The 61881-nt window shown below is 40.4% G+C and overlaps 2 protein-coding genes and 1 long non-coding RNA gene across 4 annotated transcripts; 2 read left to right on the top strand and 1 right to left on the bottom strand.

The window, feature by feature from the left end:
- Window positions 1-1330: 1330 nt before the first annotated feature.
- Window positions 1331-34719, top strand: SDHC (succinate dehydrogenase complex subunit C). 2 transcript variants are annotated; one of them, XM_020972058.2, is made up of 6 exons: window positions 1331-1435; window positions 8228-8284; window positions 20254-20355; window positions 22396-22457; window positions 31067-31230; window positions 33834-34719. In XM_020972058.2, the coding sequence occupies exons 1-6, from the start codon at window positions 1416-1418 to the stop codon at window positions 33936-33938; spliced, it is 510 nt and encodes a 169-aa protein (XP_020827717.1). In that variant the 5' UTR covers window positions 1331-1415; the 3' UTR covers window positions 33939-34719. The 2 variants fall into 2 exon arrangements, with proteins under 2 accessions (XP_020827717.1, XP_020827718.1); XM_020972059.2 differs by lacking the exon at window positions 1331-1435 and adding an exon at window positions 2231-2249.
- A 2408-nt stretch (window positions 34720-37127) lies between these two features.
- Window positions 37128-41207, bottom strand: CFAP126 (cilia and flagella associated protein 126). Its single transcript, XM_020972043.2, is given in 8 exon segments — window positions 37128-37165; window positions 37168-37395; window positions 37398-37460; window positions 37463-37499; window positions 38801-38977; window positions 39748-39828; window positions 40048-40110; window positions 40732-41207. Coding segments are annotated over 8 exon segments (714 nt in total). The 5' UTR covers window positions 40759-41207.
- LOC110197959 (uncharacterized) lies at window positions 40900-44888 on the top strand. The gene is made up of 2 exons (XR_002321613.2): window positions 40900-40981; window positions 43335-44888. It is a non-coding gene; the product is annotated as an uncharacterized LOC110197959 (long non-coding RNA).
- Window positions 44889-61881: the final 16993 nt, after the last annotated feature.

The raw sequence follows: 61881 nt of genomic DNA, 5'->3' as shown, positions 1-61881 counted from the left end.
GTTTTACAGGCAGAATGGTGGGCATATTGATTAAACTCTTATAATCAATCTGGAGCCTCTTGGCCTCTTCCTTTGGTATCAAACTCACCCCACAGTTATAGGAGAGGAATAGAGTTCCCCAACTAGGGGAATTCCAGGTTTTACAGGCAGAATGGTGGGCATGTTGTTCAAGGGACAGCTTAGCAGTGGGTAGAAAGAGAAAGATGAAGGGAGAAGAGAGGAGCTATCTTGGGAAGGTGTAGTTTGGGAGGTTGGATGGTGCTTCCTGCCCCTCTAGTTGAGATATGATTTGCCTGCTTCCCACTATCCCTAATCCCCGTAACTCCTATCCTGAGTCTCATTCAAAGGTGAGCTGGAGATGGATATCTAATTATCAGGGACCTTCAGTTGGTCCTATTCCTCCATCTTTGATGAAATAGCTGATGGTGGAAAGTCCCACGTCAGGGAAGCTCAGGCCTGAGCCAGCCAAGAGGCTGGAAGACCCAATGCAGGGAGAAGAAAAAGGACTGAGTGAAGTGAGCTTGTGTGTAGTGGTGGAGGTGGAAAGGGTTGTGGTGTAAAAAATCTGTCTTAATTACCTATAAGTATTTTCTCCTAATAGTACAATGCTGTGCAGAAAGTAGTAGTTTAACTTACAGTTGATGAATGCATGAGAGAGAAAGAAAGGAACAAATGAATGGAGTAGTCTGGAATAGGGAAGAGGAGAGAGAGGAAAGGAAAGGAAGACCTGAGGTATCCTGCTGTATAACTGGTACAAAATAGGGGGCACCTTGGTATTGTGTAAAAAGCATTGAGTCCAAAGACCTAATTAGGTTTGAATCCAGGCTGTATTGTTACCAGTAAGACCTAGGGCAAGTCACCTAACAATAGCAGGCATGTACATGGCACTTTACAAACGTCACTTTCTCCTCATAACGATGCTGTAAAATAGATGCTGCTAATTTTACAGATTTTTACATTTTACAGATAAGGAAACTGAGGCAGTCTGGTTCTGATTTGCTAGCGTCCGGGGAAGAATCAGGTCTTCCCAACTTTGGTACTCCACTCTATCCACTGGGCCACCTAACGTCTCTGTGGGCCTCAGTTTCCTCATTTGTAAAAACAGAGAGATGGAAGAGGCGTCCTTTAAGTCCTAAGAGTCTTACGGCTATACACATTGAGATGCAAAATTCGGCGGAGAGAAAAGAAAGGGCCACAGACGCTTTTTTAAGGAGGTGGCAGCGCCAGCTTGACCTCTGAACCTATTCTAACGGCGAGGGGAGGATAAGCGAGTGACCCGGGCTGACAGCCTAAAGAAGTCACAAGAACCTTTTAAGGACAACCAGCTCGCCACGTGACCAGGGAACACCCGGCTCCCGGGCACCGTGAGCGCGCAGCCGCGTTGGCGTCACTTCCGCCCAGTTGAGATCCGCAAGATGGCTGCTCTCTTGTTGAGGTGACTTTAGCCTGGGAGCTGGGAGCGGCGGTTCCCTGGGAGGGAGGGGGGTGAGGAGGGGATCGTCATGACCCAGCGGGCGCCGCGCCACTGTGTGAGTGGGCCGGGGAGGGAAGCGGGGCTGTGGGGGCTGCCTTCCTTTCCGTGGCTGGGTCCTTAGAAAGGGGCGAAAAGGGCCCGGACTGCTCGCCGACCCTGCCCCCCCCGTGAGCGCGCTCCCGCGAGGTTCAAAGGTCATCCTTGTTTTCCAAGCCGTCGCTCCTACAATCCACCTGAAATTTAGTTAAGGTTCTTGGCCTTCGCGCTCCCCTGCCTCCTTTATTAATTAACCTTGTACTAGCCATAGCTGTGTACATATATTACCCTCCCCGTCCCCCGTGGCAGCGACTTTAGGGCAGGGGCCTGTTTTGTTTATATGTTTGTATTACCACTAGGCATTTAAATAAATGTTGAGTTCCAAGGTGAGAGGAGACTAAATACACAATAACTGGTAAAAGCGTAGAGGGGAAGTCTAGACAAAGAGAAATTTGAGGAAGGAAGGTGGTGGCAGTCAGGGTTGAAGGTTATGACCTAGTTGGAAGAGAGAGGTTTAAGCAGGTGGGACAAAAAGTCCGTTGGCCGGTGGACTGGAGGGGGAGGCGGGGACGGGGACCGACGGGACTATTGGAATAAAAACATTGATTTAACTCAGTAAACATGTATTAAATGATGAGTTTATTTTTGGATATCTAGATGGAAATAAATCAACTGACACTGGTGCTTTCTGGAAAGTTGAGAGGGGGGAGTCATCTGCGCAGAAGTGATCATTGAAGCAGTGAGTGTGGATGACATTGCCAAGTTTTGTAAAATGTGACTTTAGTGGTAGTGTTGAAGTATTGTTCAGTCTCTTGATTTTCCCAATACTTTTTTTTTTCTTTTTTGGAGGCCCTCAGGGTTAAATGACTTGCCCAGGGTCACAGAGATAGTAAGTGTCTGAGGTCACGTTCGAACTCAGATCCTCCTGACTCCAGGTCAGGTGCTCTATCCATTGCATCACCTAACTGCCCTTACTCAAATACTTCAAACATTTCCTTGCCATCTAATAGTTCAGTCAATGTAAAAACAATCATAAGGGTCTTTGATTTTTCCCAAGGAAGAAAAAAAACTTTCCCTCTTTACTTTTTTTTCTCCCTAGGAAATGGCAAGGTCAGGTTTGCCGAAGTTCCCTACTTTGTGTGTGATGGGTGGTTTCAGTGCTTGATTTTAGCTATGTTGCAGAGTTACCTAGTATGCCACATTATTACTATGGAATTAGTACTTATTCCCATTATTACTATTACTAGTACCAGGGAACTTTGGTGTAATTAAGACGTGGCCTTAATACACTGGTCAGTAGTTTTATATCTTGGTCCCCCTAGACTCCAGGGCATCTAGAGCTGATCGCATTGCAGTCACAAGAAGTTCAGTTTGGAGATTTCAGTCATAGTATTTAGAAGCTGAAGCACACCAGTGGCAGATGTCTTTTGGCCAAGGCATCCACCTTTATGTAGTCCAGCCACCAAATAGAATTAATTCAGTGCCAAGGAATTATTTTCTTTCATTTGACAGTAAGCTTCATGATGGCAGATATTGTGTCAATCTTGTATAAACCTTTTATATATTACCAAGTGCAGGAGTGAGTCAATGTAGAGAGGATGGAAATACTCAGAGATTGAAATCTGAAGTTACAAAGAATACGAGCTGAGGTGAAGAAAAGAGAGTTATCAAAAAATACAGATAGGATGCACTGCTATTCATTTGGCTTCACTAAAGAAATTAAATGATTAAAGATTAAAAGACTATAGTAATGGGAGGTAATTGAAGATGAGTACAAAAGTGAGGCATTGCTCTCTAAGAATAAGGACAAGGGTGCTAAAGCTCTGAGTGAGCAGAGGCTGGTGAGATCAAACTAAGAACAAAAAGGAGGGGTATTTTTCTTTTAGCTTTTTTGGGGAAGAGAGACTCAGGGAAAGGATAGAACTGCTTTGTGGTATATAGGACAATGATAGTGGATGACTAGAGAAGGCAGAGCAGTTCAGCTCCTAATTTTGCTTGTTTTCTGTGCCAATGATCATTTGCCTTCAGAGGAGAGCAAAAATGGTCAGTAGGATATTGCAACCCAGTATAAGTGAGGAAGGTAGAGAACATCCAGCTGCCTTTGATGAGTTCCTTATCATATTTAGATGAGATGTCTTTGTTGAGCCATTGTTGGTGATCTTTGAAAGACTGTGACATGCCCAGGGAAGGTACTGTAGAAGTGGTGGATGAATGTCCTGCTTTTCAAAACAAGTCAGAGAATGGACTGTGCAAAGTATAGGATAATGGGCATGATTTAATTTCCTAACAGAATTGTAGAATGTATTTTTACAGAGCTGGTTAGTGAATCGACAGGGTTTCTTAACAATTAAGAGATAATTGGTAACTTTGGAGAGAGTTGATTAAATGATAAGGTGAGAAACCAGGTTGCTGAGGGTTTAGAAGAGAGTGAGAAGAGAGGAAGTGGAGGCATTGAATGTGGATGGTTTTTTCTGAGGAATTTAGCTGAGAAAAAGTAAAAAGATATAGGATGATAGCTTGAAGGGATGGTAGAGTCTTTTTTTTTAAGGAAGAGAGAAATGCAGGTATATTTGAAGGCAATAGGGAATTTTTTTTTAAACAGGTCATGCCAGTAAAAACTTGTTAAAAAAAACAGGTCATGCAATACTAACCTAATTTCCTTTTTTAACAGGGTTACTAGTAAGCAGATCTGGGGATTGGCATAGATCTAGTTTACCTAGATTTTAGTAAGGCTTTTGACAAAGTCATGCTATTCTTGAGGAAAAGATGGAGGGATGTGGGCTAGATGATAATATGGTTAGATGGATTTGGAACTGATTACAAGATTGTACATAAAGAGTAGTTATTATTGGTTTAGTACTGTTTTTATTTTTAAGTTGTTAACTTTGATAACAAAGTATATACAGAGCAGAATTTTAGAAGAGGACTTTACATGAAACTATAAACGTTGATTACATACAGCTTTCTTTTCAAGTATGTAGGAAATCCATGTTCAAAGGTGTCCTGTTATGATTCTTCTAGTCTTCCTTCTGTTTTCTTCTGTGCATTTTAAAATGTCTAAGTGACCTTTTAAATTTTTTCTCCTTGACAATCCTACAACTCTCTCCCACCTTCCTAACAAGTAAAATAAAAATAAAAGGAAAACAAAATTACTGTAACAAATAAACATAGTCAAGAAAAGTGAATTCTCATGTTGACTGTGTCCAAAAAAATGTATGTGTCATTATTCACTTTGAATCCATCACTTCTCTATCAGGAGATTGGTTGCATGCTTACTCATTGGTCCTCTGGAATCATGGCTTGTCATTTTATTGATAGAATTCTTTGTTCTTTCAGAGTTTTTTTTTTAACAGTATTATTATAAGTTGGTTCTTTGGGTTCTGCTCATTTCACTGTGCATCTGTTTATGACTTCTCAGGTTTCTCTAAAACCATTCCTTTCATCATTTCTTATGGCATAATAATATTACATTACATTCATATACTGTAATACGCTCAGCCATTCTAATAGATGAATACTCTCTTAGTTTCCAGTTCTTTACTATAACAAAAAGAGCTACTTCCAAATACTTTTGTACGTGAGTCCTTTTCTTCTTTGTTTTTTTGGGACATGAGCCTAGTTACTTTGGGTCAAAGGGTATGTACTGTTTTGTTACGTTTTGGACCAAAGTTCCAGATTACTTTCCAGAACAGTCCAAGCTGTATTTATGCAATTGATCTTTTAAAAAAACATATCTAAAGGGACATTACTTTTAATCTCTTAATTTCATCTTGTTAGATTTCTTCCACCATGCCAGCCTCTCTAGATCTTTTTGGATAGATTTTTTCTTGTATGTCCAGCACCTAGCATAGGACCTGGTACATGCCAGACACTTGATAAATATTTGCTGATTGATTGCTTGAATAATCAGTAGTTGATGGTTAAAGTTGCTCAACCAGTAAGTAATCCTTCTAGTCATACTATCATGCAGCCCATAGTTACTAATTTCAACCAAAAGATATCACGAGAGAAATATGGACAGGGATTTGTACTTGTATTTCATGGGAAAATAGTGGTTGTGGGGTTTGTATGACCAGTTGTTTCTGTAAGGGCCTTGTGGAAAGTTAACATTGCCATTTGTTTGGTGGAAACAATAGCACCAGACAGAGACAGCCATAGATTCCAACCCACATGTGCAAACTCTCACTGGGTGACTGAGTGACCAGGCCCAGCTTGGTGTGAGGAATGCGTGCCCTGCAACTTCAGAGTTACAATTACTTCAATTGATTTAAAAAGATTTGTTCCCACTTCTTTTTTCCTGAGAGTCTTTGGTGCATAATGTCATTGTTCACCTCTTGCCCTTATAGCTGGAGCAAAGGAAGACCTGGAGAAAGAGAAGTGTTGATTGGATCTTATTTTTCAAATTGTAGCGCTCCAAGAGAATTAGGGAAATAATGGTGTATTAGATATTCATGGTGAGAGGGAAATAGGGCAATGTCAGCTTTGTTGGATAGTCTGGGAATCTTCCCATTATTCATGTTTAGTGCTTGGACTTTGACATCATTTCCACCTTGAAGTACTTTTCAAAGATGGCTTATACCAGTGTGGCCAGAGTCAGGGTATGAATCACGTGCTTTACTTAACAATATACAAACATGAAATGAATTTTAATTTCTTACCTGGATATGTGATGATTTTGTAATTTTTCTGGAGATGGTTTTATCCTTGGCCCAATAATAATAACACTTCAGTATAAGAATTGTTATTCTCATTTTGCATGTGAGGAAACAAATTGAGGTGACTTGGCCATGGTCACTCATATCATAAATGGTAGAGCTGGGGACTCTCAGTGCTTGTGTATATAGAGGCAGCATGGGATAGTGGTCAGTATGCTGGGCTTGGTGTCAGGAAGATTTGGTTTCAGGTCCCACTTTGACATTTACTAACCATAGTGCCGTGGGCAAGTCACTTGACTTTTCTGTACCTCAGTTTCCTTTTCTATGAAATGAGGAGGATGGACTTGATGACCTATATGGACCCTTTTAGCTTTTAATCTCTTATCTTATAATCCTTTTTTTTCTTTAAAAAAGTTTTATTGATTTTTTTTTAAATATTGCCACTCCTTCTCACTAGAAACCCTCCTTTGTCTCTAATAATTATAGTTAAGCAAAACAAATCAACATATTGGCTACAACTGTTAAAGTATGACTTTACCTCTAGTACCATACCTCTAGTTCACCAACATTCTGCCTCCAGGGTGTATATTTCACCATTAGTTTTCTGAATTCATGACTGATTATTACGTTCATTGTCTTTCAAAGCTATTTTCCTTTATGTTATTTTGGTCATCGTGTGGACTGTTCTTCTGGTTCTATTTACTTTCTTCTGTATCACGTCATTTAAGTCTTCATAGTACAACAATGTTTCATTACATTCCATTTCGTTTAGTTTAGCCACTCTCTCAATTGATGGGCACCCGCATTATTTTTTTGCTACCATGAAAAGTACTGCTACAAATAATTTTTTGTACTGCTTTTCCAGGAGAAGTAACTCCAGTATTAATCTATAAATCTCAGAAATGATGAGTGTTCATATAGAAAATACATATTCAAACATTTTTCTGTATTGGTAGAAGAAGTCTTTTGCACGTATTCTTTCCTCCCCCATCCCAGTATTTCCTCAAGATCTCCTTCTATATCAATCAATCAGTCAATCAACATTTATTATATCAGGAGGGATTTGACATTACGAGTTCTTCAGTTTTCCTTATAAACTTTTTTTAATCACATCTTTCCCGTGTTCAAGAACTTAAAAGTGCTTTCCTTAATTGCTTAGTTAATATTCAAGGTCCTCCTTTGTTTCTACATATACTCTTTCTTTTCTTTCTCCCTCTTTCTTCTTCCCCCCTTTCCCTCTTTTCTCCCATCTCCCTGTCTCCCTCCCTTCTCTTTCCCTCCCTCCCTTCTCCCTGTTCCTCTCCCTCCCTAACTTTTTATCACATAGATTTTTATTTTTAATTTGTGTATATGTCGCATTATTCCCACTCTCCCAACCTTCACCTAACAAACTGCGTTTTGAGTGCTATGAGAAACGGGATTATGTTTTTAACATTAGGACTAGAATTTAGGAGTACCTTGAAAGAACAAGCTGCATCAATTAACATAGTACATTTTTTTTTTAAATCCATAAGGCAAAAAAAAAATAGAGATAGTAGAATGAAAGTGTTTTCTGTCAGTTCACACTCCTGGTCCTTCTAGTGTTAACTAGCCTTTTATTTCCCACAGTACTGCATTAGGAACTGCATAGAGGAAGCATTTCATAAATACTTGTTGAAATTGAAATTTATTGAAGTTGTTCCCCATCACACTTACCTTGGTGGAGCCAAGCCATTTCTTGCTACTTTTCACAGATGTCCTATATGTATTGTTTTCCCCATTCAGCATGTTCCCTTTTCTGCATCACCTTATTTAATACCTGACTCAAAGCTTACCTCTTCAGTGAAGATTTTCATGATTAATATCATGCAACCAGTCTTATTCCTTTACTTTCTGTCTTAAGTATTCACTTGTGGTTTTGCACATATACATGTTGTTTATAATTATTCTCAAATTATTTAAGGTTATATTAGAAGCTGAGTTTTCTGTTTTTTTACTTCTCCCCATGGTGTAGTACAGTGTTGTGTGTTCTAGAGATGCTCAGCAAATCCTTTTGACTGACTGGTTATTTTTTATCTTGCAGGTATGCTGGCCGTCCTTGTCTCCGTGCCCACCTGAGCCCCAGGCTCTGTGTCAGAAAGTAAGTGTTTGAGTCTTTAGGAATTGTCAGAGAACAAAGAATACCTTGAAGTTAGTTAAATAATTATAAGAAGAGTTTCAAATAATCACCAAGTTTTGAAATTGAATCAAATGATGCAATATATGTAAAGCAAACCTTAAAATGTTTATATAAACATTTAACTGTTGGAAGGGACTGAAAAAGCCATTTAGTCAAGCTCTTACTGAACAAGAATCCATTTGACAGCGTATCCAGCAAGTGGTTATCCAGCTTTCACTCTCTTAGTATTGCAGTTTATCTTGGATTTCAACTTCTTATTAAATATCATTTCTGTTCTTTTTCTAATGAACAAAGTTAGAAGTTTGTTTTTTAAGGATATTTCTTTTGTCATTAATCAGTTTTCCTCTTTTTTTCTGCTGTATATGACATTATTGATTAGCCTTTCTTAACCTTGCTTGCTTGAATTCTGGCATACTATAACATAATAATGACTTATATTTCTGTAATGCTTTTGCAATTTTACAAGTTACCACCAATGAGATAGGTAGGGTTGGAATTATTTTAATTCTCCTTATTACTCACATTTTATAGGTAAGGCAGTGGAGACTCTAAATGGTTAAATATCTTGCCTAAAGTAATATAGTTTATAAGTGGTAAACCTGGGAATGAAAACCAGATTTACTTAAGTCCTAGTCTAGTGCTTTTCTTATTAACAGTGTTTGCTTCCTATTCTGGTATGTGCTTTTATCCTTTTTACTCCTTTAGTAGCCACTTTGATGACTTTTGGTCTTATCCCTTAGCAATTCTCAGGGCTCAATCTTGGGCCTTCCACACTCATTCTCTCAGAAAGAGCACATTCCTTTTCTTTCTTTTTTAAAAACAATGTATTTTTATTGATATCTTTTATTTCTGTATTATTTACATTTTTCAGTGTATCCCTTACCCCCTCCTCTGAAAGAGCCTTCTCTTGCAACAGAGAACAAATGAAAGGGAAAAAAAAAGCTCAGTAAAAAGAGCCAACGTAATGAAAAATATTATACATAGTGTTCCATATCCGTAGTCCCTTATTTCTGATATTATCCATAGTGTTCCATATCTGTAGTTGCCTACCTCTGCAAATAAGGGAGGGAGAGAGCCCATTCATTTTCTTGGCTTCAGCTATGACCTATATATCAGACACCCCCAAATTTTCATTTCTATCTCTGATCTTTCTTCTTTCTTTACTCTTATAGCGCCTGCTACTCAAAGCTAGTTATTCTGGTGCCCAAGTCAAGTAGCCTAAAAGGTGCCCTCAGTTTGTCATTTTTTTCTTTCTTTTTTTCTATTTTTTTCCCCTCTATTTGTCCTAAGAGAAATTCATTTGTGGTTGGGCGATCTTCACCTCAAGACACAGACCTCATGGAGGAAGAGATTCTCCAAGCCGCTGTGAGGGCTTCATGAGGAATGGAGCTGGGCTAATCTGGGCTGGAGAGGAATTCACTTGGAGTGCTGTTGCCTGATAGCTTCCTAGTTTAATTAATTCTTCTAACCAGGCGCTGGGGGCAGCTAGATGGTGTAGTGGATAGAGTGCCAAGCTTGCAGTTAGAAAGAATTATCTTTGTGTATTCAAATCTGGCCTCAGACACTTACTAGCTGTGTGACCCTGGGCAAGTCATTTAACTTTGCATTAATTTCCTCATCTTAAAAATCTGCTGGAGAAGGAAATGGCAAACCAGTCTAGTGTCTTTGCCAAGAAAACCCCATATGGGGTCATGAGAGTCAGGCTTGACTGAACAACAGCAATCAGGCATTAAGGCCTGAGTATGAGGCGCTTGGCAGTGTCTTTTAAAGTTTGGTACCCTAGGGTAAAGTCCTCAGTCATTCTAGCCTTAGTTATGGCTCTGCTGCTATTTATTTGTAGGATGTTGTCATTTGTATGTCTTAAATTCAGCATGTCACGAGCTAAAATCATTATCTCACATTCCCCCCAAACCAATACCTCTTCCCAGCTACAGTCAACTGCTGTCAATTTCACCATCATTTTCTTAGTACTGTGTAACATTGGTGTTATCTTTGACTAGTCATCTTTAAATCACATAATCTCTCTGAGCCTCAGTTTCCTTATTTGCAAAGGCTGAATGATAATAACTCTCCTGCTCTTTGTACCTCATAAGATTGTTTTGAGGATTAAATGGGGTACTTGAATGTGCTTTGAAAATTGCAAAACACTATACATATTCTATTACTGTTTATCTTACATAAGTAGTCAGCTGTTTTTTTCCTGCCTGTTCTCTCCAGTTTCATCCATCATTTCTTTTTCAACCATTTTTTGACCTCCATCCTCTCCCTATTAAAATACATAGTACATATTGTTGCCAGATTGATCTTATTAAAACATTGCTTTAATCACAATACTTCCCTGCTCTAAAGTCTGTAGTGATGCTGTATTTGGGCCAAATCCAAATAGTATGACATTCAGTTGGACCCAGCTTATATAACCTTATTTTCTACTGCTTTCCATTCTGGTCTGCCTAGCCAGGAAGATTTTATTGGTCTTGTGGGTTCTTTCCTCCTTGCCTTTAATCATATGGTTTCCATAACTTAGAGTGTACTTTCTCCTCAGGAACTAATTATTTCTGTATTTTATTTTTAAGACTCAGGACTCAGATTCAGCAATTCTTCTTTGACTAACCTCATCACTTGGAGAGGTAGCATGGTATCGTAGATAGGTACTGGTCTTGGAGTCAGAATGACTGGGATTTATGTATTGCTTACCTCTGATGCTGCCAATATCGCTATGGACAAGTCAGTTAATACCTCTCAGTCTGTTTCCTCATCTGTAAAATGGGGATAATGATAATACTATCTACTTTATAATGTTGTAATGAGGACCAAATTGGATGACATATGTAATGTGCTTTTGTAAACTTTAAAGGACTATGTAAAAGTCAGTTACTATCACATAATGATTGTTCAGTTATTTTGAATTTATAGATACGTGATCGATAGACAGACAGACAGACAGATAGATAGATAGATAGATAGATAGATAGATAGATAGATAGATCCTGTCATTAAGGAGCTGACATTTTAGTTGGAGGGAGGGAGATAACATAAAAAAGAGCTGAGAAGTAGAGAGTGGAAAAGTGGAGAGTTTGGAGTGAGCATGGCTGGCTTGAATACTTCCTCGGATGAAGGTTTGAGGTTGGAACTCACCAGTGTATATGCACATGATTTCTGTGGTCTGTTATATTCTTGCTTATGCCTTGGAATTGTACTTTGTTCATGTATAGGTCTCCTTTCTCCATCTGATTTCTATAGTAGAAATTCTTAAAGACGGGGGAAGGGGGTCTTCTACATCATGCCTGATATAGTGCTAGGCAGGCAAGCAATTAGTACAATAATCCACTTGTTGAACAGATCTCAACCTAAACCCAATGAAAATGAGAAATTGAGAAGCTATCAGGAATAATTAAGTTGAATCTGCTTCCTTATTTTTGAGACAAAAGTAAAAATATTTGGTAAAATGTGAGTAATAGGTCCAGCTGTTGTTTACTTGCCTGTTTTAGGTCAGAGTCCTACTGTTGGCATAATGTGTAGGCAATATAAGGGTAGATAGACAGGAAATAGAAGATATATGAATATGGAGACATTGAGAAGGTAGTGGTTCAACATAAATGGAACAGAAAGGCAAGAGTAAAATTGGACTATAGCCTGATGACTAAGTTCTGTAGCATCTGGAAGAGGGCATTTCGATCTGTCAGACTTAGCACCCCACATTTAACTGAGTTGGATTGGGAGACGTTGGGTGGGATCTCCCTGGTGAAGAAATGTGTGGTATAGTTGTTTTAGAAAAAATTGCTCCATCTCTGAATATAGACTGTAAGTGGGTGCTTGCCTCTGTGGGCATCTGGAATAATTCACAACCAATTCCTAATTACTCTGGTTATTTTTAGAGAATATTGATTTTTTTCTTCCTTCTCCAGAGCAAGTAATTTGGTCAGTTCCCTGCTAAGTGTCATGGTCTTCAGGTTAACTCTTTACAGAACCCTTTGAATAATGAGTTAGGAGATTGTTCGAGGGCCCTCTTCTTCAAGTAGTTTTTAGTAATAATTATTTTTATTTCTTTCTCATTTCAATGATTTTCTTTCTAGTTAATAATTATTTTTAACTTCTTGAAATCTCATTTCCCACATCTCTCTCTTTGAATGTTGTGTTTGTCCACATATTTATATATGCTTATCTGTTATCAGATATACACACACAGACTTTACATCTAAAGTGTTTTAGGTTCCATCTGTCAGGGAACTGAAGTTTTTTTCTTAGCTGCCTTTTTTTCTAGGATATGGCAACCAGTTCCCTCATTGCTATGATTAATAACTTCTCACAGGATATCTTGTTATTGCCTACATAGAGGAAATTGTTGTTTAGACTAGCTTCATTAATAGCTTTTACAGCCATATTTCTCATTCAGGGCTTAGCTTTTTGTTCTTAACTCTACACTTCAGTACTGGTGACATGGATTTTCACATTTTCCAGATTTTCTGCTCAAGTTTCTCTAGGCCTGTATAATGATTACTTCTTTCACTGAGCAATGGATCTTATTGCAGAATTATAGAATAAAAGAATTTCATATTTGGAAGAGACCTTAGCAGCCAACTCATGGTCTCCAGCCCATGTCCTAAAGAGAAACCTCATGTAAACATAGCTGAAAAATAGTCATGTAGCCTTTGCTTGAAGACCCTCAGTAAGGGGGCAGCCCCTCTATTTTCCATTCCAATTTGGAGTCGTTCTGATTGTTAGGAAGTTTTTCCTTCAGTCCTAAATTTACCTTTTTTTTTTTTGTAATGTTAATCCATTTTTCTGAATTCTGTGTTCTGGGGCCAAGTAGAACTAATCCTTCCATATGATGTCCTTTGAGGTACTTGAAGACAGCAGTCATATACTCCCTGAGTATTCTCTTCTCCAATTCCTTCAGATTATACTCCTATGGAATTGACTTGGCTCCCCTGGTTGTTTTCCTTAACATGTACCCAGAACTGAACATGATACTCCAGTTGTAGTATGACCAAGGCAGTACAGCAGAACTATCAGTGCCTTATTCTTCGTAACCATACAATATTACATCAGCTTTTTTGTCTGCCATAACACACTGTTGATGCCTTTTTACCCTATAGGCCATTAAAATTCCCAGAACTTTTTCAGGTGAATTACTGCTTAACCATGCTTGCTTCTTCTTGATGTAGGATACCTAGGTTATGCAGTGTATAAAGCCCTGGGCCTGGAGTCAGAACACCTGGATTCATCTGATCTCAGACACCTACTAGCTGTGTCACCTTGGGCAAGTCATTTAATCCCTGTTTGCTTCATTTTCCTCATCTGTAAAATGGGGATAATAAAACCATCTCCCTCCCATGTTTCTTGTGAAGATCAGATGAGATAATAGTTGTAAAGTGCTTAGCATGGTGTCTGGCACATATTAAGCATATGTAAATGTTAGCTATAATAATTATTATTACTACTACTACTTCTACTACTTGTGAAATTGGTCTGTTGAGTCCAAAGGCAAGACTTCACATTTATCTTTGTTGAGTTTTATCTTAGATTGATCCCTGGGTTCTAATCAAGATCTTTTTGGAGCCTATCGCTCATTCTAGCTTTGTGTTATCTGTACATTTAACTAAGGTATTGATAAAAAATGTTAACTAGCACAGATCTCTGAGGTGTGCTTCTGGAGACTTCCTTCCAAATGTTATTCAACTAGTTCGGAATCCATCTCATTATCTCATCCAGCCCTCATCTCTCCATTTTTTTCTCCAACAAAAATAGCATGAAATACCTTATCTAACATTTTGTTAAAATTTCGTTAAACCATATCCACAGTGTTCTGCTGGTCTACCAGTTCTATAGCTCTATCAAGAAGGAAATAAGATCTGGTATTACCTAGTTTTGATTTTTATCATGCTGCTTTTTTGTCATCACCACTTCTTTTTCTAGATATCCACTAACTTTCTATTTAATAATTTCTGATAGAATTTTTCCAGGGGTTGAAGTGAAACTCATTGGCCTGCAATTTGCAGAATCTGCTCATTCTTAGGCATTCCCTTGGTTTATAAGTACTTGTTTGTCTGTCTTCCAGGTTTAAAAAAAAAAATAAAGAAAGAAGCTCCAAGATGCAGTGAAATAGATAGAAAATAGCACTTAATGACTTTTTTGCTTCCTTAAAATGCCTCAGTGCCATGAACACTGTGAATTGTGGAGGATTCTTGCAGTTGTGTTGGCACACACTAATGAAAAGATTAATCTTTCCATTGTGGTTTTACAAGAATGTACCTGCCTTAATATCTATTAGAGGTCAGGGAGGAGATTACAGAGACTTTGAGTTGATTGGCTTGAGTGGTCAGAGATGATGAGGAAGAAATTGTACTCCCGTCTTCCTCCTTGGGGCAGGTACAGAAGGCGAGGTGAGAATGAGCTTTATACTTAGAGTAAGAGTTCTTAACCTGGTCCATGAACTTTTTTTTTTAGGATTTTGAAAATTGTATTTCCATATAATTGTTTTCCTTTGTAATCCTGTGTATTTTATTTTATGCATTTAAAAACATTTCACTGGAAAGAACTCTGTGAAACAAGAATGTTCAAGATGTGCAAATTAACTGGGACAAAATAAAACAATTAGATTTATTGAATTATACAATAAAATTATCAACTTTTTATCTTTAAAAAACCTTTAATATGTTCAGCTACTACAGTAGCAAAACATTTTACATGATTTGATGTTGAGTTTACAATATTTTGACATATTCTTAAACTTCATCATGTAAGCACACTTTTGTCACATTGGCTATGAAATGTACCTTTGACAGTCTATTTTTCCAAGTCTAGCTTTGATTATATCTTTTAGGTTCCCAGGCTATTGAACCCTCCTCTATCTGTTAACCTTTGATGATATGACAGCTCATTTGGGGATTTCTGTAATGTTGGAACAATTTTGCTTCTTTGTATATTTATCAGTTTATCACTCCCTCAGTTATATAAAAAGTCCCTCAAACAATTTTTTGGGTTGACTTTTACAGTATGATGAAGATATCAGATCTTACAGGATCACCTGGACTTCTTCTGACAACAGTTTTGGCATAGCCTTAAAAGAAGAAGTGAATTTCAGTAGCAAAAATTACCTTTTTTCATTGGGGAACAAAAATAGACCATCTCTCTGTGTCACCCAGGCTGGAAGTATAGTAGTGATTTGTGAGCCCATGGCAATACTGATTCCTTTATCCTGTTCAGTTTCTGACCTGGGAACGGTTTGACCCTCCATAGGGCAACCAGCTAGACACTCCCCACCGCCTTCCCCCAGTTGACTCCCTGAGTCTCACCATATTGATGGTGGACTTAGTATGGATAGCTGATCAGCTTAGCCTACTGAAGTTTAGAGCTCCTAAGGTTAAGAGAGCCACCAGCCTCAACCTTCCCTATGGCTGAGTTTATAGGGGTGTACCACTGTCCCAGATCTTTTTTCCTATCTTCAGTACAAAAGATTTTGTATTATCTTGCTTGTGACAAGAGTTTTTTTATTCATAGAAAAGATAAGCAGCTGTCTTAAAAACAGTCTTCTTGTTCTTCTTCCAGCTTAAGAAGCCTGGGCCATGCTGTAGAGGAATCAATAGCAATTCCTCCAGCAGTCAGGTCTCTTTGAAGGTCTTAGCTTGCCCTACTTGGTAATTAGATAATACACAAATGAGATAATGTAGATAAAGCATTTTGTACTGGAATGCAGTCTGCCAGAAATTAGATTAATTTTTTATACTGCATTCCATAATAAATTTAACATAGGTATGACCTGAATATTAAAGATCATACCATTTAAAAATTTAAAAAGCAGACCATATACCTTTTACAGCTGTGGGTAGGAGATGTAGTATTAATCAAACAAGACAAAGCAGTAATTACAAAAGAAAATAATTTTGATTACCTGAAATTGAAACACTTCTGCACAAACTAAATTAATGCATCTAGGATAAGAAAGAAAGCAGTGGAATGGGAGAAAAATCTTCAGAATTCTCAGATAATAGTTTAGTATCTAAAATATAAAGATAGTTTATAAATATTATGTAAAATATATTGTAGGAGCAGCTAAGTGGTGCAGTGGATAGAGCACTGGCCCTGGAGTCAGGAGGACCTGAGTTCAAATCCAGCCTCAGACACTTGGCACTTACTAGCTGTGTGACCCTGGGCAAGTCACTTAACCCCATTGCCTAACAAAAAAACAATAAAATGTGTTGTATATATGTGTGTATATTGTATGATGTGTGTGTGTGTGTGTGTGTGGAACAGGAATTGGCAAACTAGAACTAGGGACCAAATGTGGTCTGTTGCCTGTTTTGTATGTCATGTGAGCTAAGAATGTTTTTTCCATTTTTAAATACAAATCATTCTTAGCTTGCAGGCCATACAAAAACAGGAATTGGCCAGATTTGGCCCATCAACTGTAATTTGCCAACCTCTGGTATAGAAAACCATTTCCTCAGTGATTAACACTCCCCACTTGGTCATACTCTCCCTGTACCTGTGATTCTGAACCTCCTTGTATCATCATTCAGACTCTCTATTCCATCTCTCACTGTTCATTCCCTTCAATCTAATCCCTTCCAGTAACTCATTTTAAAACTATCAATCCTTTACACTATGCTCTCTGGAATGCCCGCTCTGCAAGTCACAAACTTACCTCCATCTTTTTCTTTTCCATTCTTTCCATCTTCTGGCCCTCACTGAAACCTAGCTTCCTCCTGATGATGCAGGCTCCCTGGGCTCCCTTTCCAGCACTGGTTATACTTTCGCTTATTCCCCTGACTTACTGGAGGAGTTGGAATGCTCCTTGTTCCCCCATTGCCTCTTCTTGTTTATACCTCTGCCACCATTTCTTAGTAGCTCTTCTCTCTAGTAGCTCTTCTCTACCAGCCTCTCAGACACTTTACTTCGTACCTCAGTGAGTTCCTTGTCTGGCTTGCAGTCTTTCTCTCCTTCCCAATTCCTTTACTCATCCTTGGGGAACTTCACCTTACATATTGATACTCCCTCAAATACCTTAACCTCTCAATTCCTCAACTTACTTCCCATGACCTCGTCAAGCCCACTTCACGTACACAGAGAGATGGTCATAGCCCTGATTTTACCATCACCCACAAAATTACCATTTCCATGTACATGAACTCTCAAATTCCCTTATCTGATCATACTTTGTTGTCATTCTACTTCTCCTTCTGCCTTGTAACCCAATGCCCTATTGTTTGGCCACACCATGATCTGTAGTCCCTCAACTCCTGTTCTTTTATAGGCCATTACCCCTGCAGTGGCTATATTCTTTTCCCTTCCCTATCTTGACCCTTTGATCAACCAGTTCAGCTCTGCATTGTCCTCTTCTCTTCAGTCCTTCATTGGATCACTGATTTTTCCTTACCAAGCCCCACCCTTGGATTGCTCACACCATCCACTGCCTCCGTTCCTACTTACTTGCTACTGAATGAATCTGGAGAAAATCGTGAATCCATACAGACTGCCTTCCCTACAAACTTGTGTTAAATAATCTCAGCTATACCAAGACAACCCTTTTACATCTCCCTAAATAACTCATTATGTTTGGTTCTTACATACCATTTCATCTCTCCTTAATTCCCCCATCATGCTCCCTCACCCCACCTTCTCAACAGAGAACCTTGTCTCATATTTAAGTGAAAAAATTGAAGCCTTTCTCCAAGAGCTTTCTTTTCTCCCTTCCTCTTCACCTCTTATCTCCCCCATGCCTTCTGCCACTATCTTCTCCTTCATCCCTGTTTCCCATGAAAAAAGTGGCATTTCTCTTTTTCATGGCAAATCCTCTGCTTGCACAAATAATCCCATTTCATTCCGTCTTCTCCAGCAGATTGCCCCCTCTATTATCCTCACTGTCACTTATCTTGAATCTCTCATGTCTACTGGCTGCTTCCTCACTGCCTGCAAATATATCCATATCTCCTCCATCCTCAAAAAGTTTTCCCTTGATCCATCCATTGCCACTAGCTGTCAGCCCACATCTCTCCTCCCTTTTGTGGTTAAACTCCTTGAAATGACTGTCTGTAAAGGATGTCTCCAGTCGTTCCTCTCACTTTCTTTTTAACTGCATTCTGGCTTCTGACCTCATCATTCAACTGAAACTACTCTCTACAAAGTTACCAATGATCTCTTAATTGCCAAATCTAATGGACTTTGTCTATTCTCATCCTTGTCCTCTCTGCAGCCTTTAACACTGTCAGTCTTCTTCTCATTGATACCTTGTGCTCTCTAGGTTTCCATGACACTTCTTTACCTTGGTTTTCCTCCTGCTTTTCTAACTGCTCCTCTGTCTTCTTTGCTGGATTTTCCTCTAGGTCACGTCTCCTAAAGATGGGTGTCTCCCTGGGCTCTGTCTTGGGTCCATTTCTCCCTCTGTACTCTTTCACTTGGTAATCTCATCAACTCCCATGGATTCAGTTATCATCCCTATGTTTGTGATTCTCAGATTTACTTATCCAGCCTTAACCTCTTTCCTAATCTCCATACTCAAATCTCTAAGTGCTTTAAACCAAAACTGAAGTCATCTTTCCCCCTACACCCTCCCTTCTTCCTAACTTCCCTATTACTGTAGAGGGTATCACCATCCTCCCAGTCACTGAGGCTATCAGCCTAGGTTTCATTCTCTATTCCTCACTCCTCTATATCCAATCTGTTGCCAAGGACTAATGATTTTACCTTAGTAACATCTCTCATGAACACACTCTTCTCTTTTCTGACACTGCCACCATACTTCTACAGGCCCTTAATCTCCTCATGCCTTGGCTATTGCAGTAAACTGCTGGTTGGACTGCCTATCACAAGTCTTTCCCCACTCTATTCTCTTCTCAGCTGTCTAAGTGATTTTCCTAAAGTGCAGGTCTAGATATGTTTCTTCCCCACCCCATTTAAATTCTAGTGTTTTTTCTTTCACCTCCAAGATCCTCTGTTTGGCATTCAAAGCTTTTTATAACCTTACCCCCTCAAGTTCACCACCTTACCCCAGAAGTGGAATTTCATCTCACATCCAGTAAAATGGTAATGGTGATAAAATATGGGAGTAGTCAATATTGGAGAAGTTGTAGGAGGATAGGCACATTGTTACATTGTTGATGGAACTGTGAATTAGTACAGCCCAACCATTTTGGACGGCAGTTTGGAAGTATGCAAATAAAGTGACTGCTACATCCATACTTTTTGACCAGAGATTCCCCTACTAGGCAATATCCCAAGGAGGTCCCTGATAAAAAAGAATAAAGTCCTCTTATATGCAAGAATATTTCTAGCAGTACTTTTTGTGCAGCTAGCAAAGAATTGGAAACAAATTAAATGTTCATTGACTGGGGAATGGCCAAACAAACTGTGGTACTGTGCTACAAGAAGTGATGAATGTAATGAATACATAGAAGAATGGAAGGACTTTAATGAACTGATGCAGAATGAAGTAAGCAGAACCAAGAAAAAAAGATGCACAATGACTACAACTATGTAAAGCTAATAATTAACAACCACAAAACAATTAAAAGTGAATGTCACCAAATTACAAAAAATAAGCATGACCCCAAAGAAGAGAGATGGGAAAACACTTCCCCCTACTTCTTTGTAGAGGTAGGAAGTCTCCAGGTTTGGAACACTGAATGTATTTTCATATTTTTTTTCAAAGGATTGAATAGATTTCCTGGTTTTTCTGTTTTTCTTTTTTTTCTTTAAAAAAATTGTTACTTGAGATGGTTCTCTGGCCATTTGGGGTAGAAATACAGGGGAAGTTTTAGGCTGCATAAAAATCAAATGCCAATAAAAGTATATTCTTGAAAAGTAAAGTACTTTGTAAAACTTAAAATACTATATGTATCAGCTTTTTTTATTATTATTTTAGTGCATTTGTTTGGGCTTTTAGTTCATCTTAATACTTTTTTTCCTCTTAACTGCTTCTGGTTTTATTCTAGTGCTGTCCCCCTGGCAACAACAGCTAAGGAAGAGATGGATCGTACCTGGAACAAGAACATCAATTCAAAGCGCCCTTTGTCACCTCACATCACCATTTACAGGTAGGAGGGAATTCTAGGATAGACTCTAAAAGTGATGGATCAAGGGTCCTTGGAGTTAAGCCTTGCCTCTCTACATCACATACTATACCAGAGCAAAACTACAGAAGTCACCTAAACCGCAGTTTTATCTTGAACACAGACATAAGTGTCCAGTATCCTTGGGCCTTTCCCTGTAGGAAATGAAATAGACACTCTTCCCAGTTATCTTAGTTCTATATCTCAATTCTTGTTCTTCAACTAGTCTTTCTCCCTTGGTTTTCAAGGTCTTGCTAAGTAAAAATGTTTTGAGTGTGGGCAGTTGTAATAGGAGGCCCTTGGAGTAGGACTTGGAGGAGGAGGGTGATACAAGAAGGAAGCAGCTGAATTACTTGATAATAAAGCAGTTGCCTCCCCTTGGAACTAGACTACAATCTGAGATTTCTCTTTTTTTCCACTAGGTTCATGAATCATTAGGCCTACAAATCTTTTTTTTTTTAATAAAAATCTGTTGACATATTTTGTTTTTATGTGTTCTCTGTTTCTCAGTGTATTTGTTCCTTATTCCCATCTCTGAAAAACATCCATTATAGCAAGGAATTTTTTTTTAATTTAGCAAAACTAATCAACACATTGAAAAAGTCTGTCATTATCTGTAGTGTCCATATCCATGGTCTTCTCCAACTCTGCAAATAAGGGAGATGCCTTCTCACAACTGGTTCTTTTTGACCATTCTAATTTCACAGCGTTCAGTTTTGATGTTGCTAACTTATGATGTTCAGAGCTTTAATTCTTCATTTGAGGTCACTTCAGTGAGTGGAGTAAATTAGTTATTTTTCAAGGAGTGAAGGGTGGCAGTCTGTGACAGTGACTGCTGTACTGTGGTGGAAGACTGTGAAGGCAAAAGAACTCAATCTTTAGAAGAGCTGTTTCTCGCTGCTGTTGCAGCAAGACCTCTAGGGCTATTGAAGCCTCCTTAATTAGCATTCTTGCCTGTGGAGCTGGCCATTCTTGAACCACCTCCACAAATACCTCAGCCCTTCAGATTTTCCTCGAGCCAGATTCCAGGAATAATTCTGGTTGGAGAAATAAGCCATTCTGCTCAAACAATATCAGAGTAATAGGTGGCCTCAATCCCTGTGTCTAAGAGATCAGACACTCCTTTCTACCTCAAAAATAATAAAAGTTGGCCTTGAGGGGAGTAAGCTTTGAAGACTCTCCTGGTGATCTTGAACATCTTTGCAAAGCCCTTGAATTTTTCCCCAGAACAATCTAGCATATGTAGAATGGCTTTAGGTTTGTGAGGTGCATCTGTCATTTGCTGTTTGCTTCCATGGTTACAGGCATCTCTGCAAGTGAAGAAATAGCAGGGGAGGTGGGGTGCTTCCATTATCACCTGCCAGGCAAAGACTGCTGAGTTATTGAAAACCAGATTTGCCATTTGTCATTATTAATTATTATGGTTTGGAAGGGAAGCATTGGGCAGTGAATGATTAAGGCACTTGGATTGAAACACCAAGCAACATTGTATATATTTTTCATCAGGATTAAGGTATCAAGTTGAGAAAAAGGGTAGTAACCAGTTGTTCAAAATGAGATAAGATAAAGACTTAGTTAAATTAACCAGAACTGCAAAGTACCAAATGATAAGGGTTTTGAGAACAAAGGGTGAGCTATCTATTGAATAGCAAGAGATAAGTACCTTTCCAGGGAAAAAATAGGTTGGATAAATAACAATGAGTTGTTGATTGTTCTATCTAGAGGACTTCAGAGATCCTGAAGAATAACTCACAGGCTAGGAAAGATTTCTTATATTCTCTGTTGTTTTAGTGCAAGAATTCAGAAAGTAGAAGAACACTAGGACGCTAGAATCCAGTGAGTTCGTTCTTAATTTATTCATTTTTGACTGGTCCTGTTCAGTTTTTGCTTGTTCAATAAGCTTTGTATTAGGGAGAGGGGCTACAAAGGGTTTTGTGCTTCCTTCTGCTGGGGTGCTCTCAATGGAATGGATCATCCTTTGGAGGTTCAACTCACTGCTTTTTTTGTTTTGTTTTTGTTTTGCAGCTGGTCTTTGCCTATGATGATGTCTATTACCCATCGAGGCACTGGTATTGCCTTGAGTGCAGGTTTGTATTTGAGTTTCTGAAGATCCATGACTATCCCAATGGCTTCTGCCTCTATCTCCTTTGTTGTTTCAGTATTCTTATTCAGAGTGTATGGTGAGGTTCTTTGTTCCTGTTGTTAAATATAATTTGTCGTCCTTTCAGCTTCTTATAACATTTAACAAGCTGCTTTGACACTTAAACATTAATGCCTTTGTATTGTGGAATATTCTTAAGATCATAGAGTTTAGGATAGCAAGAAACCTTAGAAGTCATCTTATCTAACTTGTATATTTCACAGGGGAGGAAATTGAGACCCAGAATTGGTGAAGGGATTTGCCCCAAAAGTCACACAGGTCACAGTAATCGGCACAGCTGGGGTTCGAACCTCAGCCCTGACTCCAAAGCCAGCACTTTTCTCCTTACATCATGTTTCCTCAATCAAGAAAACCACCCCACAGAATTGGTAGCAGATAGAGGAGATGTGGTATCAGGCGACAGTGTCTCCAATTGTAGAGGGATTGGGGGAGCCTGAACGTCTCCCTTGGGACACTTATTGATTTTAAGCAAAGGTGACATCTCTTATGTGTCTGGAAGAAGAATGGTTTTGGCGACAGATGTAAACTGAGAAGTGCTGGGGTGCCTTTGAGGGAGTGTTGCCAAATGGGCTATCTGCAGAAAGATTTTCAATCAGAAGACTGCTGCGGTGAGGGCCTGGCAGCTATTCAGGTTAATGTTCCAAGATCTTTACTGACAGTATGAATGACTTTGTGACTTTGAACAGCATGCATGCACATCTCTCTCCTTTTCCTATTGCTACATCCTTGATGTTTCTTAGTACTTCTGGCTATCACCTTCCTACCTTACAAAGAGGGTCACTTTCCTGTCTCAGCAAAGAGGAAGAAAAACTTCTTGCCAGGAATCTGTATGTAAGCAGTAGCATTGCTGTAGCTGAAGGAGCAGTGCTGTCACCTCGCTTGAAACAAGACTGAGCCTTTTTGGCTTCTTCCCTTGGGGTTCTTTAGCCTGGGAGCAGAGCCCATTCCTTACCTATCACATCAGGCATCATTATTGGCCAGAGAGCCTGCAGCCTGGTCTGCTTTGAGTAGACCAGATGGGCGCTACAGGAGCCCTCATGGCCCAGCATGCAGCACTTTCCCTACTGTTCTCTTGATCCAGAAATCTGCTTTTTGGTGCCAGACAAAGCTATCAAGGGGCCGGACAGGACTGTTTCTCATAATGGTTGTAGGTGAAAATGAAGGCAACTGCTTCTTTGTAGCCACTCTTCCTGCTTTCTTTTGCAGTCTCCAGGGTCTTTTCTGGATTGCTTCAGACTTCCTGTTGAGAATTCTTTATTGAAATGCTAACTGCTCTTTTGGCTACAGCTTGTACCAAGGGAGTGGCTGCGAAGCCATTCACAGAAGTGAATACTGAAACTACCTGCTGATACTGACACTTCACTAGTTGTCACATATGCCACGTGGACACTGTTTTATGTTAGTTAAGTTTGGGTTGAGGACATATTCTTATCTGTCCCTTAATCAGTAGAAAGAAGCCTAAATGAAGTAATAGTATTAGGTCACTCAGTCTTGATAAGATGGGTTAATTGTCCAAGAAGCCATGTAGTTCTTCGTATGGAAAAGAGGACCTGGACTTTTGATATAGTCAAAGACTTGATTTTGACATCTCTCTTCTTCTGTGGACTTGGACCTTGTTCCTTTATCCTAGCTCACTTCACTAGCATTGAACCAACAGTGTAAGTTAAAGATTCAAGTACCTTAACCTGATGCTCGCAGTTGTCTTTGTAATGACTAAACTAGAATCACAGATTTCATAAAGTTTGATGCTTCCCACTAGCATGTGAGTAACATCCAGTAGAATACCATCTCTTGCTTCTTTCCTGACTCTTGTCTACTATACTGAAAGTCTTTGTCTCTTCAGATGTCCACTGAGAACTTTGGCTGGATCTCTCTCTTGTCCTTATGCCACTCTTTTTTGGATCTTCCTTGTTTGTGCACATGTTGTCAGCTGAGGGTGGAACATAAGGAAATAGGACTTAATTCATGGTGCGAGACCTGAGTTCTTTGGAACTTCAGCTTACAATTCGGTGGTCCGTTAGATGGTTTGGAAATCTTAGTCATTTTAGACAGTAATTAATCCACTCGTACACCTCATAAAGTGATTGGGCATGTGTGTAAAAATGTTTTCCTACTTCATGACTGCCAAGTCTTGGTTTTCTTGTACCAGTAAAGTGGGATAGGCTGAAAACTTAATTTGGCATTAGAGAAGCAAAATACCTCTTGGAAATGCTTGGCTCTACTTGGGAAACACCGATGCTCTGGACAGTGAGAGTGATTGACTGGCAGAAAGGGAGCTAGTGGGATTGATGGGATTGATGTTGACAGCACTTTAGTGGAAAGAACAGTCAGGTGTTGTCAATTCAAAGCTTTAGTTATCCTTTGGACAGCTTTGCTTGTTTTGATGTTTATGGTTCCATTGACAGTAGTGTCTGCAAAGGCTTGGAGGAGGTGGTCTTGGTAAAATAGTCAGAAAGCCTCTGGAAATAGCTTAGGGACTTCATGAAAACATCTCTTTTCGTGCTCTGTAAGTTCTGTCAATACCAGTTAACTGCAGTGGAGCCAGAGAGAGCTGGTCCTGGCAGTTCATTGAAATGGCCTTTTTTCCTGTAATGATTTTCTGGGACAGCTGCAACAGCTTCATTTTCCTAATTTTAATCATTTAAACACTAAAGGAATCTCTAGAACATGGCATCTTAAGATTCAGTACTCAAATGGGATCTGCCTCTTACTTCCCAACAGTGAGGTTGAACAGTGTTTTTCCCCTGGATTTATCCATACTGTCTGCCCTTCTCAAAAGTAGGGAATTACGTGTTACTGTCAGTCCTTTGAAGGCAAGTTTGGACACTGAATTGATCAAAGTTCTGTGTCCTCTAGTGTTGCTTACCTTTGTGTTATTCTGTTTATTATGAAAATTATTCTCTTAGTTCTGTGCTCCTTTAATTCTGCATCAGTTCATACAAACCTTAGAATTCTTAATATTTGTTAATTATGGTACAGTAATAGTCTGTTATGTTCATATACTGAATTTTGTTTGTCTATTTCCCAGTTGAGGAGTACCCGCTTTGTAGTTTTTTGCTACTGCAAACAGTGCTGCCGCCATTATTTTTGTATATATAAGACCATTCCTTTTGTTTTTTACTTTCTTTGGTTATATGCCCAGTAGTGATCTTGGAGTCAGAGGGTCTATATAGTTTAGTAACTTTTCTAGTATAGTTTCAAATAATTTTGTAGGATTGTTGGATTAATTTGGAACTCCATCAACAGTATATTAGTGGACCTCTTTTCAGCGTCTCCCACTTTACCATTTTCTCTCTTTTGTCATCTGTGCCAATCCAGTGGGTATGAGGTAAAAACTTAAGAGTTGTTTTAATGTGTAATTTTCTTATTAGTGATTTCTTCATTAATCATTTCTTCATATTGATGATTTGTATTTTTTTCTTTTGAGAACTATGTATTCCTATCCTTTTAGAGTTTATCTGCTGAGATAATCAGAAGAGTATTAAAGAAACTTAGATCTCATTTCTCTTATAAATTTTTCTTTTTAAGGAATCAGGCTATTGCTTTGTCACCTTTATTTGAAAAAATAGATTATTTCTTCTCTTCTCCATTGGTTCCCCCCTTTTTTTGGTGAGGCAGTTGTGACTTGCCCAGAGTCACACAGCTGGTGAGTGTTATGTGTCTGAGATGGGATTTGAACTCAGGTCCTCCTGACTGCAGGGCTGGTGCTCTATCCACTGCATTGTCTAGCTGCCCACCTACCCCTGGTCCCCTTTTAAAGAACATTATGGATAGGGCCAAATGGGAGACAGCCAGGTATTATGATTATTTTGTTAATCATATCTGAGGGGGGAGGGGAGGGGAAGGTGGTCAAGACCTTGGGATTACATCTGCCTGGTAAAACCCCAGATTTCCTCATACAGCTTTTCTCTTGGCCTCCAAATAATGGAGTAACCCTATCAAATAAGATGTTTTTCATTAAAAACTAAAGATTTCATTCTTGTGACATCTTGATTTTGACACTCTGGAGTCTAGCCATCTTTTAAAAATTTGATTAGAAAGGTGCTACAATATAAATGTTCTGAAAAACTTTAACTAAGATGGAAACAGTTTCTTTCTTCTAAACTAAGTAGATTCATTGGCAAAGTTCCCATCTGGCGAGGCAGAGTCTGAAGAAGCAGTTGTCCAGGTCTTAGGCATCTTGTCTTAGGTCACAGGGATTGGTAGTGTTAATCCAGGTGATACTAAGGTGAGGTAGCCAAATTGCTTCTTGGGCTCTGAGCTCCTTAAGAGTGTCTATTATTGGGACTACACAAGTTTTGACTTTAGGTTGCCACCCAGGATATAGGTAACAACTAGAGCTACTGTCATGTCTAGGAAATATGTACCTTGGATAGGTGGGACACTACTATTTAGGTCTCAGACTTTTCATCTTGGCAACAGCACTGCAAAAGGTCAGTAGAGAGCCTTGTGGCTGAACAGATCCCATTTTTATCTTTGGATGTGTCTTCCTCCATTAATGAGGTGGGAATGGTTGTATCTATCCATTTCACTTTTTTGAGAGCCCAGATCAAAATGGTTTTGTGTCTGAGGACAGAATACATGAAATGCTTTTTTTTTTAAGTGGCTGCTAAGGCATTCCTTTAAAATGATTTTAGTTGGCTTTTAAATAGCTAGCTCTAGAAAGTTTAAGAGCTCCCCGGACGAGACTGTTCTTCCAATCTCACAGATAGGGAAGCTAAAGCTCAGAGAAGGTTCTAGTAGAACTGGAGCCAAAACTGGCTCTGTTAGGGACTTAATATTTGCCTTTTATCTGATTTCTTGAGTAAGAAATCTCACTCAATATTCAATAATCTGCTCTGTCTTTGGCAGCCTCCATGAGAAAAATATTGACTTATAGATTGGAGAACTATATGGGAGTGAGGAGTGAAGAATGTGACATGAGTGTGAGATGGGATGGGGGATGGGAATTAGGGTTTGGAATATCTTCCGTGGTTTTCTCATCTTAGAACTTATGTATGTAGAATTGGTAGAAGATAATAGCTTGGTCTTTCTGCATCAGAGCCTGGGCAGTTGTCTGGTTCATAACTCTTATTTATGTTTCTTATGTCAAAAGTAAAGAGTTGACTTGCCTTTGAATCTCAGACATGTAGAAGGAACTAAAAAATTATGCATGTGTGTGTGTGTGTGTGTGTATATATATATATATATATATATGTATATATATATATATATGTTTTATGTGTGTATGTATATATCTCAAATATTAATACTGCTTATATGATTTTTTTTACCCTATTTATTTATTTATTTATTTATTTGTTTGTTCATTTATTTATTTATTTAGTGAGGCAACTGGGGTTAAGTGACTTGCCTGGAGTCTTATGTGTTATGTGTCTGAGGCCAGATTTGAACTCAGGTACTCCTGACTTCAGGGCCGGTGCTCTATCCACTGCACCACCTAGCTGCCCCTGCTTATATGATTTTTAAAAATCCTCACTGCAGCAAGGACAGGTTATAGGATATCTGCTGTTCATTTCTTATTGAAAAGCCATAGACCTTTCATGTGCCATTGAAAAGCTCATTTGATGTTAGAATCAAATATTGTTCATATGAAATTCTTGTAAGAGAATTGCTCTGGCACAGACTTGTGCAGCCATCTCAGACTCTAGCATGCCTCTATGCAAAGGTTCAGTCAGTTTGATTAGTTTAAGGCCAAGTGCCTCATAGACCATGTGGTCTGAATGGGTTCATGGAGCTGTTGTTGTGTGGCTGTTTCTGAAGGCCCTTGCAAGATTCAGTTGGTCTTTCAACTGTGCTTTGCCTTTTTGTTGACACAATTTTTTCCATGCTTGTAAGTAAACCCCATTGGGGCAAAGCTGGCCAGGCAGCTGAGTGAAATCTTGGTGAGAAGCCTGGGCCAATGGAAATTGATAGTAGGAGGGGATGCCTGGGTAGGATTCCTGGATCAAACTCCCTGCCTTAACTGAATTGAGTATTTGAATGTTACAAGTATAGCAGCAGCAATACACACACATACACACACACACACACACACACACACACACACACATACACAGAGCAAGCAGTTGTAAAACTATTTATATAATACTGCAGTTTTCTCTTGGATTGTGTAATAGTTGGAGGTACCCAGAGTATCTTTTATTTATCTTTGTATTTTCCCCAATTTCTAGCACTGCGCCCTACACATAATTTGTGCAGAATAACTGTTGAATTAATGGTGACTGTCAGAGTTGTGAATCCATTTACTTGGTAGTTAGAGATTTAGCTATCCAAGTGCTTTCATTAACATGAAAATAACTCCTTTGGTCAGTGGTGCTGGGCTTGTGTCTGAGATTTCTAGAAGGGAAGAGAATGAGAGTTATGTGTACTGGATGAGTATGGTGGAATTGGAATAGAAAGTCTTTCCCCTTTTATAGAGTGGAAAATGAAATACTTTTCTCACTCATCCTTAGATTGTGCAAAATGAGGGTGTCTTGAATTGTCCCTAGATTGTTTAGGATGGCTACTAATGGGAGTTTGTGGTGTTAGAGGAACCAGAAAGAAAGATGACTTTCCAGTCTAAGTGTCCTGAAGTGAGGATATGTGAAATTTTTGACAGGATAAAATTGTACGTAATAGGTATATGACATTGATTGTTATGCAGATATAGAAAAAGAAATTGTCCTTGGGCTAATGTTAGAAAATTTCTTTGAAGAGGAGGTCTAGCTTCCCTTTGTAATTGTAGTTATAAAGACATTTTTTTCCCAAGGCATAACTGGTTTATTTTTCTTGACGATTTCTAAGAGGCATTGTGGTATAGTGCTAGCCTTGGAACCAGGGAGACCTGAATTCAAGTCCCATCCCTGAAATATACTGCTTATGTGACCCTAGAGAGTCACCTAACTTCTCAATGTTCTAGGAAGCCCTCTAGCATTAGAAATTGCACAGGAGCTGCCAGCCTGTAGTAGGAGAGGGAGTTTCCTCATCCAGGAGTTCTCTATGTCATTGAAATCACAGGTTCTGTCTTTATCCTTATTTTTTTCTTATTTATTGAATCCTTTCACCTAGATCTCTCTCTCTGCTCAATTTCTCCTCACGCTTCCCCAGACTCCCTTGAAATGCATCAGTTATGGTAGAGACAAGGGCTAGAGGTCATCCTATTCCATTGTCTTTCCAGGAATGTTGAATTCGAACAGCTGGGTGATCTTAAAAATCTGCGGAGAAAAGATTTGATGCCCATTCAAGTATGTCACAGTTCTCCTGTAAGAAAGGCTCACATCTAGCTTATCCCTTGGCTGCCTTGATTCTGGTCATTTTCTCTTATCTTCAGTGGGTATAAAGAACAGTTGGGCTCTGTAGTTTATTACCTTTATTCAGGGTAGTGAGCCTAACTTCTGTTCTTGTGGGTTATAAAGTAAATGTAGACCCTCTCAAGATACAGATCTGGTATTCAATAAACATATCTGAAGTACTTACTCTGTGCTATGCACTAGGAATACAAAGTTAAAAAAATAGGCCAACCCTTTGAGCAATTTAAATTCTTCTTTACAGATACAGTGTGTCTACAGATAAGTAATAATAATTTGAGGTGGGAAAGAGTACTACTAACAGCTTGGGTGGGGAGAGAGAGATGAGAGAGGGCTTCCAGAAGAGGTGGCACCTGAGCTGAACCTTGAAGGAAGATCCAGATTCTGAGAGTTAGAGATAAAGCTGTTATGTTTCATAATAAATGTTTGAGGAATCAAATTGAAGTTGTATCGAATGTAACTGGCAAGAAATAATGAATTGTTCAGAAAAACCTGGAAAGACTTACATGAACTGATGCAGAGTGAAGTGAGCAGAACCAGGAGAACATTGTACATAGTAACAGCCACATTGTGTTATGACTAACATTGATAGACTTAGCCCTTCTCAGCAATGCAAGGATCTAAGAACTCTCCAAAGGTCTCGCGATGGAAAATGCCATCCATATCCAAAGAAAGAACTATGGAGTTTGAATGTAGATCGAAGCATACTGTTTGCTATTTTTTTCTTCTGTTTTGTTTTTTCTCCTCTTTCTGGTGGTTCCTCCTATTGGTTCTAATTCTTCTTTACAACATGACTAATGTGAAAATGTTTAATATGAATGTATATGTAGAGTGTATATTAGAATGCATGCTGTCTTTGGGGGGGAAGGAGGGTGGAGGAGAAAATTTAAAACTCAAAATCTTAACTGATGCATTTCAAGGGCATCTGGGGAAGTGTGAGTAGAAATTGAGGGAAGAGGCGCAGTGGATAGAGCACTGGCCCTGGAGTCCGGAGGACCTGAGTTCAAATCTGGCCTCAGACACGTAATACTAGCTATGTGACTCTGGGCAAGTCACTTAACCCCAGTTGCCTCACCAAAAAACAAACAAACAAAACCCAGAAATTGAGGGAAGAGATCTAGGGGAAAGGATTCAATAAATAGGGAAAAAATAAGGAAAAAGAAGTAAATGTTGAAAACTTAAAAATTAATTAATTAATTTTTAAAAAAAGAAAGAAAAATTATGGATTGCTTGACTTTCTCCTCAGGAGTATCCCTTTTTGGATTGGCAGCCTTGTTGCTCCCTGGGAATTTTGAGGGTCACTTGGAGCTTGTAAAGTCCTTGGGCCTAGGACCAACTCTGATCCACTCAGCCAAGTTTGCTCTTGTCTTCCCATTTATGTACCACACCTGGAATGGAATCCGACACTTGGTAAGTTTGGAGGGTCTGGAGAGGTGGGGAAGCAAAATGCTGCCTATTTTAGAAGTGGCCTTAGAATTAATTTTGTCCATCTTCCTGAGATGAGTAAGTGAAGGCACAGAGGGTTTAAGTGACCTGTTTGAGGTCACATAGCTAATAAGTAGAAGAGCCTGAGATTTGGGCCAGGTCTTCTGACTCCAAATCCAGTGTTGTTTCTGCTATGTCACACTGCCTTTCTTTAATGGGAAAAGCCTGGCCTTAAATGCTAGTGTCTGAGTTGTTCTGGGCTGCACTAGATACTTTAGATTTTAACAGTGGGCCTGCTTATACCCATTTGATATTTTGGGAATAGTAACCAGTTACCCCAGGGACAGTTGAGAACTAAATGTCTTTAGTCTTGCTTATGGAGAGATTGAAGCCCAGCTTCTATCACTGTTGCTTCTGAGTAGATAATTTTTGCTATTTTCTCAAGTTACCTGTTATTAATTTTTAGTCTTTGTTGAAATCTTTAGTTCTACTTTTTGCCTTATTTAAGACAAATGTAACTCCCATTGTTTCTTACTGTTTATTACTGATTAGTTCTCTGTAAGACTGATTTTGTCTTGGTTTGTGTTGGTTGTACTGCAGCAGAACCTTAAAGACAGGTATTATGTGGTAAAATTTCAGTCAGCCCAGAGGGGAGTTTTGTAGAATCACAGAAGTGAGAGACTAAAAGACCTCTTGTCATTGTGTCCATCAGCTAGTCCTGGAGCTTTGCTCAGCTTGATTTGAAATGGTTTCCACTTCCCTTAGGGAGACCATTTCTACTAATGACATGTTTTCCCATTGGACCAGCTTTCTAACAAACTCAGCTGATCAGCCTTTTTTGCACATAGCCTAGAGGCCAGAGTTTCCAGATTTCCTCCTTTGGTCATAATATGTGAGGGCTGAAGAAAGCCCAAAGCTCACTTCTTGTCCTTGTTCCTGACTTGTGAAAACATCTGTAGAGAGAGGTCAGGAGCCTAAGGGCTTTGCTTAAGCTTTAAAAAGCTATTCTTATTCTTGCTTTTGTCAGGTCCTAAGCTCTGACATTGGGACCAGATTTTCCTTTGCTGCTTCACAGCCCCACAGGCATTGTGCTCTGCTAGTACATCCATGTGGATGCAGTCCTCCTGCCCCTTGGTTCCTTTATCTGAGCTCTCTCCAGCTGTTCTGTGTTGAATGATCGCTCTGTCATTTAGTGAGGACAGTGCCTACCTACTTCAGAGAATACCTTATGGCAGACCTTCACAACTTGGCAGTAGGTAGGGGCCAAAATTAAAATAGGCTAAACTTCTTCAAGCCACAGATAGGTTTTTAGCGGCTCACTTTCCAGGTAAAGGTAACTAGAGACAGACCAAAGATGGTTGGTTGCTGCAAGTCATGTGACAAACAGGAGAGAGTGCTCAGTGGCGACCCACCTGCCAAGTTCTGTGACAGGCACAGTAGTCACTAGTGGAAGGTGGGTTAAGAGGAGCATGGACAAAGCACTTGGTATATCTTTACTTAATATCCTCTACATTTTTTGAAGGCTGCCTGAAATCCTTTGGTCGACCCTCGAGCTGTATGTTGTGCAGGCCTGCCCTGTGGTATACTCTGGGGCTTCTTATCAGCAATCTGTATTTGTTTTAATGCAAATTAGTGGTTCTGTTGTGGTTAGGCACTAAGTTGTTCAGCTTGGAACTAAAGATCCTCAAGGTTGGCCCCTGTGGGTTTTGAGGGTGGCCTACTAGAGGATGGTTAGGTAGGTTTCTAGTCATTCTAGGGGATGAGAAGTGAACTCTGCTATCTGTCTGGGTTTATGATGTGGTCATATGGGAGTATAGTGGGTGTTAAGGGAGGACTAGTACCTCTGGGGTGAGGGCTTATTGAGACTTTTTCAGGCCTGCCTTTGATATGTCTGCCTGATTCACCCAACTCTCACCTGTGGCTCCAAGAAGCTGTAACGTGTGCAGTGGCAACACCCTGGTAGAACCACCTCAGTAGATGGACAAAACCAGGTTGAGGATAACTGACAGGCCTCAAACCTGTTGGTGAATTAGGGGGCTATCTTCCTCAAGCATGTGAAGACTTCCCTGGCGAAATGGGCAGATGAGAACAATTTATTCCATTGGCTGTGAAGGCAGCTGAAGCAGGTGCTTTGGAGCACTTAGAGCTTGGTCAGACATTGAAGATGTGAAGGTCATTTTCAGAATCCTGGGCCATTACCAGTTGTCCCGACTTCTGTCTTGCCACTGGACTTAGATAACTCTGGAGAAGAGAGTGAAGCTGATGACTTTATGCAGCTCTGCCTCACTTAGATCCAGTTCATTCAAGAGTCAAGACATCACCCAGTGAGGTTATTGATCCTCTTTGAAAATAAAGATAGACAACAGTAATGATATGGTCAGGAACCCTACTTGCCTGAAGTTTCTATTTGGCTTCTTTTTGCCTAGCTTGGCCAGTATTTTATTACAGAAGTCATTGTTTCTAACTGATGTTAGAATGTGGCCGGTTTTCAAAATTTTGATGTTACTAATTCTTCTGATTGTTTTTAAAATTATGATTTACTAATCTTTCTGATTGCTTAGTTTCTTTTTTTGTCTTTTTCTTTATAGGTGTGGGACCTAGGGAAGGGCCTGAAGATTCCTCAGCTCTACCAGTCTGGAATAGCTGTCTTGGTTCTTACTGTGTTGTCCTCTGTGGGACTAGCAGCCATGTAAGGGGATAATATATCTCCCATTTCCTCCAATGAGATGAAGGATCTCATTTTCCTTCTCCCTTGCCTTCAGCCACCCTTTCCCTCAGGCCTGGGCAGAGCCCTTCTGTTTTGCTTAGATCTCAGTATGTTTGAAGAACTCCTTAGAGTCTGGGTCATGAGTATCGAAGCTGTGGGAGAAGTTCCAACACTCTCCTCCCTAAAGAAAGCTGCATGATAAGGCTCTCCAACCCTTCCTCTTCTCCTCTCCCTGCCCTCCCACCCCCTCCAACTACCTTTTTTGCTGTGGGTTTATCCTCTTTCCTCAGGCCTCTTCAGCCTCTCTCTACATTGGGTTTTGACTTGTACTAAGGGTCAACTGTTGGCTGCCTGATCCTGAGGCAGTAAAAACAATGCCATCTCTGTGGCCTCTGCCTTAGGGTTGGGGAGAAAGGCTTTGAGTGCCAGTGGCCGTGGGCTGCTGGCTTAAAGGACAAGGCTGCCCATTGGAAATGGCCCAGAGTCCTAAACCACCCACACTTTGAGAGAAAAGGGAACCAGCCCATCTGGGTGGGTGCAGGGAGAGAAGGAAGGAGGGTGAGTTGGCTCCCTGGAGGCTGCAGATGTTCTGTGGGGGGAGCGCAGACAGCTCTCCTGGCCCAGGAAAGGATTCAGAAGATTCTCAGTCAACACATTGGGAGTTCTCTCTTTTCCTGGCACTTTGAGGAAAATGAACTTCTTAATTTCATATTTTCCAATAAAAATTCATGTGACATCTTTTTCTGTAATTAAATGTAAATCACCCACCCTGTCTATTTTTCTCCTTGAGATCTAGATATAAGGAATAAGGACTGGGGAGGTGCCAACTATCTCCACCCTCCAGCCAGGAAGCATTTGTTCTGTGAAGAGTTTCGCATTAAATGAAAAAAGGTACAGCATGATATTAAATCTCATGCAGCATGCAGCTCCAAGTATTGAAGGGAGAGAGAAAAGTTTGCTACAGGCCTCCAAACTCTATTGAAGACTGACTGTATGTTATCCTTCATCCAGAGAAGTGTAGAGGGGCCTGAAGGAATTAGAGAGTTGGGAGCACAGAGCACAGACTTTTGGGAGACGAGAGGAGGAACTAAACATCTAGATAGGGAATTATAATGGGGAAAATTTTCACCTTATATATCTGGAAAGTCAGGCTCCTGTAGCCCTAGTTCCCTGAATTTTGAATATATTTTTATTTATTTCATTAAATGTTTCCCAATTACATGTAAAACCATTTTTAGCAATCTTTTTTTTTTAAATTTTGAGTTCCCAATTCTCTCCCTCCCTCCTGTGTCTCCCCCATCCTTGGAAAGGCAATTTTTGATAGCAAATGGGTGTGTGAAGTCAAGCAAAATCTATTTCCACATTAGCCATGTTGCAAAAGAAAACAAACAAAAAATGAAAGTAAAAAAAGGTATGCTTCAGTCTGTATTCAAAGTTCATCAGTTCTCTTTCTGGTTATAGATAGCATTTTTTATCATGGATCCTTTGGAATTGTCTTGATCAGAGTAGCTAAATCTTTCACAGTTAATTATCCTTCCAATATTGCTATTGCTGTGTAGAATATTCTCCTGGTTCTGCTCACTTTACTTTGCAGTGCATATAAGTCCTCTCAGGTTTTTCTGAAACCATCCTGTTCATCATTTCTTACAGCACAATAGTATTCCATCACAATCATATACCACAGTTTGTTCAACCATTTCCCAGCTGATGGGCATCCTCTCAATTTCCAATCCTTTGCCACCACAGAAGGAGCTGCTATAAATATTTTGCATTAAATAGGTCCTTTCTTTGATCTTTTTAATTCCTTATATTTTAAGAAGACTTTTTCTGATGACTACTAGCTGCTCATGGGTGAGCTTTAGAGATATCCTGGTTTTAATGCCTTATCTAGAGATTGGAGCTACTAGCCAAATAGGATATAGGGGTGAGATAGATAGGTAGATAGATGGTAATTAGGTGATATTTCTGAGGTAATATCAGTGGAGTTCTGTTCCTTCAGCATTTTTATATGTCAGCTTTTTATGATGTCAGCTCCTGTAAATCTGTCCTGAACCATTCTAGCCAGGACCTTATGAGATACTGTACTTAACAGCCAAACTATCATTGCAGAACAGGGAAGGTACTTTAAGTTTTCCTCTAGCCTGAGTTATCAACTAGTTCCCTTGGTTGGCTCTTGCGGATTTTAACTTCCAGCTTGGTTGAGATGTCTTCAGAGAAATTAGGAAGACAAGATAGGCTGGCCACATGGTGAATATAAGGCCTTACCTTACATGGTAGCCCATATGCACCACTGATGATGGCATGTTGATGTCAAAAAAAGAAAAGACCCTTTTCACATTGGATGAATCTCCAGTGAGATCCATGAGATCCATATGAGAACACATGGCTTGATTGCAATTTATTGTTAGAGGGAATGCCCACATTGAGATTACAGATTCATTGCATTATTTCACGAGGTGTGAGTTGAGTAATTGTTACTTTGTTATTCGATATCTCCTCTTTTACTTCCCATTTTCCTGAGTACTTAGTATTTGCATTATTTTATACTGATGAGTATTACTGTCATTTTCCTCTATGTGTCCTTAGATTTTTTTTTTTTGCTTTTGGTGAGGCAGTTGAGTTAAGTGACTTGCCCAGGTCACACAGCTAGTAAGGGTCAGGTGTCTGAAGCTATATTTGAACTCAGGTCCTCTTCACTCCAAGGTCAGAGATCTATCCACTGTGCCACCTAGCTGCCCCTACACCATTAGATTTTAAGTTCTGCAAGGACAGCAGATGTTCTTATTATCTTTCCCTATGATTAGTTACAAAGGTACATCATGAATACTTTTATGGTATTAAATCACTTCTTGATCTAAAGCCACACTATGTGATCCAGAACTTTGTTGTTTGTGGGTTTGTTTGTTTTTTTTTTAATATTCTCGAGCAACTGGACTTGTCTTTCCCTCTGGAATCGTGTGCTTCCCTGACCTGGCCAGTTAAAGCTAGAACCCTGTGCTCCTGAGATTCCTTCCTTCCTCGCATTTGTATTAGAAATGGCAAATATAGAAGGAGGGGAAGACCCAGATCAGAAGAAAACTTCACATTTTATTTTTATTAAATTGTTTAATTTTAAGATTTTCATTTATCCACACCCCATGTAAACTTGTTTGACGTTCCTGAGGTAGAATTAGGTTCACTCCATTATCTCCTTGGGACTCAATGGGGCTGGTGCTCTGTCTGCTGCTGGGGTTCCTCATTAGAATTTTCCACATTCCTTTCTTGGATTTCCTGGCCCTCGGGCTTGTTACAACTGTGGCAGTCCTCTGGAGTCATGGGACTGTTGGTTGCGGTTTTTGAAGCTCTGGAACTAGAGCAAGAGCAGGAGCATGAGCATGGGCCAATTCCAGTTTGGGGGTGCAAGTGGGGCTGGAGAGCCTTGGGGAGGCCTCTTGAGGGTGGGAATTTATGGCTGAAGAGGGATGCAGAATCTCTTGTACAGCTTTTGGAGTAATAGTCTTCTCTGGGGCTTTGGGCTCCCGTTTCTACGTGGTCCTGAATCTTGGGGCTGTGGGATGACAACAGCTTGGTGGATCAGACTTATAGCCAATTAAGGTCCATTGTACCCCACCCTCCTTTGAGATTAGATCAGCCCCTATTATCGCTTCCACCACCCTGTTTTAGCCTCCCCTCTGCTAGTCAAAGCTTAAAAACCCGTATTTACACTTAAAAGTATTGATATCTCAAACTTGAACTATCCAATGTCCAAATCATCTAAATTCCCAAGTTTATTACTGTCTTTCGTATTTGAATGAACAGTATGACCATCTGTTCACCTTGGATGAGAATCAAGATTTGAATTGGATCTTAAATATCATCTAGTACCACCTTTTCATTTTACAGGTGGGAAAACTGAGGTCCAGAGAAACCAGGTGACTTGCCCAAGGTTAGCAAGCTAGTAAGTGGCAGAACCAGGACTTGGACTCAGATCTTCAAAGGTTTGATTCGCTGTTCTATATCCTTCATATCCTTCATTTCCATGATCACTCTATTTTGGGACCTCATCTAAAAGTTACAGAGCCAGTAAGTGGCAGAATCAGGGCTTGGACTCGGGTCTTGATAAGATTAGATTTTCTGCTTCCACAATATCTCATTTTCACAATCACTATTTTGGGACCTCAGAATCTCTTGCTATAATAGCCTCCTTTCTACTTCTTGTTTTTTCCTTAATCCTTCACATGGCTGCCAAATGTCGTATTTCTAATGCATAGCTTTGATAATACTGCCTTTCTCAAAAATCTTCAGTGACTCCCTGCCTACAGAATAAAGCCAGATGGCTTATGTTGGCATTCCTTGACCTCCACAGCCAAATCGACCTTTCTAGTCTGTCTTCTTTCTTTCACATTATCCCCTTTTCATACACCCAACACAAGTCAAATTGGATTACTTAAGTTTCCTGAAACATAATCCTTGGTCTGAAGCCCTCCTTCCACATCTGCTCAAATATGTGTTCCTCAATGCCCAGCTCACTGCTTTTGAAGCTCTTTTCTCAAGAGGATGGCTCTCTACTGTGAGCTCATAGCACTTTTTATCTCATGTATTTATCATATTATACTTTGTATATTAGAGTTATTTTGCACATGTCCCATCTCCCCTGCTGAGCAAAGTTTCTGTGAGGCAGGAATCCAGGCTTATGATATCTCAATGCCTAAAGCACAGTGGTAGTCAGTTTTGCTGAACTGAATTCAGAACTGGGCAGTAGATGGATAGGACTGGGACAGAATTAATCAAGAGTTGTCTAAATGCTCCCCCTGCTGGGCCCAAGGATGTAAAAAAAGGATGGGTCAAGAAGAATCAGGGTTTACGTACATGTCCCCGGATTTCTGGACGTAGTCCATTGGAAGCATTGAGCAGATTGGGGTTTTTCTGCACCCAGTTTATTAGTCGGTTAGCAGCAGCAGTGGAACGGGAAGTCAGGGTTACTCGAGCTGGTGGAATCTGCAGAGGCATTTGCCAGGTACCCATGAATGTGCCCCAGGGACTGGTCTGCAAGGAAAGGAACAAAGTTAGCCATTTACTGTGACCTACATGTAGGGGCTTTTCCTCTGACACTTCCTCCACCCACCTCACCTTCATCTCTTAGCTCTAGAAACCCCAGGTTAACAATTCCAGAAGACTGATGATGAAACGTGCCATCCAACTCCTGACAGGTAATAAATGAACTTGATGCAGAATGAAACTTTTTTTGACACGGCCAGTGTAAGAATTTGTTTTGCTTGACAATGCATACTTGTTACAAGGATTTTGTTTTTTAATTTCCCCCAAAGGGGGAGGGGTGGGGAGTGAGGTGGGATGGAGAGAAATACTTACTAATTAAAAAAAAAAGTTAAAATTTTAAAGAAAAAAGAAACCTTAGTTTCACCCTAGGTTGGACCCCTAATCTCCTACGCCTTACACAATACATACACACTAATGGGATCTGGCAATCACTAGTTCCTTCCTCCCTTTTGTGTCTAGTGGCTTAAGTTTAAATTTGAAGTGATTCAGCATATTAGAACTCCCCACCACACCCCAAATCAGTCTCTGTATAAATACCCTTGCTTAAGCGCCTTATTGATTCTCCATTTTCTTTAGCCTTTAAACTCTACAGGGGTCGCTTGGGTGGTATCCATTGATTATACTTAGATTCTTTTGTTGGAGTAACTAAGGAGTTGGGGAGCATTCATTTTACTGTGTAATTTAAATAAGACTCCCAGTCCTCAGGGTAATAAGTTGAGGAGCATAGAAGGCCACTCTACAGGAATAAGGTATCTTACCTTGGACCTGGGAACTGAAGGTAGCAGATGACCACGATCATTAGCGATGATCTGAGTGTAGCCATCATGGGTTTCAGGGTGCTAGAGAGAAAGCCAGGGAGTATGATAGTCAAAGAAGTAGAAAGTGGAAGAAATGAAAATTGGCCAGAAGAGTTCAAAAGAATTAAAGGTGATGAAGAATTTGAAGAGACATAAGGAGGAGTGAAAAAATCCTTGGGAAAGGGAATGAAGAGGTGATGAGGAGAATATAAATTCATGCAGTAGGGAAGAAATGGGGAGGGAAAGAAGAAGAAGAGGTACCTTTTTGACGTCTTTGGCTATGCACCAGTTCCGAAGATAGTTCGGAGCAAAGGAATTTTCAAACTATGGAAAAATGTAAGTTTCTTATGCATGAACTGTCTCATTTTTGAATGTTTAATTTTATCCCTACCACTTAGTATATTGTCTGGCAGACAGGCACTTGGTAAATGTTTGTTAATTGATTTGGTCATAGGACCCTATGCCCAGAAACTCCCAACACAGAAAACGCAGGGTCACAGATAACGCTCTGGGGCAGAAAGCTTCACTGGAACCCAAAAATCGAGGCATATAACAGGCATCGAATCTTAAAAATTTAGAGATGAGATAATCCAATTCCTGAGGCATAAAACAAATGGTGTGCCCAGGATCACAGTTAGCAATAGAGCTGAGACTAGAACCCAGGTCTCTGAACTCCTAGTAAAGTTCCCCCTTCCCCTTAAACTGCAGAGAGGAGCCCCTGTGTCTATGGTGTAAAATGCTCAACCCTGAGGTCTCAGCTCTCCACTCACCCAACTTGCCTTCAAACCCCCACTGAGAGGGAGCAGGTAAATGAGGCAGGGTGTCCGCAGACTGGGGAGTCCATCTGAGTGTCTGTCTTGGGGGATATAATGAAACCTTAGAGGATGAGCAGATTCATATTGGGTTATGAAGAAACAGGGAAGCAATAAAAGAAAAAAAGGTTACCTGATTAGCGCTGTAGTTAGAAGCCATGATCCCACAGTTGCTATTGTTTACATTTGTTACTTAGCAACCACAGAGAAGGCTTGCCTTCTATTGCCACCAATCAGTGGGGACTGTCCTTTCCTCTCACCTCAACTGTTCGATCCCTTACCTTCCCATCCCCCTTTCCATTCCCCCCTCTCACCCTTAGGAGTCAGAGAGACTCAGACAAGGGGCACAGAGTGATTGCCAAGACCTTAAGGAGGCACATAAGGTGAACACAAACCTCTTCTTGGACTTCCTCTTTATGTGTGTTTGGGTATAGTGGTTTTTATGCTGTAAGACAGCTGTTCCTCTTATCTGTATTTTCTCTAGTGCCATGATCTTTGCATGATAAGGTTTAATTGGGTCTCTCACCAAGCTTTCTGTAATCATGTTCTTCCTTCCACTTTTTCTTGTTTTATGCTCATAAGCTTTTTCTGTCTTCTTAAATAATGTAACCCTCATGTCAGCCTAGTAATCAAGATCCATGACTTCCAGGCACTTCAGGGTGAGGCTAATGAGACTATCTTTTCTGTCCTACCCATTGTGGTCCGTCAAGTGGCTAGAAGGTCTTCAGAGAAGCCTTCCTAGGATCCCCACAAAGTATCAAAAAGTGAATACAGGCAGTACCTGTCTAGCCCACTGCCCAGGTCCTCAGAGGTGCTGCCCTGCCTATGGCAGCCTCCCCTGTGTGCCAGTAAACCAAGGTGCCTAGCATAGGATTGCAGGATGGAACTTTGGTCTCTTCCCATCCCATAGTCTAGTCCACCCTACTCATTACAGATGAGGAAGTTGAGGCCCAGAGAGGTTGAGGTCACACAGAGCACTTTTTCACTACCTGTTGACTACTTCCCCCTTCTCTGAGGTATTATTGGTAATTTAGCTTTGTGTCTTAGGGCCCCTAAAACTGACACTACAAATTATTTCATAGTTTTGGCTTCTGTGACCCCTTCTTATGTATAAGAATGTTTGCTTCTTAAAATTTTGTAGCTGCAAATGTCATCTTTCCTCAGGAGAATATGTATTAATTGATATTGCTTGCTAGAAAATATATATACATTTATACATAGCTGTGTTCATAATTGAGGGGTTTTTTTCCCAAACCTTTGTTAGGATTTTTGTATATTATAAAACTTATTTTCCTTTCTCTTAAAGCAGAGGTTCCCAAACTTATTTGGCCTACTGCCCCCTTTAAAAAAAATTATTCAGTACCTTCCTGGAAATCCACTTTTTTTAACCCTTTAGTGATTTTTAATGAAATTTGCATTATTTCAAAACATATATTTTTTTAAATGATGCATCTTAAATTTAATAATTTATTGTAAATCTGTGGGGGGTTTTCCTGCATTGAAATTTTGATGATGCAGTATATTGCATAATATAACCATATAGTATCATATTGTAAACAAGTCATCATACACACATATTCCTGCCAGTGTATGCTGGACTTCTTGACAATGTGTGACAAGCTCGCCTGTCAACACTTGCTTATTAAGACCTGTCAGCAGATTTGACCACTGATGATCATAACTTGCATTTTGTGTGTTTATTTTGAAATTTATGTAATCACTAGGACTTTAACTGTTACGCAACAGATGAAACATGTACTAACAGTTTTTCAGAATTCTCTTCTTTACTTATGCTTCCACTGCCCGCTTATTTTTATTCAATGCCCCCCAACTACACCTAAGGCTGCCGCCTTCCTCCTCCTCATTCCAGTGCCCTCCCCAGGGGGTGGTATCGCCCAATTTGGGAACCTCTGAAAGAGTCTGAGTTAACATTCATGTGTAATTTCAAGAGAAAAAACTACGCACGCTTCTGTTGGAAAGACTTGGATTCTCATCCTCCTGACAAACAGCTAACTATTTAGAGGTAGAACTGCCTGGGAAGATGCCTGCCCATATTAGTTGGCTGCTATTCTGTATGAGGAGGCAGCTAGGTGGCACAGTCAATAGAACATTGGGCCTGGAGTCAGGAAGACCTGAGTTCAAATGTGACCTCAGACGCTTAGTAGCTCTGTGATCCTGGGCAGGTCACTTAACCCCTGCTTGCATAAAACTGGAGAAGGAAACCACTCCATTATCTTCACCAAGAAAACCCCATGGACAGTATGTTCCAAAGGGTTGTGAAGAGTTGGACACACCTGAACAGCAACATTCTATAGGAGAGGTAACATGGGGTAGTGAATGGAGAGCTCACTTTAAAGCAGGAAATCTTGGCCTCAGATTAGCTGTCTCTGTGCAGACTATCAGCATACTGACGATGTGACCCCGGACACTTAGTCACTTGACTTCTCAGGCAACTCCAAGACTGTAAGTTGAAATGCCAAACTGCATGGACAATGGGAGTTTCTTCACACGGGAAGTCCCCTTACCAATGAAATGATGAGTCTGTCCCCTGTCTCTGCTATTCTATGTAGCACTGTAGCTTTAATTGATTTATGCATTCTTTTGCTTTCACTCAGGTCCCTCTTTCTCTCTAGCTCGTAGACATGGTCTCTTAACACCTTGTTAGCCAACGTTAGCATGCTAGGAAACATTCTAATCCTATGTTTTCGTTCTTTTCAACCATTTAAACACACCAAGTATCGACTTGGAAGCAGAGGCAATATCACCTTTTACTCCTCACTAATCTCCATCTTGAAATCCCAGAAAAGGAGGGAGGAGAATTCCCTGACACAGTCTGAGATGGGATTTTTTCTGGTACTAAAGCCTTCAATGGAGCGATGTCACCCCAATGTGGATGCAGGTTTGGAGGACTGCAGCACCCAGTTCCCATCTCTAGCCCTCCTGAGGCCTTGGCTGTCTGTCCAGAATATTCTTTAATAAATTTCATTTGGACATGTAGATCTTATACATGGAGTTTTTTCCTTTTCTCTTCCCCTAGTGTGAGTACTGAGTTATTGCATAATCGCTCACATTCTAAGCCCGTCGCTCCTCTTGTCTTTCTCTTTTCTAGTGCCACATTCTTTGCATGATGGGGGGCTTAATTGGGTTTCTCAGCTTTCTGTCGTCTTGTTTTTCTTTCCACTGCTTCTTTTTGTTTTGTTTTGTTTTTTAGGCAATGGGGGTTAAGTGACTTGCCCAGAGTCACACATCTAGTAAGTGTCAAGTGTTTGTTCTGAGGTCAGATTTGAACTCGGGTCCTCCTCACCTCAGGGCCGGTGCTCGATTCACTGTGCCACCTAGCTGCCCCTCTTTCCACTGCTTCTTGCTGTTTAATGTTCATCATCTTATTCTGTCCTCTTAAATAAGATTTGTATCAATGGAATTAGACTTTTAAACTGGTGTTGGTCTCGGTAGTCATCTCCTTGGCAAGAGATTGAGTTCTTGCTGGCTAAGGTGGTTTTGGGGCTCTTTTGACTTCCTTGTTATGATTGATTTACATACCCTAAAGTTGGTTCATGCGTTATTTTTGTGTTAACTCGGCCGAGGATTCCCTCTTTCTCAAATAGTACTAATATAGGGAATAGTATTACTTTGTGTAAATGTTTATTCTTCCATCCATTTCCAGGCTTTTAGCATCAAGATTTTATTCAGGTTCCTTTGGAGCTGCTTTAATTTAATGCCATATATATTGTTTGTATTTTTTCTTCTAATTTGGTTTTTATTTTTACATTTATTCTAACAAGAATTGATAGTCTGCACACAGCTAATTTGGCAATGATCCCCTTGTTGGTTAATAGTCATTTCCTCTCTGTTAAGGTAGTTTCATTTTTTGCATGATGTTATTCGTGCTCACCTTATTCACTGTCTCCAAATTCTCTCCTTGAAGAAAATAGTCATGATGTATAGGTGTGGGGTTTTTTTTTTAGCCTATTAGCCTCTTTTATTTCTTAATCTTGAGTCATATGTTCTAATATATTTTTCACTGTCATACCTTATGCCTACCTCTGTCATGAAGTCACCAAGAATTAAAGTATATGTTGAATTAGTTTGAAGGATTCTACTGAGTTCTTTGTAATATTTCCTATCTCATCCTCTGCAAGAGATGTAGAAGCATATTCTACAAATATCTTCATGATGGTCTTTTGCAAATGCATTACATAAAAACACTTCAATAAGAGATGATATCCTGTGAAATGATGTCTTTTTGTTTTCTTTGGAGACATAATAAAAACAACTCTGCTAACTCCTTTATTTGATGTTTGAAGGATAACCTATAAGCCATCTTTCCATTTAGCTATTCTTTTATCTTCTGGTTTCATTCAGAGGAAGAATGTCAATATTGATATGATTTAGTAATATGTTCATTCATTAGTCATTGAAGAATTCCAACAGTCACAGTTTTTAGGCCATCTAAAAATAATGGTTCTCTGTCCTAATTCATTTCCCCACCATTACTATGGAAGAAGAAAGGAATAGCGGTGGTCCTTCCTGTTCTTACTGATAGCCTAGTTTCTAGTTAATTACCTTTCCTAGGGAGAAAGAGACACACACACACACACACACACACACACACACACACAGAGACAAAGGAGAAAAAGACAGAGACAGGCAGACAGAGTTTTGGACAGGAAGCTGCATGACAAGACAAGACAGAGTAAGATTTTGACCACTGCCACAATTTTTTTGTTTTAATTTTTTGTTGTTGTTTTACAAACCTGCTTTCTTTTCCTTGATGGTCATGGAGAGATTTTTTTTTCCTTTCTCTGTAACCATACAGGTCACAGGAAGCCATGGGCTATTGTGACAAGATGGAAGACTTTAGCACTCTGAACTATGGCAACTTGCAAGCAGCCAAAGCCTGGGTCTGAGACTTGCTCTTTCAATGGATGACAGCAGCCAGGGGCAGCTCTCCAAATCCCCAGTACCCCAGAGATCCAGACAAAGTGGGCTTTGGGGTCAGTGTTAAGGAGACAAGTCCTGAGAACTCTGAGCTAGAAGTTTTTTTTTTTTTAATCTCATTTGATGGTGGAGCAAAGGAAGCACAGCCTTCTCTCACCTTTCCATTGCTTTCTGTTTGGTCAGGTCTTTGACCTTCTGAAGGGTTGTCACAGATTAGACCTTACACAGCCTGAGGAGCTTGTAGAAGGGGGTTTTAGGAGGTGAATGGGCAAGCAAGCACTTAAAAACCTTCCATGCATTTTACTAATGGCTGATAAACCACGTGGTCACCAAAAAGTCTATTTTCTGTGTAATGACATCAATATAGAGGGTTGGTAGCCAGCAAATTTTCCAGACGAGCAGGGTTGGGAGTGACCCAAAGATATTTCTGTGTTTTAGTAATCCTGAGCCATATGATGCCCTGAATTCATTCAGAATCCAATGATAAGAAGATTTTTCTTTGCTTAACTCTTTGAAGTTAGATGTATGTGGAATCTTTTGTGTCGTAAGGTGTCAGTCGTTAAGGCTGTCGTGTGCTGGAAATGAATAGGACACCACCTACTGGGAAGAATTATAAACTGCACTTCCTTGCTGGTTAACAGTATTTTTCATCCTTTCTGCAGACTTAGAAAAGGCAGACCAGAAGCTAGGGTTAGGCTACTGCTGAGGCACCTCAGGTGTCACCTGAGATTCTCACCAACTGCATATGGGTCAATTAATTATTAAGTTATGTACTAGATAATGCTTAGAGAGGTGGCTTCAAAGTCAGGAAGACTTGCCACATAGTGGCTTGAGTGACCCTGGAAAAGTCACTTAAACTTCTTAGAGCCCCAAGCTACTGTCTTAGACTTTAAGTCACAGATGCTGTGCAGATATGCATAGGCAGAGAATGTTCTTCACTGGGAGCTCCCTGTACAAATCACTGGTCCAGTTAAAAAGCAAAACAAAACATTCTGGGCCCTGTGCTAGGGACTAGGGATATAACAAAAGAAACACCTCTTGCCTTCAAAGAACTTAAATTTTACCACATTTGACAACATACATAACCTCATGATGAAACATGCTGTCCAACTCCAGATAGAGAGAGGTGATGGAATCAGTGTAAACTGAGGCTTTTGGGGGGGGGAGGAAACAGGGCAGTGTGCATAACTAATGTAGGAATTTATTTGCTTAATTAAATGTGTTTTGGAGCTGAAAAAATAAAATTCAATTTAAAAAACAACATGTATATTTTAAAGGAATAGCAAGTTGTACATAATAGATTTGCAGTTTAGTGTGCAATCATCTTTTTATTATACTATGTTGTGGAAATGCTTATTCCATAAATTAAAAATAAAATAAATTCAAAACAAAACAAAAAACCCGACAACATAATACACCCTAGGTGGCACAATGGATACAGTCCTAGACTTGGAGTCAGGAAGAGAAATCCTACCTCAGACACTAGTTGTAAGACCTTAGGCAAGCCATTTAACCTCTATTTGCTTCAGTTTCCTTATCTGTAAAATGGGAATAATATCACCTACCTCCCATGGTTATTGTGAGGATCAAGTGAGAATATTTGTAAAGGACTTTGCTAACCTTAAAGCATGATATAAATGTTAACTGTTATTATATGTATGTGTGTGTGTGTGTGTGTGTGTGTGTGTGTGTGTGTGTGTAAAAGTTACAAAATAAATGCCAAGGAGCTTTGGAGAAGGAGGCCCTAGTAGCTGGAGGCATCAGGAAAGACCTCATGTATGAGGTGAGCTAGAGATTCTAAGAGGCAAAGGTTAGGTGGATGTGTATTCTAGGTGTGGAGCACAGCCTGAGACAAGGCACAGAGAGGGGTGATGAAGTGTTGTGTGTAAAGAACAGCAAGGAATCTAGTTTTGCTAGTTTGTTAAAGTATGATAAGGCTGAAGCTAGGTAGTAACTGACTTTAAATGTCAAAGGAGTTTTGTTTTATCCTGCAGGTAACTGAATTATTGAGCAGAGGAGACTTGGCTTTAGGAATATCACCTTAAGTATCTCTAGAGAATGGATTAAACAGAGTAGGCTTGAGGCAGGGAAACCAATTAGGAGTTTAGTCCTCCAAAGAGGTGGTAAGGGCCTGAATTAGAATGAATGATTGAAAGAATGGTGGTACCCTGTCCCGAAGGAAAATTTCGTTAGAGGGGTGGGTGGGTTTGCAGAGAAAGAGAATGGATTCTGATTAGCTATGTTGAATTTGAATTGACACCTGGATATCTAGTTTAAAATAGGCAGTTGGTGATGTGGGATTGGAACTTGTTAGAGATGCTAAACCCAGATATGGAGCTCTGGGAATCATCTTCAAAGAGATGATCTTTGAATCTATGGGAACTGAAAGAATTCACAGAGAGACTGTAGAAAGAAGGTAAGAGCACTCAGGACGAGTCAGATGAAGATTCAGCAAAAGAAACTGAAAAGAGAGAGACAGGTAGAAAGAGACCCGAGAGAGCAGTTTCATGAAAAACCAAAGAGAGTATTCAAAAGGAGAGTGGAAGACAGTGTGAAATGCTACCGAGAAATAAGGGATGAGGACTGAGACAGGGCCATGGAATCTAGCGATTTGGAGGGATCGCTGGTCATTTTAGAGGGAACAGGTTCAATTGAATGATGAAGTTGAAAGTCAGATTGTAAGGAGGTAAGAGACAAAAGAGAGGAGAGGAAGTGGAAGCAGTGGGAAGAGAGTTTTAAAATGGGAGATAGCTTAAGGAGATGGTAGGATCAAGTCCGAGGGGTTTTGTTTGTTTGTTTGTTTCTAAGAATGGGAGAGGCCTGGGTGTGTTTGTAGGCCGTCGGAAGGAATCAGTAGACTAAAGATTAGACATGAAAAGGCTACCCCTTCATCACAGATTGGAATGAGAGAGAGAATGTCAAGGCTTTTGAGCTGTGGTCTAGGGGTCTAGGAACACTAGGGAACTAGGTGAATTTCCAGCTAGGGCAGCTAGATGGCACAGTGGGTAGAGCCCTGGGCTTAGAATTGGGAAGATTTCATCTTCGGTAGTTTCAGTTTGGTCTCAGACACTTACTAGCTATATGACCCCGGGCGAGTCACTTAACCCTGTTTGTCCCAATTTCCTCCTCTGTAAAATGAGCTAGAGAAGGAAAGGGCAAACCACTCCAGTATCTTTGCCAAGAAAACTCCACATGGAGTCACAAAGAGTCACACACAACTCAAAGTGGCTAAACAACAAAAGTGAACTGGTGAACAGGAAAGCAGAGGAATTAGTCATTTTATTCCCTAGCCCATATTTGTGTAGACAAGACTACCCCAGGATGCACTCTTCTGTTGGGCTCTGACTTTTCCTCCAGCCACTCCTTTGTTCTTTTTCTTCTATGGGGCAGTTTCCTTTCCAACTCTGTCCTGGGGCAAAGGGACAATAGCCACTACCTGACAATCCAAACTAATATATCTACAACTGTTATTGCTTCATTTTAATGCTCAGAAAAACCCTAGTGAATGTGTTTTCTCTGTTCTGGGACGTTGTTAAAATAAAGCTATAACTTTTTTCTCTTCTTTGAATATGAACCCCAAAGCCAGCAGAACTGGCTCTCCTCCCTCCTGAGTTTTTTTCTAACCACCTAATTTAATGTATTTGAATATTGGTACATACGATTCGTCAATTCTTTTTTTAAAGAACAATTCAGCAAAATGAAATTACAGTTTATTGTGGGACAAGAAGTTTCACACATACACAAATAGCCCCTCCCCCCAATTTTTTCTTTTAAAAACAAAATCCTCTGGGGCAGCTAGGTGGCACAGTGGATAGAGCACTGGCCCTGAAGTCAGGAGGACCTAAGTTCAAATCCAAACCTCAGACCAAACACTTCACACTTACTAGCTGTGTGACCCTGGGCAAGTCACTTAACTCCAATTGCCTAAAAAAAAAATCCTCAAACCATCAACTTCCTGGACATAAAAAAAAGGGAAAGAAATGGGGGGGGAGAGAAGAAAACCATTTTATCTTTGGTCTTCTAACCATCTTACAAACCAAATTACATATTTTAGAGCTAGGTAGTGATACACAATAAGTTATTGAAATGTTCAGAATAAGATTGCATTCTTGTTGTCATTTTTCATTAATTTTTTTTAAAACTAGGTTTCTAGGTTTTGCAGTGGATAGAGCACCGGCCTGGATTCAGGAGGACCTGAGTTCAAATGTGTCCTGGGACACATGATACTTACTAACTATGTGACTCTGGGCAAGTCACTTAACCCCATTGCTTAACTCCCCCCACCCCCCAAAAAAACCCACCAAATGTTGCTTCTGCTTCTTTTTTTCTTCCGTGTTGAAAACTCTTATTGTGGTCAGTGGACATGACATTAAAGATGAATAAAACTGCAAAACCTGGCTGCCCCAGAAGCAACATTTCTAAGACACCAGTGCCAAGGACTTTGGTGCCAAGAACTTTCTTTTCTGGATCTTCAATAGATGTGACCATAACACCCGCAGAAACAGTCACTAGGCTGCATCTCCACCGGTGTTGCTTCCCAGCATGATATCTGTGGACATTGATCTGGAAGCAACCACATTCTCAAGGCTTTCGGTTTCAGGGTCCTGGGGGAGGGGGAAAGGAAGTGAGTGGCCAGGCAGGTGTTGGTGGTTTGACATGCTTAATGCATGCTTTTTCCTGTCTCTCAGAGGGTACTTTAGTGTTTCAGCTAGGCTGGCTTGTATGGTATATGATGCCATGGCTTAGGACTATCTGTGGGTTGGGTTATTTTTTTTTTTTGCCTTTGTAAATGCTAGACCAACACACAGTAAGCATTTCATAGATTCTTGTTGACTGACTGGACTCTCAGGCCATTGTGGCAGCTTCCTCATTTTCTGCATCTTCAGCTCTTTCCATCCTCCAGCTTCTCATTCTCATAAACCACTGCTCTGAAATTTTATAGGGAGTGAAATATTACTGTTCTGGTTCACATTGATTTTTCTTTGCTTTGATTTTTGTCTCATGTTACTTTTTTCCTGACCTTCTCTACAATAAACATTTTCTCTCGACCCTACAGTATCACCAGCAATTGATTTGAGACAAAAAAAAAAAAAGAGGTATTTCTCTGGGGAAATGGAGAGTCTAGAGAGAAACATTTCCTTTCAGGATCCCTGGAAAGAGGAAGGTTAAGAGAGTAACAGGGCAAAGCATGCCCTCAGGACACGTATCCTCTGGCCTCTTTCTGAAAGGCATTTGTGCCTGTAGACACCTGGGTGATCCCAGATTGGGAAGATAGCAGTGCAGTGTCACTGAGGATTGGGCACTGAGCCGGGAGGACCATCTACTCAGTAAGCTGAAAAGAAGAAACAACTTTCACTCTGGTTTCAGGATCACAAGATTTTGAGCTGAAAGCATCTTAGTGTCCTCTAATTCAACTTGTTTATTTTATTGATAAGGAAAGCAAGATCCATAGAAATGAAATGATTTGCTCAGGGTCAGACAGGTCTTAGTGGACAGAACTAGAATTTGTACTCAGGTCCACTGTTTGTACTCAGGTATCACTATATCCAGTGTTGTCTCCAGTATATCATGTTTGGTCTTTGCTTTCCTTCCAGGAGCCTGATGTAGGCATACCCTACTAACTTAAGTCCATTTTGGGGGTAATTCTATCTCTGTTAAACGACTTTCTATCTCTATTCTGTCTTTCTCTAGTGTTCTCTGTATGCTGTTGGGTCAGCAAACCATTGTCTTACTGACCTGCAAACTCAGTTGCCTGAAAACTAATTATTAATAATTCAATCGTACTCTATTTTGTTCTCCATTTTTTTACTTCTAAGCTAGGGCTCCCCCTATGAATAACAGGGGGAAAAACATCTTTTTCTGGTCTCCAAATAAAGAAAACTCTCAGGCTTGATCTTGCAAATTTTTACTTCAATTAAATGCAGTAACATGGTTCAGAGAGATGTTGGGGAGGAGGTGGTGGAAGATAATGAGCATTTAAATAGCAAAAAGTCAAGAACACAGTTAAGTTTGGGGGAGGAGGTGAAGAGAGTTTATAGGGACAAGAAATTTTTTGTTCAACTTTTTTTGGGGGCAGGAATTTCAGCTTCCAATTGGTTGAGTATAATAAGGAAATTATACCAAGAAAGGACAAGCTATAGTAAGTTATTAGTGGCAAGATTTGAACCCAGGTCCTGTGACTGTCCAGGAAGTGCTTTTGCCATGGTCCAAAGGCAAACTTTAGTACTTCCTATCTTCTGGTTGTTCAGTTGTCTCCAACTTTTTGTGGCCCTATTTGGGGTTTTCTCAGCAAAGATACTAGAGTGGTTTTCCATTTCCTTCTCCATCTCATTGTACAGATGAGGAAACTGAGGCAAACAGGGTTAAGTGACTTGCCCAGGGTCATACAACTATCTGAGGCCAGATTTGAACTCAGGAAGATGAGTCCTCCTGGCGTTCTATCCACTGTGCCACCTAGCAGCCCTCCTATCTTATAGTGATTTTGCCTTTTATGCTATCTTGTAACTTCTAGGATGAAACATAAAATCCTCAGTCTGTTATTCAAAGCACTTTATAGTACAGCCTTCTTTCCTGGGCTTTTCTCACATTACTCTCCTTTGAAAGAAGGTAACATATAAGAACCTTTTAAACAAAAGACCAGATTTTTTTTTCATTGTGTAATGGAGATGGTCTGATCAATGAAGACCCAGGTCTTGAAGCATGAGCAGATATTCCTCACCTAGTTTGAGTCCTTAGACTAGAAGTCCTTCACCTTTTTTGTGTCATGGATCCCTTTGGCAGTCTGGTAAAGCCAAGGTATTCCTTCTCAGAATAATGTTTATTGCCTAAATTCATAATTGTTCTTTTAAAAAATTTCCTAAGTAGACCTGGACTGCTTGCCTTGTTAGAAAATCCTTATGGATGGTAGCAGCTTCAGGGATCATTCCCCATCATGATGGTGAGAAGTGCCAACTTCTCTGCGAGCTTAGGAGAAAGCTGTCCCTAAGGTTTAAGTCCTGAGGACTCCGTGAAGGGAGAAGAGGACTTCCAGGGCCAGGGGCTGAAAGATACTTCTTAGCCACATGTACTCTCTACATATGCACCTCACTAAGATGGTACTTTAAGTTTGAACCGACTCTTGTCAGGCTTCTGATGTGTGTAAAGGAAGAATGTGCCCCGGGTTTGGGGAAAATGCTTATACCAACTGTTTTTGCTATATCTTCTTAGTATGGATTGATTCTCTCCTGCCTATGCTAATTTTGGCCTGACAATGAACACCAAGAAAACAGAGGCTATCCACCAGCCAGCATCATACCATCCATATGTGAAACCATTGGTTACAGCAAATGTAGAAGTTTTGAATGATGTGGATAAGTTAGCTGACCTTGGCAGTATACTTTCCAGAGACGTCCACATAGATGATGAGGTTGACACACATATTGCCAGAGCTAACTCAGTGTTAGGGAGACTCTGAAGGAAAGTGTGGGAGAGAAGAAGTATTAGACGGCTTACCAAACTGAAGGTCTGCAGAGCCATTGGACTGATCTCATTGTTTTATACCTGTGAAACCTGGGCAATATGCTAGCCGTCATGCCAGGAAACCAAATCGTTTCCATTTGAATTGCTTAGGAAGATTCTGAAGATCACCTAGCAAGATAAGGGCCTGGACACTGAGATACTTTCTTGAGTTGAACTGCCAAGCACTCAAACTCTGTTGTAGAGAGCACAACTCTGATGGGCTGGCCATGTTGTTTGAGTGCCAAATGTATGATTGCCTAAAAGACTATTTTATGGAGAAATCACACAAGGCAAGCTCTCACATGAAGGTGAGAAGAAGCAATACAAGGACACTCTCAATGCATCTCTGAAGAACTTTGAAATCAATTGTGAGACATGAGAGGTGCTGGCACAGGTCTGCCCAGCATGGTGTTACCACATCAAAGAAGGTGTTATGCTTTATAAGCAAAGCAGAATTGCAGTAGCTCAAAAGAAACATGAGATGTGCAAACATTGAGACATCTCCACTCCATATGTGCATATAGACTGTTTGTGCCTGACCTACAGTAGAGCCTTCCAAGCATATATTGGCTGATTGTAGCTGATCAGCCATCATCAGACACACAGTACCTTGACCCTGACATAGTGATATCGTTTTGGTCCTCTTTGAGCATGAAGGACAACAACCATCTTCTTAGTAAATCCCTTTTCTAAAAGTTAATGGAGTCAATTGATTGATTGATAACGGGATACTGTAAGGGGCTCAGTAGCTACAATACCAGAAATACAGGGAAGTAATAACTATTACCCTCTGGAGATCCAGTTGGTAGAGTGGATCCAGAGAGGGCACTATGATTGACACTACCAGTGCCCATCAGCTTCTGTTCGGCAACTTACAGCCTTAAGAGAATTGCCTAGAGGCACTGAAAGGTTAGATGACTTGCCCAATGTGACATAGTATGTGTGAACTGAACCCAGGAGTTCCTGACTCTGAAGTTAGCTCTCTATCCACCACAATTATGCTGCTGCCTCTGTAACAAATTTACAGAGCAAAAAATTGCCACATTAGAGTCAGGGTTCCCACGTTTCTGTGTCATGGGCCCCTTTACAGTCTAGTTAAGTCTACTAGAGAGCGTGGGCCAGGTAAATAAAACCACCACCATTTCCCCATGGCTTGTGATAGAGACAGCCCAGGACCCTGGGCCCAAGAGCCTTGGGAATAGCAGTTATCTCCCAAGCCACCAGACCTGCTTAAAGCCTGTTTCCCTACAGCCATTATAGAGGAGAGAAATCACTGTGAAGAGAGGCCCCACCTACTTCATCACCACCAGCAACAATTGCTAACCAACTGCCCCCAACAGGCAGATAGGCACTGGAGCTCTAGGAGGGCCAGCATGTCACAGACCACCAGTCTTACTTCCAGCCCAGCCATCATCTGGGGAAGCAAATCCTGAGGAGAAGGGCCCAGCCATCCTCACCTCACCAACCACCTGTCACCCAAAGGGCAGGCAAACCAGCCTAGCTAAAGCAGTAAGGCACACCTCCTGGCATGGGTCAGGCAAGTCAAACCACTACTACCACCTTGACCACATTCTCCCTAGTGGGCATATCCCAAAACCTAAGCCTAAGAACCTTGGGAGTAGCCCAGTGCCCAAGAAATCATCATGGAAGCCAACATGGAGAAGTGGGTTGGCAACTGCTTGAGCAACTGAATACCCAGAAAGGAAAATTCAAAGTCAAATGGTTCAACATCAGAAACTGATATGCTTTTATCAGTGGAAATGACATTTAAGAAGAAGCATCCACATTTACTTTGCCACTGTACCCTAAGAACCATGGGACTTTTCCATACAACTCTCAGCTGAACCCTTCCGTATATGTTTTCTCCCTTATCAAAATGTGAGCTCCTTGGGAGCAGGGACTGTTTTGCTTTTCTATTTGCATCTCCAGCACTTAGCACAATGCTTTGCACAAAGTAAACACTTAGTAAACATTTCGTTCATTCATTTGTTTTAGCTCCTAACACAGATTCTGCCATCAGCACTGCTGTTCTGTTCCCATTACCAATGGGATGTCCCAAGTCTTCTGGCCTTGCAAAGTTTGCATGGTGGGAGAGAGGGGTGAAGGAGGGAAGGCTTTTTCTCTTCCTCTCTTACCACTGCCCTCTCAGGAGGTAGACTGAAGCTTTTCCACCACTAAGATGGCCTGTTGCTTGAATGCTAGATTCTGAAACAGCTTGCTGTTTTTAATCTAAGCCCCACAGAACATGGTGGACTCTTCCCTCAATCCAATAGTTAGAAGCATTCTTTTTCTTCCCAACTTGATTCATGAGGTTGTTGATTGATAGAGAAGTCTAGGCCTTATTCACACCTAGTTCATGCCTCTGATTGACTTCTGTGTTGACTGGTGTGGGGACCACTCCATCCTTATACTCTGCTTTCCCAAAGAGTGTCCCTTAGGATAAGAGGGCTCGGGGATGATAAAGGGGAGGGCAGATTGGGGGAGGGGGTAATCAGAAGCAAACACTTCTGAGGAGGGACAGGATCAAAAGAGAGAATAGAATAAATGGGGGCAGGTTAGGATGAAGGGAAATATAGTTAGTTTTCCACAGCATGACTACTATGGAAGTGTTTTGCATGACTACACATGTATAACCTGTATTGAGTTGCTTGCTTTCTCAGTGAGGGTGGGTGGGGAGGGAGGGAGGGAGAAAATTTGGAACCCAAAGTTTTAAAAACAAATGTCAAAAATTGTTTTCACATGCAACTGAGAAATAAGATATACAGGCAGTGGGGTATAGAAATCTATCCTACTCTACAGGAAAATAAAAGAGGAAGGGGATAAGAGAAGGGGGGTGGAGATAGAAGGGAGGGCAGGTTAGGGGAAGGGGTATTCAGAGTGCAGGCTGTCTTAGGGAGGGGGAAGAGATGAGATAGGAAGAAAATTTGGAACTCAAAATCTTGTGGAAGTGAATGTTGAAAACTAAAAATAAATAAATAAATAAATGAAATATATACATGTATATGTATATAAACAAAGAGCCTCCCTTATAATAAGCATAATCAAAGCCCTACTTCTTTGTCCAAGTTTCTGTCTCTCTCTGGCTTCCCCCCTTCATTTTGAGAAACTTTCATTCGAAGACATATGCCTAGTCTAGGAAAGGGCAGAATTTTACATGATTCTCTTGCTTTTGGAAAGAACAGAAACATTTGTGTTAGGTATGAGCTGTATGTTTACACACAAATGCATATTTTAACAGCTTTCTGTAGAAGATTACAGTGTCTTTATTTATTCTTACAGAAATTATCCAGACTCTTTTTCTTCCCCTCCACCTTCTGCTACGTTGTTTTGCTGAGGCAGCTGTTTTTGGATTTTAGAGGACAAGGAAAGGGCCTGCTTTCTGACCAAAACCTTCTCAGTGGAGAATTGGTAAAGTGAATAGTTATTCTGCAAAGATACTGCATTGCAACCCCAGGAGGTGGCACCTCCCACAAAGATGTTGCTATGGAAATTGGGTGGGTGGGTGGGAAATGTAGGTATGCAGGCACATGGGTATTATACAGAGTTCCCCAAGTTTCAAGTGCTTTTTGACCTTGAAGGAACTTCTTTCCATGGAGAAGCCATATGGAGGCTCAGAAAATGGGGAAGCATAGCCACACACAAGTCTTTCCTTGGGTGTAGCCTCTCCAAGTTCTTGCTGTCTTGGTAGGTCCAGCAGGGAGTTTGGGATGGGTGCATTGGCCTCCTGTAGCTGAAAGCAGGAAAGAAAGAAAGCAAAACTCAGAGTGGAAGTTGATGGGGAAGCAAGGTCCAGACCACAACTTATTGCTGCCTGACCTTGCTTCCTTGGAATATGGCTGGGGAAGTTACCATGTGACCATTTTTCTTTTTGCTTTACTCTGTGGATCTGAAAGGGGTGCAGAAGAGAGAATGGACCTAGCTATCTTCCCTTCCCTCCCCCTGCCCCCTGCCATGCAATTCATATTGTAACCTTCTGTATACTTTGTTTTAATGCTTGGATTTTATGTTATTTGATAATGTTGTTAAAGTACATCACCATTAAATATGATTTGTGTCCAAATTTGGGATTGAGAGAGATGAAGCTCATCCCAAAGGAAAAGTGATTTTCCCCAGTTCAAGATGGGGTGGGGTAGAGCCAATTGGAAAGACAGTTTATAAACTGTTTATAAACCCAGAGACTGTTTATAAACCTTGGGAAACTTAACCAGGAAACAAGCCTGTGAGCAGGAAGTTGTGGTTGGGTCCAAGTGACCCCTCTGACATATACAGCTGGTCTGCCATTAGACAACCTCATAAACCCACTTGGGTCAACTGATTCCCCTATGGCTTCACTCAATATTCCTGTAACTTTCCAAACCAAAATACCCTTCCCTGACCACCACTGCTTTGTATTTGGTCTCCTTTTCCTAGAACATAAGGTCTTTAAGAGCCAAGACTGTTGCTTTTGTCATCCTCTGAGGAGGTGACACTTTGATGATTAACTCATTTTCAAGCCAAATGACTCTACCATTACAATATAAACTAACTTCTTTCAGAATAATTTTCCTTACTTTTCTGCTGGGCCTTTGCCTTCCCCAGGAGGTCCTCTAGACATAATACCATGCTAGGATGGAAGATTTCCTTGCAAGAAGAAAACATTCAGGGTAACTAGAGCTGACCCCTTGCCTTCAGGCACAGCCTTGTCTTCCCATGGACCAATATATAGTATTTAGGGGACTACCCTGGTTAACGTTTTCCTAATAGGAGTATGAAGTTATCATTGGTAGAGAAGCAATTCCATTTTTAATTCCAAACTTCATAGGCCACATAACTCACAGTTCTAATTTAGGGTTAGGTTTCTGTATGCTCCTTGACTCCAGTTCCTGGCTGGTCCAGAAAACCCTTCTCAGTGTCTCAGAGACTTTATCTAGGACTTCTGACAGGGGGTAGTAGAGAGAAAATCCTGTGCTCCTCTGCTAGCACTACCACCTCTGGGGTATAGAGGGTCCCTGTGGGGTCAAGGGACACTATGCAGATAGGTACACTTCTAGACCCACATCTTCCATGTGTAGCCCTTCAGTGTCTCTTTTTAAAAGTCTAGCCAAAGGTGGCCTGTAACTAGCTATGACTCATGGCATCGGAGATTTAGAGCTGAAAGGGACCTTAACAGGCTATCCTAGCCAAATGCCTTCATTTTCCAGAAAGGGAAACTGAGGCCCAGAGAGGTTAAGTGACTTGCTTGTGGTCACATATCTAAAAAGTGCCAGAGGTGAGATTTGAACCTAGGTCTTACTTCCTACTCTAATAAGTGGGCAGCTACCCCAAGCTGATCCTTATTAACAGGTCAAGGGGTACTGAAGGTAATGTAGGCATCCCATCCAGGGGTCATAGGCCAGCAGGAGGAAAGTTTGTATTTTGCATAGGGAGAGGTCTTCAGGGCCCCGAGCAAAGACTTCACACCTTAAACTTGTTAACAAGCAGTTAACTTTTCCCAAGCTCCTCCAGAGCTACTTTCTCACATTAGTTGTCTGTACAGCAGAGGATCTAAGTAATACTTGCTGCCTAAAATGGATTTGGATCACTTACAATGATTGCATCAAGTGACTTAATTGTATAGTGTCATGGCTTATGGTGGAGATTGGTCAGGTCCTTTAAACAAAGCACGGTGCTGAGTCATTCACCCAAACAATGGATTAATTGCCGGGGTGGGCTGGGGGCAGTGCCGGTTTAAAAAAAAAAAACGGACTCTGACACTACTCATTGTAGCTGTAATTATATAACTTCAGGTGTCATCTATACATCTTTATGCTTAGAAATCCTCAAGCCTATACTTAGCTATGTTTGTTACACCGCTGCCCCTCCCCCCAGGAAGCCTAATCTCAGATAAAGGGGGTTATGGATGACTTAAGACAGGGGCTAAGCCTGCAGGTGTGGGAAAGGTCCTTAAGTGCATCCAATGTGGATTCAGTCTAAGGGACCTGCTTGAGGACCTAGAGGTCCTCATGTGGCCTCAAGGCCCGCAGGCTCCCCACCCCTGGCAGGGCTAGAGGAGCATCATGATCTGAATCAATAAACATTTATTAAGCAGCTACTATGTGCCAGGCCATGAGAAAGATCTCTGGGACCTCTAGTCTGACAAAATCAGAGAGCTCACTCTGAGCTGAAGGCAAATCTGAATAGTTTCATAGATTTTGGCAAAAGCCTGCCCTGTTTTTCAGGCCCTGGGAAAAATATTCATGGACCAGTATCTTATGGTTACTTCACTGACCCATTCCTGTGCTGTCATATCCATCCCTGCTCTCTGATTCCAGAGAGTATACACATTCCCCCTACTAGATAGGGCTTTACAGCTAACTGCTTTCTTTCTTTTTTAAATTTTGGGGGGGGGTTGGGCTTTGTTTTTTTGTTTTGTTTTGTTTAGTTGTTAGCTAACTGCTTTCAGCTACTGGGTGGTCCAGCAGAAGGGGCAAATGTATGTCCCTTGCAGATAGAATTTACCTAGGAGATAGATCATAATAAAATGGTTCTTTCCCTGAGGCTGTTTTAATGTATATCTGGGTTTAGGGCAACAAATTCTGATCAATAGCATCATGCTTTGGGTTTTTTTTCATTGTGTGAAATATATGTGTGGGTGTGGGGGGAGTGATATAGATATAGAGATAGAACAGCCATCTCATTTATATGAGATGGATAATTTATTTATACATTTATGTATATACATATGCACATATAGACATATATAGAGATACACACATACATATATACAGGCTATTAAGGAAATTGGCTAAAGACTGGATTGATGTTGAATCACAGGATTGCGTGAATTGAATGAAACATCAGGTCTTAGCCAGTCCAACCTGCACTTAAAGATCTCCCTATAACATCCCATTGGAGTTGGATGAGTTCAAATAAAAGGGACCTCGCTAACACCTGAGGCAGTTCATTGGACTTTCGGAAAGTTCTGACTGTTAGAAAATATTTCCTTATGTAGAGAAAACCTATTTCTCGGATTTGTTTTCCCTATCTTTTGCTTCTAGTTCTGCCTTCAAGGGCTGCATTGAACAATTATGATCACTCTTCCAAATGGCAGGCCTTTAGATATTTGAAGAAAGCTTGCACATTCTCCTTAAGTCTTTCCTTGTCAAGGTAAACATTCCCAATTACTTCTACCAAATTTCATAGACAGTTTTAAGATCATTCTGATCCCTCCTTTATGGGAGGGATAAGAATTTCAGTTTATCAACATTCTCCCTAAAATATTAAGTCCAGGATTGAGCATATTCCAATAGATGTTGCTTTACAGGGCAGAGTACAGTAGGACCATCATCTCCCTTGATCTAGGTACTATACATCACCATTTGGCATGTGAGAGGCATTGTAGTATAGTGGTAATACCACTGGACTAATTGGTAGAACTCATTGGGTTTTCATCCTAACACCAATAATTTTGAGTTGAAGGTCTGTGAATAAATCTCTTCATTTTATGGGTTAAATTAGATGACTTCTGTGCTTCCTTCCCACTCTGAGATTCTATGATTTTATAATACACCCTAATATTGTGTTAGCTTTTTTTGTTTCCATGTCATATTAGTGACTCATGTTGAGCTTGAAGTCTAAAAAATCCCCCAGGCCTTTTGCACACGAACTATTTATTGAGACACATTTTCCCCGTCATACACTCCTTTGGTTGATTGCTTCAACCAAAATATAGGCCTTTATATTTATCCCTATTAAGTTTTGTCTTAGCTTGAGCTTCATTCTAGCTTGTTAAGATCTTTTTGGCTCTGACTCTGGTTGGCCGTCCCTTCTAGTTTCAGGTTATTTAGAAATTTGATAGGTATGCCATTAATGCCTTCCTCCAAGTCATTGATTTTTTTTAAAAGCACCAAGGGCTATATCCTAGAGGAATCCATTAGAGACCATCCTCCTATTTGAGGGAGAAAGGAGTTCTTGCCTTTGCAAATCCCTTACCTATGCCAAGTCTGATTTGCAGGGCATTAGACTGGACATAAAGGCTGGAAATATTGAAACAACTCAAACTAGAATGTAAATTATTTAATAGACTGCTTTTTTATTCCTTTTAGAAGGAATAGCTTTCTGGGCAGGGGAGTGCCAAGAAATGTATTTGGAAATAAAGGTGATGTTAAAACAAAAGACATAAATAAAACATTCATAAAAAGATTGATTGGGCCCAGTAAAATTATGCAAGGTCAGTCTGTACTTTAGATACGAATATGTGGCAGAACGTATTCAACAAAGCATTCCCACAGGGAACACTTCCTCTCTCCCTCTCTTCAATAGTGTGTCCTAGATATACATGCAGCTAGCTAACTTTTGCTCAGAGAACAGTAATCAATCAATGCTATGATTACTTCTCGAAAGAGTGTGTCAACTGATTCCCCTATGGCTCCACTCAATATTCCTATAACTTTCCAAACCAAAATATCCTTCCCTGACCACTATTGCTTTGTATCTGGTCTCCTTTTCCTAGAACATAAGGTCTTTAAGAGCCAAGACTGTTGCTTTTGTCATCCTCTGAGGAGGTGACACTTTGATGATTAACTCATTTTCAAGCCAATATACCCACCCTATCGGAGTGATTCTGAACCCCTGGCTGCCATTGTTTCAACCTCTTTCTCCATCCTTCACAGAAAACAAACTCTCATTCTAAAGAAAACCCAAACTTTCCACTGTGTTTTCTAGAATGCCTGCCCCACAGGTAACAAATAGATTTTTTTCTTAAAACTCTCCACTCTTGCTCCCTCCATCTTCTTGTACCCACTGAAACACGACTTCTTTCTGAAAACAATCCAGAACTGATTGCATTTTTACTCATTACTTACCACCCACCCACCCTAATTCAGTGTGT

The sequence above is a fragment of the Phascolarctos cinereus genome, unplaced genomic scaffold (genome assembly GCF_003287225.1).
Source record: "Phascolarctos cinereus isolate Bilbo 61053 unplaced genomic scaffold, phaCin_HiC Scaffold_5;HRSCAF=322, whole genome shotgun sequence".
Taxonomy (NCBI): Eukaryota; Metazoa; Chordata; class Mammalia; order Diprotodontia; family Phascolarctidae; genus Phascolarctos; species Phascolarctos cinereus.
Note: the sequence above shows the minus strand (reverse complement) of the source record. Positions and strands in the feature narration are given on the sequence as shown.

Coding starts and splice junctions, on each gene's coding strand:
- SDHC (XM_020972058.2), top strand. CDS start 1,416: ATGGCTGCTCTCTTGTTGAG. Junction 20,356..22,395: donor CCTCACATCACCATTTACAG/GTAGGAGGGAAT, acceptor TTTGTTTTGCAG/CTGGTCTTTGCCTATGATGA. Junction 31,231..33,833: donor GGAATGGAATCCGACACTTG/GTAAGTTTGGAG, acceptor TTTTCTTTATAG/GTGTGGGACCTAGGGAAGGG.